Consider the following 69,925-nt stretch of genomic DNA (forward strand, 5'->3'; position numbering starts at 1 on the left):
AGCAAGTTGGAGCTCATCATCCACACAAGAACATCATGACGACCGACAGGCCACTGGAGCTCCTACACATGGATCTATTCGGCCCGATTGCTTACATAAGCATCGGCGGGAGTAAGTACTGTCTAGTTATTGTGGATGATTATTCTCGCTTCACTCGGGTATTCTTTTTACAGGAAAAATCTCAAACCCAAGAGACCTTAAAAGGATTCCTGAGACGGGCTCAAAATGAGTTCGGCTTAAGAATCAAGAAAATAAGAAGCGACAACGGGACGGAGTTCAAGAACTCACAAATAGAAGGTTTCCTTGAGGAGGAGGGCATCAAGCATGAGTTCTCTTCTCCCTACACGCCACAACAAAATGGTGTAGTGGAGAGGAAGAATCGAACTCTATTGGACATGGCAAGGACCATGCTTGATGAGTACAAGACTTCGGATCGGTTTTGGGCCGAGGCGGTCAACACCGCTTGCTACGCCATCAACCGGCTATATCTTCACCGAATCCTCAAGAAGACATCATATGAACTCCTAACCGGTAAAAAGCCCAATATTTCTTATTTTAGAGTCTTTGGTAGCAAATGTTTTATTCTTGTTAAAAGAGGTAGAAAATCTAAATTTGCTCCTAAGACTGTAGAAGGCTTTTTACTTGGTTATGACTCAAACACAAGGGCATATAGAGTCTTTAACAAGTCCACTGGACTAGTTGAAGTCTCATGTGACGTTGTGTTTGATGAGACTAACGGCTCTCAAGTAGAGCAAGTTGATCTTGATGAGATAGGTGATGAAGAGGCTCCGTGCATCGCGCTAAGGAACATGTCCATTGAGGATGTGTGTCCTAAGGAATCCGAAGAGCCTCCAAAGGCACAAGATCAACCATCATCCTCCACGCAAGCATCTCCACCAACCCAAGATGAGAACGAGGCTCAAGTTGATGAAGGGCAAGATCAAAAAGATGAGCCACCTCAAGATGATGGAAATGATCAAGGGGGAGATGCAAATGATCAAGACAAGGAGGATGAACAACCAAGGCCGCCACACTCAAGAGTCCACCAAGCAATACAACGAGATCACCCCGTCGACACTATTCTCGGCGACATTCATAAGGGGGTAACTACTAGATCTCGTGTTGGACATTTTTGTGAGCATTACTCGTTTGTTTCCTCTATTGAGCCACACAGGGTAGAGGAAGCACTACAAGATTCGGATTGGGTGGTAGCGATGCAAGAGGAGCTCAACAACTTCACTAGGAATGAGGTATGGCATTTAGTTCCACGTCCTAACCAAAATGTTGTAGGAACCAAATGGGTCTTCCGCAACAAGCAAGACGAGCATGGTGTGGTGACAAGGAACAAAGCTCGACTCGTGGCCAAGGGTTATTCACAAGTCGAAGGTTTGGATTTTGGTGAAACCTATGCACCCGTAGCTAGGCTTGAATCAATTCGCATATTATTAGCCTATGCTACTTACCATGGCTTCAAGCTTTATCAAATGGACGTAAAGAGTGCCTTCCTCAACGGACCAATCAAGGAAGAGGTCTATGTTGAGCAACCTCCCGGCTTTGAAGACAGTGAGTATCCTAACCATGTCTATAAGCTCTCTAAGGCGCTTTACGGGCTAAAGCAAGCCCCAAGAGCATGGTATGAATGCCTTAGAGATTTTCTTATTGCAAATGGCTTCAAAGTCGGCAAGGCCGATCCTACTCTATTCACTAAAACTCTTGACAATGATTTGTTTGTATGCCAAATTTATGTTGATGATATCATATTTGGGTCTACTAACGAATCTACTTGTGAGGAATTTAGTAGGATCATGACACAGAAATTCGAGATGTCTATGATGGGGGAGTTGAAGTATTTCTTAGGATTTCAAGTGAAGCAACTCCAAGAGGGCACATTCCTTAGCCAAACGAAGTATACTCAAGATATTCTAAGCAATTTTGGGATGAAGGATGCCAAGCCCATCAAGACACCCATGGGAACCAATGGGCATCTCGACCTCGACACGGGAGGTAAGTCCGTGGATCAAAAGGTATATCGGTCGATGATAGGTTCCTTACTCTATTTATGTGCTTCTCGACCGGACATTATGCTTTCCGTTTGCATGTGTGCAAGATTCCAATCCGACCCTAAGGAATCTCACCTTACGGCCGTAAAACGAATCTTGAGATATTTGGCTTATACTCCTAAGTTTGGGCTTTGGTACCCTCGGGGATCCACATTTGATTTGATTGGTTATTCGGATGCCGATTGGGCGGGGTGTAAGATTAACAGGAAGAGCACATCAGGGACTTGCCAGTTCTTGGGGAGATCCTTGGTGTCTTGGGCTTCAAAGAAGCAAAATTCGGTCGCTCTTTCAACCGCCGAAGCCGAGTACATTGCCGCAGGTCATTGTTGCGCGCAATTACTTTGGATGAGGCAAACCCTGCGGGACTACGGTTACAAATTAACCAAAGTTCCTTTGCTATGTGATGATGAGAGTGCAATCAAAATGGCCGACAATCCCGTCGAGCATAGCCGCACTAAGCACATAGCCATTCGGTATCATTTTCTTAGGGATCACCAACAAAAGGGAGATATCGAGATTGCTTACATTAATACTAAAGATCAATTAGCCGATATCTTTACCAAGCCACTTGATGAACAAACTTTTACCAAACTTAGGCATGAGCTCAATATTCTTGATTCCCGCAACTTCTTTTGTTAGATTGCACACATAGCTCATTTATATACTTTTGATCATATCTCTTTTATATGCTATGACTAATGTGTTTCCAAGTCTATTTCAAATCAAGTCATAGGTATATTGAAAGGGAATTAGAGTTTTCGACGAAGACAAAGGCTTCCACTCCGCAACCCATCCTTCGCCGTCGCTCCAAGCCTCTCTCCATCTTTGGGGGAGAGAACAAAAGGACTTCATCTTTGGTATAATCTTAACTCATTTGTTTATGACCAAAGAGGAAGACATTACTTCGAGGGCTCTAACAATTCCGTTTTTGGCGATTCATGCCAAAGGGGGAGAGAGTATGAGCCCAAAGCAAAAGGACCGCACCACCACCAATTTCAAAAACTTAGTGTTTTCCAAGAGTATTTATCAATTGGTATCCTATTGTGTTCAAAAGAGGGAGAAAGTAGTATTTCAAAAATGATATATCAAAACCCTCTTGAACACTAAGAGGAGGATCTCCTTTAGGGGGAGTTTTGTTTAGTCAAAGGAAAATCATTTGAAACAGGGGGAGAAAATTTCAAATCTTGAAAATGCTTTGCAAAATCCTATTCATTTACCTTTGACCATTTGCAAAAGAACTTTGAAAAGGATTTACAAAAGAGTTTGCAAAAACAAAACATGTGGTACAAGCGTGGCCCAAAATGTTAAATAAGAAAGAAACAATCCATGCATATCTTGTAAGTAGTTATATTGGCTCAATTTCAAGCAACCTTTACACTTACATTATGCAAACTAGTTCAATTATGCACTTCTATATTTGCTTTGGTTTGTGTTGGCATCAATCACCAAAAAGGGGGAGATTGAAAGGGAATTAGGCTTACACCTAGTTCCTAAATAATTTTGGTGGTTGAATTGCCCAACACAAATCTTTGGACTAACTAGTTTGCTCTAGTGGTTAAGTTATACAGGTGCTAAAGGTTCACACTTAGCCAATAAAAAGACCAAGAGTTGGGTTCAACAAAAGAGCAAAGGGGCAACCGAAGGCACCTCTGGTCTGGCACACCGGACTGTCCGGTGTGCCACCGGACAGTGTCCGGTGCACCACCGGACATGTCCGGTGCACCAGAGGACTCCGACTCGAACTCGCCACCTTCGGGAATTTCCAGAGGCACTCGCGCTATAATTCACCGGACTGTCCGGTGTGCACCGGACATGTCCGGTGCTCCATGGAAGGACGGCCTCAGGAACTCGCCAGCCTCGGGTTTTCACTCCAGCCGCTCCGCTATAATTCACCGGACTGTCCGGTGTACACCGGACTGTCCGGTGCATCTGCGGAGCAACGGCTACTTCAGGCGCCAACGGCTACCTGCAGCGCATTTATTGCGCGCCAGCGCGCGCAGAGGTCAGGCACGCCCATGCTGGCGCACCGGACACTCTACAGTACATGTCCGGTGCGCCACCGGACATCAAGGCGGGCCCAGAAGTCAGAACTCCAACGGTCGATTTCCAACGGCACTGGTGACGTGGCGGGGGCACCGGACTGTCCGGTGCGCCATCGAACAGACAGCCCAGCCAACGGTCAAGTTTGGTGGTTGGGGCTATAAATACCCCAACCACCCCACCATTCATGGCATCCAAGTTCTCTACTTCCCAACTACTACAAGAGCTCTAGCATTCAATTCTAGACACACCAAAGAGATCAAATCCTCTCCATATTCCACACAACGCCCTAGTGACTAGAGAGAGAGATTTGCTTGTGTTCTTTCGAGCTCTTGCGCTTGGATTGCTTCCTTCTTTCTTGATTCTTTCTTGTGATCAAACACTCACTTGTAATTGAGGCAAGAGGCACCAATTGTGTGGTGGCCCTTGTGGGAAGTTTGATTCCCAAGTAATTTGAGAAGAGAAGCTCACTCGGTCCGAGGGACCGATTGAGAGAGGGAAGGGTTGAAAGAGACCCGGCCTTTGTGGCCTCCTCAACGGGGAGTAGGTTTGCAAGAACCGAACCTCGGTAAAACAAATCCGCGTGTCACACTCTTCATTTGCTTGCGATTTGTTTTGCTCCCTCTCTCGCGGACTCGTTTATATTTCTAACGCTAACCCGGCTTGTAGTGATTATTTTTGAGAATTTCAGTTTCGCCCTATTCACCCCCCTCTAGGCGACTTTCAATTTTGGTGGTTGAAATGTCCAACACAAATAATTGGACTAACTAGTTTGCTCTAGATTATATATTCTACAGGTGCTAAAGGTTCGACACAAACCAATAAAAAGATACAAGTTAGGGTTCAAAAGAAAGGAGCAAAAGAAACCGAAGAGAACCCTGGTCTGGCGCACCGGACAGTGTCCGGTGCACCAGGGGCTGTACAGACTGAACTCTTCAACTTCGGGTTTCTCAGGCGCCACTCAGCTATAATTCACCGGACTGTCCGGTGTGGCACCGGACTGTCCGGTGGACCAAGCGGAGCAACGGTTAACAGCGCAACGGTCGTCTGCAAAAGTGTGAACAGTGCGTGAACAGTGCACGCAGAAGTCAGAGTAGGCGTCAGAGGCGCATCGGACAGTGAACAGTGCCTGTCCGGTGCAACACCGGACTGTCCAGTGCCCCAAGATATTAGAGCTCCAATGGTCGAAACTGTCAGAACCCTAACGGTTGGCTGACGTGGCTGTCCGGTGCGCCCATCGACAGACAGCCTCCCCAACGGTTGGTTTGGTGGTTGGGGCTATAAATACCCCCAACCACCACCACTCCAAGCATCCAAGTTTTTTAGACATCTCATTCAATACAAGAGCTAGTGCAATCAATACAAGACACAATTCAAAACAATCAAAGCCCCTCCAAGTCCCAAATACACTCCAAACACTTAGTGACTAGAGAGAGAGTTTTGCTTGTGTTCTTTGAGCTCTTGTTCTTGGATCGCTTTCATCTTCCTCATTCTTGTTCTTCAAGCACTCGTAATCAAAGCAAGAGACACTAAGTTTGTAGTGGTCCTTACGGGGTCTAAGTGACCCGTTTGATTAAGGAGATGAAAGGGAAATGTGCCCTTGGGCCATTTCTAAGTATTTTGGTGATTTAGTGTCCAACACAAGTGCTTAAGTGATAAACTATGTCAAATGATGGATAAGGTGCAAATCAATACAAATGTATGATTCTAGACTTAGTACATTGGTTTTTGTGTACTAACATGTTTGTCTAAGTGTTAGAATCAGAGAAAGTGCAATTGAAAAAGAGTGGCTCGAAGCAGCCAAGAGTCTGCTCAGTCTGGGTGCACCGGACAGTGTTCGGTGGTGCACCGGACAGTGTCCGGTGGTGCACCGGACAGTGTTTGGTGCGCCAGGCTGGCATCCGTCAACTAGCTACTCTTGGGACTTCGTCGGCGGCGTACGGCTAAAATTCACTGGACTGTCCGGTGGTGCACCGGACTGTCCGGTGGTGCACCAGACTGTCCGGTGAGCCAACAGTCAGCCGGGCCAACGGTCGGCCGCAGAATCTGCGCGCGACGCGTGGCAAGTGCCAACGATCGGATGGGGCACCGGACTGTCCGGTGTGCACCGGACTGTCCGTTGTGCACCGGACAGTGTCCGGTGCGCCAACGGCTCCAAAGCGCCAACGGTCGGCTTCGCCAAATAAGGAAAGAGATCCGCACCGGACTGTCCGGTGCGCCAGGCGACAGAAGGCAAGAATTGCCTTCTTGAAATGCTCTCAACGGCTCCTAGCTGCCTTGGGGCTATAAAAGGGACCCCTAGGCGCATGAAGGAGTACACCAAGCATTCTCTAAGCATTCCTAAGCACCAAGACTTCGATTCCGCGCATTTGATTCTTTGTGATAGCAACTAGAGCTCCATTTGAGTTGTGAACTCGCCGGGTTGTGTTGTGAGCTCTTGTTGTGACTTGTGTGCGTGTTGGTGTTCTGATTTTGTGTCTTGTGTGCGTTGCTCATCCCTCCCTTACTCTGTGCTTCTTTGTGAACATCAAGTGTAAGGGCGAGAGGCTCCAAGTTGTGGAGATTCCTCGCAAACGAGATATAGTAAACAAAGCAAAACACCGTGGTATTCAAGTGAGTCGTTGGACCACTTGAGAGGGGTTGATTGCAAGTGTTGGACTTGGCCGAACCACGGGATAAACCACTGTGCCATCTCTGTGTTGATCTCTTTGTGGTCATCGTGTTGTGCAAGTTCTCCTCTTTAGTCACTTGGCTTAATTGTGCTAACTCCTAATCAAGTTTTGTGGATTAAGTTTCAAGTGTTTTACAGGATCACCTATTCACCCCCCCTCTAGGTGCTCTCAATTGGTATCAGAGCCGTTCTCTTCAAGAAAGGGACTAATCGCCCGAAGAGATGGATCCTAAGGGCAAGGGGATTGTGATCAATGATAAGGAGAAGGAGTCCTTCGTCAACGAGCCGAAAGATGACAAGCCTACCGACTCGGGCTCAGGCCACAAAAGAAAAGATGGAAAGAAGAAGAAGACGAGGCGCATCAAGGAGATCGTCTACTACGACGACAGCGACGAGTCCTCTTCTTCTCAAAAGGACGACGACAACGACTACGAGAAAAAGAAGACGGTTAACTCAAACTTCTCTTTCGATTATTCTCGTATTCCACATAGCTCAAATGCACATTTGCTTTCCATTCCTCTTGGCAAACCTCCTCACTTTGATGGAGAGGACTACGGATTTTGGAGTCACAAAATGCGTAGTCACTTGTTCTCTCTCCATCCAAGCATATGGGAGATAGTCGAGAATGGAATGAAATTTGATAGTACTGATAGTCCCATGTTCATTAATGAGCAAATTCACAAAAATGCACAAGCTACTACTGTTATTCTAGCTTCCTTGTGCAGGGACGAATACCATAAGGTGAGCGGCTTGGATAACGCCAAGCAGATATGGGATACCCTCAAGATCTCACATGAGGGGAACGACGTCACCATGCTCACCAAGATGGAGTTGGTGGAGGGAGAACTCGGGAGATTCGCGATGATAAGGGGGAGGAGCCAACCCAAACGTACAACAGGCTCAAAACCCTTGTCAACAAGATAAGGAGCTATGGAAGCACACGATGGACGGACCACGACGTTGTCCGCCTAATGCTCAGGTCCTTTACCGTCCTTGATCCACATCTTGTGAACAATATTCGTGAGAATCCTAGGTACACGAAGATGACGCCCGATGAGATCCTTGGAAAGTTCGTAAGCGGGCGGATGATGATCAAGGAGGCTAGATACGTCGATGATGCATTAAATGGCCCAATCCAAGAGCCTCAAACTATTGCTCTCAAGGCAACAAGGAGCAAGGAGGAGCTACCTAGCAAGGTGGCACAAGTTGAGGCGATCGGGCTTAATGATGAAGAGATGGCCCTCATCATCAAGCGCTTCAAGACGGCGCTAAAAGGTCGCAAGGGGCAGCCTAACAAGAACAAAACGAAGGGGAAGCGCTCATGCTTCAAATGTGGTAAGATTGGTCATTTTATCGCTAATTGTCCCGATAACGATAGCGACCAGGAACAAGGGAACAAGAGGGAAAAGAAGAAGTCTTACAAGAAGGCTAAGGGCGAGGCACACCTTGGCAAGGAGTGGGACTCGGATTGTTCGTCGTCCGACTCCGACAACGAAGGACTCGCCGCCACCGCCTTCAACAAGTCATCCCTCTTCCCCAACGAGCATCACACTTGCCTCATGGCAAGGGAAAAGAAGGTAAGCACTCGTAATACTAGTACTTATGCTTCTTCAAGTGAGGATGAGTCTAGTGATGATGATGAAATAGATTATTCATGTTTATTCAAGGGCCTAGATAGAACCAAGGTTGATAAAATTAATGAATTAATTGATGCCTTGAATGATAAGAATAGATTATTAGAAAAGCAAGAGGATCTTTTGTATGAAGAGCATGATAAATTTGTTATTGCACAAAATTCTCTTGCTCTAGAAGTTAAAAGCAATGAAATGCTTTCTTGTGAACTATCTACTTGTCATGAAACCATTTCTACGTTAAAAGGTGTTAATGATGATTTAAATGCTAAACTAGAAGTAGCAAATAAATCTAACTCTTGTGTAGAACATGTTATGATTTGCAATAGGTGCAAAGATTTTAATATTGATGCTTGTAGTGAACACCTAGCTTGCATTTCTAAATTAAATGATGAAGTGGCTAGTCTTAATGCCCAACTTAAGACTAGCAAGAGTGAACTTGACAAGCTAAAATTTGCAAGGGATGCCTACACGATTGGTAGACACCCCTGAATTAAGGATGGTCTTGGCTTCAAGAGGGAAGTCAAGAACTTAACAAGCCATAAGGCTTCCATCTCCGCCAAGGAGAAAGGGAAGGCCCCTATGGCTAGTAGTGCTCAAAAGAACCATGCCTTCATGTATCATGATAGGAGACATTCTAGAAATGTTTATAGAAGTTATGATGCTTTTGATTCTCATGCCATGGTTGCTTCTAGTTCTTCTATTATGCATGATAGAAATTTAGCTAGGAAAAATGTTATTAATCACATGCCTAGAAGAAATGTTGTTCATGTTTCTAGGAAAATAATAAATGAACCTTCTACAATTTATCATGCTTGCAATGCTTCATTTGCGATTTGTAGAAAGGATAGGAAAGTGATTGCTAGGAAACTAGGGGCAAAATGCAAGGGAGATAAAACTTGCATTTGGATCCCTAAGGATATTGTCACTAACCTTGTAGGACCCAACAAGAGTTGGGTACATAAGACCCAAGCCTAAATTTGCCTTGCAGGTTTATGCATCCGGAGGATCAAGCTGGATTATCGACAGCGGATGCACAACCACATGACGGGGGAGAAGAAGATGTTCACCTCCTACGTCAAGAATAAAGATTCCCAAGATTCAATAATATTCGGTGACGGGAATCAAGGCAAGGTTAAAGGCTTAGGCAAGATTGCAATCTCAAATGAGCACTCTATTTCTAATGTATTCTTAGTAGAGTCGCTTGGATATAATTTGTTATCCGTAAGTCAATTATGTAATATGGGATATCATTGTCTATTCACAAATGTAGATGTGTCTGTCTTTAGAAGAAGTGATGGTTCATTAGCTTTTAAGGGTGTATTAGACGACAAACTCTATTTAGTTGATTTTGCAAAAGAGGAGGCCGGTCTAGATGCATGCTTAATTGCTAAGACTAGCATGGGCTGGCTGTGGCATCGCCGCTTAGCACATGTGGGGATGAAGAACCTTCACAAGCTTCTAAAGGGAGAACACGTGATAGGTCTAACTAATGTTACTTTCGAAAAAGATAGACCTTGTGCAGCTTGTCAAGCAGGGAAACAGGTGGGAAGCTCTCATCATGCTAAAAATGTGATGACAACATCAAGACCCCTGGAGTTACTTCATATGGACCTCTTCGGACCCGTCGCCTATCTAAGCATAGGAGGAAGTAAGTATGGTCTTGTTATAGTAGATGATTTTTCCCGCTTCACTTGGGTATTCTTTTTGCAGGATAAATCTGAAACCCAAGGGACCCTCAAGCGCTTCCTAAGGAGAGCTCAAAACGAGTTTGAGCTCAAGGTGAAGAAGACAAGGAGCGACAATGGGTCCGAATTCAAGAACCTTCAAGTGGGGGAGTATCTTGAGGAGGAAGGAATCAAGCACGAGTTCTCCGCTCCGTACACACCACAGCAAAATGGTGTGGTAGAGAGGAAGAACAGGACACTTATAGACATGGCAAGGACGATGCTTGGAGAGTTCAAGACCCCCGAGCGCTTTTGGTCGGAAGCCGTGAACACGGCTTGCCACGCCATCAACCGGGTCTACCTTCATCGCCTCCTTAAGAAGATTTCGTATGAGCTACTAACCGGTAACAAACCCAATGTTTCATATTTCCGAGTTTTTGGGAGTAAATGCTACATTCTAGTGAAGAAGGGTAGGAATTCCAAATTTGCTCCCAAAGCTGTAGAAGGGTTTTTGTTAGGTTATGACTCAAATACAAAGGCGTATAGGGTCTTCAACAAATCATCGGGTTTGGTTGAAGTCTCTAGCGACGTTGTATTTGATGAAACTAATGGCTCTTCAAGAGAGCAAGTTGTTGATCTTGATGATGTAGATGAAGAAGACGTTCCAACGGCCGCAATGCGCACCATGGCGATTGGAGATGTGAGGCCAATGGAACAAAAGGAGCAAGATAAACCTTCTTTCTCAACAATGGTGCATCCCCCAACTCAAGACGATGAACAGGTTCATCAAGAGGAGACGTGTGATCAAGGGGGAGCACAAAATGATCATGTAATGGAGGAAGAAGCACAACAGGCACCTCCAACTCAAGTCCGAGCGATGATTCAAAGGGATCATCCCGTCGACCAGATTTTGGGTGACATTAGCAAGGGAGTAACTACTCGGTCTCGATTAGTTAATTTTTGTGAGCATTACTCCTTTGTCTCTTCTATTGAACCTTTCAGGGTAGAGGAGGCCTTGCTAGATCTGGACTGGGTGTTGGCCATGCAAGAGGAGCTCAATAACTTCAAGAGAAATGAAGTTTGGACACTGGTGTCTCGTCCCAAGCAAAATGTTGTGGGAACCAAGTGGGTGTTCCGCAACAAACAAGACGAGCACGGGGTGGTGACAAGGAACAAGGCTAGACTTGTGGCAAAAGGTTATGCCCAAGTCGCAGGTTTGGACTTTGAGGAGACTTTTGCTCCTGTGGCTAGGCTAGAGTCCATTCGTATTTTGCTAGCATATGCCGCTCACCATTCTTTCAGGTTGTTCCAAATGGATGTGAAGAGCGCTTTCCTCAATGGGCCCATCAAGGAGGAGGTGTACGTGGAGCAACCCCCTGGCTTCGAGGATGAACGGTACCCCGACCACATGTGTAAGCTATCTAAGGCGCTCTATGGACTTAAGCAAGCCCCAAGAGCATGGTATGAATGCCTTAGAGACTTTTTAATTGCTAATGCTTTTAAGGTTGGGAAAGTCGATCCAACTCTATTTACTAAGACTTGTGATGGTGATCTTTTTGTGTGCCAAATTTATGTCGATGACATAATATTTGGTTCTACTAACCAAAAGTCTTGTGAAGAGTTTAGCAGGGTAATGACTCAAAAGTTTGAGATGACGATGATGGGCGAGTTAAGCTATTTCCTTGGATTCCAAGTGAAGCAACTCAAGGATGGGACCTTCATCTCCCAAACGAAGTACACGCAAGACTTGATCAAGCGGTTTGGGATGAAGGACGCCAAGCTCGCAAAGACTCCAATGGGAACCGACGGACACACCGACCTCAACAAAGGAGGTAAGTCCGTTGATCAAAAAGCATACCGGTCTATGATAGGGTCTTTACTTTATTTATGTGCTAGTAGACCGGATATTATGCTTAGTGTATGCATGTGTGTTAGATTTCAATCCGATCCAAGGGAGTGTCACTTAGTGGCCGTGAAGCGAATTCTTAGATATTTAGTCGCTACGTCTTGCTTCGGGGTCTGGTATCCAAAGGGGTCTACCTTTGACTTAATTGGATATTCAGACTCCGACTATGCCGGATGTAAGGTCGATAGGAAGAGTACATCGGGGACGTGCCAATTCTTAGGAAGGTCCCTGGTGTCGTGGAGCTCCAAGAAACAAACCTCTGTTGCCCTATCCACCGCTGAGGCCGAGTATGTTGCCGCAGGACAGTGTTGCGCACAACTACTTTGGATGAGGCAAACCCTCAGGGACTTTGGCTACAATCTGAGCAAAGTCCCACTCCTATGTGATAATGAGAGTGCTATCCACATAGCGGATAATCCTGTTGAACACAGCCGCACAAAGCACATAGACATCCGGCATCACTTTTTGAGAGACCACCAGCAAAAGGGGGATATCAAAGTGTTTCATGTTAGCACCGAGAACCAGCTAGCCGATATCTTTACCAAGCCTCTAGATTAGAAGACCTTTTGCAGGCTGCGTAGTGAGCTAAATGTCTTAGATTCGCGGAACTTGGATTGATGTGTAGCATACATGTGTCTTATGCTTTGATCATGTTCCCTTATGCATTTTGTTGTTTATTTATGGTGCTCAAGTTGTACTCATGATCCCCAGACCTCATAAGTCCATTTGCAAGTGATGCACTTATTTAGGGGGAGGCATGCTACAACTTGACCCTTTGAGACTAACTGTGTGCTTGAGTTTACTTGATTTAGTCTCAAAGGTGCATTGAAAGGGAAAGGTGAACTTGGACCATGCAAGACTTCCACTGCACTCCGATGAGAGGGTAACTCACTCCAAGTTCATCTCCATATTCTTATTGCCTTTGTACTCTTATTTGAAGATTTTGGTGAGGCAATGAGGTTTAAGGGCCAAGATTGATCCTGTTTTGGTGCTTGATGCCAAAGGGGGAGAAAATAAGGCCAAAGCAAGATATGGATCAGCTACCACTTGAGAATTTTGAAAAAGTAGAGTTAGAGTTTTTGTTTGAGTTTTTGTTTGTCAAAATACTCTTGTTTGTCTCTTATTGTCAAAAGTTGGTCTCTTATGGGGAGAAGGCTTAATTATGGAAAAAGGGGAGTTTTTGAAATCTTTGATCAATTTCTGTTGGAACAACTCTTGTTATGTCTCAACAAGTGTGTTTGACTTAGAGATAGGAAATTGAGGTTGATTTGCAAAAACAAACCAAGTGGTGGCAAAGAATGATCCATATATGCCAAATTTGATTCAAAACAAATTTGTGTTCTCATTTGAATTGATGTTGCACTTCTTTTAGTTGTTTTATGTTGTGTTGGTATAAATCACCAAAAAGGGGGAGATTGAAAGGGAAATGTGCCCTTGGGCCATTTCTAAGTATTTTGGTGATTTAGTGTCCAACACAAGTGCTTAAGTGATAAACTATGTCAAATGATGGATAAGGTGCAAATCAATACAAAGGTATGATTCTAGACTTAGTACATTGGTTTTTGTGTACTAACATGTTTGTCTAAGTGTTAGAATCAGAGAAAGTGCAATTGAAAAAGAGTGGCTCGAAGCAGCCAAGAGTCTGCTCAGTCTAGGTGCATCGGACAGTGTCCGGTGGTGCACCGGACAGTGTCCGGTACGCCAGGCTGGCATCCGTCAACTAGCTGTTCTCGGGACTTCGTCGGTGGCGTACGACTAAAATTCACCGGACTGTCCGGTGGTGCACCGGACTGTCCGGTGAGCCAACAGTCAGCCGGGCCAACGGTCGGCCGCAGAATCTGCGCGCGACGCGTGGCAAGTGCCAACGGTCGGATGGGGCACCGGACTGTCCGGTGTGCACTGGACAGTGTCCGGTGCGCCAACGGCTCCAAAGCGCCAACGGTCGGCTTCGTCAAATAAGGAAAGAGATCCGCACCAGAGTGCCCGGTGCCCCAGGTGATAGAAGGCAAGAATTGCCTTCTTGAAATGCTCTCAACGGCTCCTAGCTGCCTTGGGGCTATAAAAGGGACCCCTAGGCGCATGAAGGAGTACACCAAGCATTCTCTAAGCATTCCTAAGCACCAAGACTTCGATTCCGCGCATTTGATTCTTTGTGATAGCAACTAGAGCTCCATTTGAGTTGTGAACTCGTCGGGTTGTGTTGTGAGCTCTTGTTGTGACTTGTGTGCGTGTTGGTGTTCTGATTTTGTGTCTTGTGTGCGTTGCTCATCCCTCCCTTACTCTGTGCTTCTTTGTGAACATCAAGTGTAAGGGCGAGAGGCTCCAAGTTGTGGAGATTCCTCGCAAACGGGATATAGTAAACAAAGCAAAACACTGTGGTATTCAAGTGAGTCGTTGGACCACTTGAGAGGGGTTGATTGCAACCCTCGTCCGTTGGGACGCCACAACGTGGAGTAGGCAAGTGTTGGACTTGGCCGAACCACGGGATAAACCACTATGCCATCTCTGTGTTGATCTCTTTGTGGTCATCGTGTTGTGCAAGTTCTCCTCTTTAGTCACTTGGCTTAATTGTGCTAACTCCTAATCAAGTTTTGTGGATTAAGTTTCAAGTGTTTTACAGGATCACCTATTCACCCCCCCCCCTCTAGGTGCTCTCAGGAGAAAGCTCACTCGGTCTAGGTGACCGTTTGAGAGAGGGAAAGGGTTGAAAGAGACCCGGTCTTTGTAACCACCTCAACGGGGATTAGGTTCTTTAGAACCGAACCTCGGTAAAACAAATCACTGTGTCATCCGCTATATTTCTTTGGTTGATTTGTTTTCCCTCTCTTTCGGACTCGGATTTATTACTAACGCTAACCCGGCTTGAAGTTGTGCTTTAAGTTTATAAATTTTAGTTTCCGCCTATCCACCCCCCCTCTAGGCGACTTTCAATTGGTATCAGAGCCCGGTACTTCATTAGAGTCTAACCACTCAAAGTGATGTCGGGAGGATCCGCCAAGAGGGAGATGGAAACGGACACAAGCCGCGGGAAGGCTCCATCAAAGGAGTCCGGCACCAAAGGAAGGGAGGACTCACCTCCCCGCGTCAAGTCACACCGGAGTGGCGACAAGAAGAAGAAAATGAAGAAAGTGGTATACTACGAGACTGATTCTTCGTCGCCCTCCACCTCCGGCTCCGACGCTCCGTTCGTCACTTCTAAGAGCCATGAGCGCAAGAAGTTTAGTAAGATCCTCCTACGCTATCCTCGCATTTCTAAACACACTCCTTTACTTTCCGTCCCATTAGGCAAACCATCAGTTTTTGACGGTGAAGATTATTGTATGTGGAGTGATAAAATGAGGCATCATCTAACATCACTCCACGCTAGCATCTGGGACATTGTTGAGTTTGGAGCGCAGGTACCATCCATGGGGGATGAAGGCTACGACTCGGACGAGGTCGCCCAAATCTGGCACTTCAACTCCCAAGCCACTACTATACTCCTCGCCTCTCTATGTCGAGAGGAGTATAACAAGGTGCAAGGGTTGAAGAGTGCCAAGGAGATTTGGGACGTGCTAAAGACCACACACGAAGGGGATGAGGTGACCAAGATCACCAAGCGGGAGACGATCGAGGGGGAGCTCGGTCGATTCATCCTCAACCAAGGAGAAGAGCCACAAGCAATGTACAACCGACTCAAGACCTTGGTCAACCAAGTGCGCAACCTCGGGAGCACCAAATGGGATGACCATGAAATGGTCAAGGTTATTCTAAGATCACTTGTTTTTTCGCAATCCTACACAAGTTCAATCAATACGTGGTGATCCTAGATATAAACTAATGTCTCCCAAGGAATTGATAGGAAAGTTTGTGAGCTTTGAGTTGATGACCAAAGGCTCCAAACAAATCGTCGAGCAAGGCGGCACCTCCATACCCGAGGTGCAACCCGTCGCATTCAAAGCGACAGAAGAAAAGAAAGAAGAGTCTACATCAAGTAGGCTCCCCATCGATGCCTCCAAGCTCGACAACGAGGAAATGACACTCATCATCAAGAGCTTCCGCCAAATCCTCAAGCAAAGGAGGGGGAAGGAGTACAAACCCCGCTCCAAGAAAGTGTGCTACAAATGTGGTAAGCCCGGTCATTTTATTGCTAAATGTCCATTATCTAGTGATAGTGATAGGGGCAATGACAAGAAGGGAAAGAGGAAGGAAAATAAAAGATACTACAAGAAGAAGGGCGACGATGCCCATGTATGCCGGGAATGGAACTCCGATGAGAGCTCCACTGACTCCTCCTCCGACGAGGACGCCGCCAACATCGCCGTTAACAAGGGCCTCCTCTTCCCCAACGTCGGCCACAAGTGCCTCATGGCAAAGGAAGGCAAAAATAAGAAGGTAAAATCTAGAGCCTCCACTAAATATACAACATCTAGTGATGAGGGTAGCTCTAGTGGAGATGAGGATGATTTGCTTGCTCTTTTTGCCAACTTAAACATGCAACAAAAAGAAAAACTAAATGAATTGATAGGTGCTATTCATGAGAAGGATGAACTTTTGGATAGCCAAGAGGAATTCCTTATTAAGGAAAACAAAAAGCATGTTAAGGTGAAAAATGCTTATGCTCAGGAAATAGAGAAATGTGAAAAATTAACTAGTGAGCTTAGGATTTGCTATGACACTATCTCCAACCTTAGAATTGAAAATGCTAATTTGATTGCTAAGATTGAAAAGAAAAATGATTGTGATGATTCAATTACCAATCTTAAAAATGATAATGCTAGTTTGATTGCTAAGATTGATAAATTGAACGAATCAATTTATAGCCTTAAAATTGAAAATGCTTGTTTAATTTCAAAGGCTAAAGATTTAAATGTTTGCAATGATATTGTTTCCAATCTTAGAAACGAGAATGCTATTTTACATGCTAAGATTGATGAATTAAATGTTTGCAAACCCTCTACATCCACTATTGATCATGTTTCTATTTGCATGAGATGTAGAGATATTAATGTTGATGCTATCAATGATCACATTGCTATGATTAAACAACAAAATGATCATATAGCCAAATTAGATGCTAAAATTGCCGAGCATGAACTAGAAAAATGAAAATTTTAAATTTGCTCATAGCATGCTTTATAATGGGAGACGCCCTGGCATTAAGGATGGCATTGGCTTCCAACAGGGAGGCAATGTCAAGCTTCATGCCCCCAAGAAATTGTCTAATTTTGTTAAGGGTAAGACTCCCATGACTCAGGATAATGAGGGTTACATTTTATATCCTGCTGGTTATCCTGAGCATAAGATTAGGAGAATTCATGCTAGAAAGTCTCAATCTGTTTCCCATCATGCTTTTATGTATAAGAATGAGGCATCTAGCTCTAGGCATTCTACCCATGTTAAAATGTCGAAGAAGAAATCTCCTACTGCATCAAATGAGCCTAACATTTCATTTAATACTTTTGATGCATCATATGTGCTTACTAACAAATCAGGCAAAGTAGTTTCCAAATATGTTGGAGGCAAACACAAGGGCTACAAGACTTGTGTTTGGGTACCCAAGGTGCTTGTTTCTAATGTGAAAGGACCCAAGACCGTTTTGGTACCTAAGAACAAGGCCTAAACTTGTTTTGTAGGTTTATGCATCCGGGGGCTCAAGTTGGATAATTGATAGAGGGTGCACAAACCACATGACAGGGGAGAAAAGGATGTTCTCCTCCTACGAGAAAAATGATGATCCGCAACTATCGCATTCGGTGATGGAAATCAAGGTTTGGTCAAAGGACTTGGTAAAATTGCTATATCTCCTAACCATTCTATTTCCAATGTTTTCTTGTAGATTCTTTAGATTATAACTTGGTTTCAGTTTCTCAATTATGCAAAATGGGTTACAACTGTCTTTTTACGGATATAGGTGTTACTGTCTTTAGAAGAAGTGATGATTCAGTAGCATTTAAGGGAGTATTAGAGGGTTAGCTATACTTAGTTGATTTTAATAGAGCTGAACTCGATACTTGCTTAATTGCTAAGACTAATATGAGTTGGCTCTGGCATCACCGACTAGCCCATGTTGGGATGAAGAACCTTCACAAGCTTCTAAAGGGAGAATACATTTTGGGACTAACAAATGTTCATTTTGAGAAAGACAGGGTCTGTAGCGCATGTCAAGCAGGAAAGAAAGTTGGAACCCATCATCCACACAAGAAAATCATGACAATGGACAGACCACTCAAACTACTCCACATGGATTTATTCGGCCCGATCGCTTACATAAGCATCGGCGGGAGTAAGTATTGTCTTGTAATTGTGGATGACTATTCTCGCTTCACTTGGGTGTTCTTTTTGCAGGAAAAATCACAAACCCAAGAGACTTTAAAGGGATTCTTAAGACGAGCTCAAAATGAGTTCGGATTAAGGATCAAGAAAATAAAAAGCGATAATGGGACGGAGTTCAAGAACTCACAAATTGAAGGCTTTCTTGAGGAGGAGGGCATCAAGCATGAGTTCTCTTCTCCCTACACACCTCAGCAAAATGGTGTAGTGGAGAAGAAGAATAGAACTCTATTGGACATGGCGAGGACCATTCTTGATGAGTACAAGACTCCGGACCGGTTTTGTGCTGAGGCGATTAACACCGCCTGCTACTCCATCAACCGGCTCTACCTTCACCGAATTCTCAAGAAGACATCGTATGAACTCCTAATCGGTAAAAAGCCCAATGTTTCATATTTTAGAGTCTTTGGTAGCTAATGTTTTATTCTTGTTAAAAGAGGTAGAAAATTTAAATTTGCTCCTAAGGCTGTAGAAGGCTTTTTACTTGGTTATGACTCAAACACAAGGGCATATAGAGTCTTCAACAAATCACTGGATTAGTTGAGGTTTCTTGTGACATTGTGTTTGATGAGATTAATGGCTCCCAAGTGGAGCAAGTTGATCTTGATGAACTAGATGATGAAGAGGCTCCGTGCGTCGCGCTAAGGAACATGTCCATTGGGGATGTGTGTCCTAAGGAATCCGAAGAGCCCACTAATGCACAAGATCAACTGTCATCTTCCATGCAAGCATCTCCACCAACCCAAGATGAGGATCAAGCTCAAGATGATGAAAATGAAGATCAAGGGGATGAGCCACCTCAAGAGGAGGACAATGATCAAGGGGGAGATGACAATGATCAAGGCAAGAAAGATGATCAAGAAGTACAGGATCAAAGACCACCACACCCAAGAGTCCATCAAGCGATTCAAAGAGATCACCCTGTGAACTCCATCCTCGACGATATTCATAAGGGGGTAACAACTCGATCTCGTGTCGCTCACTTTTGTTAATATTACTCTTTTGTGTCTTCTATTGAGCCATACAGGGTGGAAGACGCATTAAGAGATTCGGATTGGGTGTTGGCAATGCAAGAGGAGCTCAACAACTTCACAAGGAATGAGGTATGGCATTTAGTTCCACGTCCTAACCAAAATGTTGTAGGAACCAAGTGGGTTTTCCGCAACAAGCAGGATGAGCATGGTGTGGTGACAAGGAACAAAGCTCGACTTGTGGCCAAGGGCTATTCACAAGTCGAAGGTTTGGATTTCAGTGAAACCTATGCACCCGTAGCTAGGCTTGAGCCAATTCGTATATTACTTGCCTATGCTACTTACCATGGCTTTAAGCTTTATCAAATGGACGTGAAGAGCGCCTTCCTCAATGGACCAATCAAGGAAGAGGTATATGTTGAGCAACCTCCTAGCTTTGAAGATAGTGAGTACCCTAACCATGTGTATAAACTCTCTAAGGCGCTTTATGGGCTCAAGCAAGCCCCAAGAGCATGGTATGAATGCCTAAGAGATTTTCTTATCTCTAATGGCTTCAAAGTCAGAAAAGCTGATCCTACACTCTTTACTAAAACCATTGCAAATGATTTGTTTGTATGCCAAATTTATGTTGATGATATCATATTTGGGTCTACTAACAAATCTACATGTGAAGAGTTTAGTAGGATCATGATTCAAAAATTCGAGATGTCTATGATGGGGGAGTTGAAGTATTTTCTGGGATTTCAAGTAAAGCAACTCCAAGAGGGCACCTTCATCAGCCAAACGAAGTACATTCAAGACATACTCAACAAGTTTGGAATGAAGGATGCCAAGCCCATCAAGACACCCATGGGAACCAATGGGCATCTCGACCTCGACACGGGAGGTAAATCCGTAGATCAAAAGGTATACCAGTCGATGATAGGATCTCTACTCTATTTATGTGCATCTCGACCGGATATTATGCTTTCCGTATGCATGTGTGCAAGGTTCAAAGCCGATCCTAAGGAAGTTCACCTTAGGGCAGTGAAAAGAATCATGAGATATTTAGTTTATACACCTAAGTTTGGTCTTTGGTACCCCAAGGGATCCACTTTTGGCTTAATAGGATATTCAGATGCTGATTGGGCAGGGTGTAAAATTGATAGAAAGAGCACATCAGGGACTTGTCAGTTTCTGGGAAGATCCCTAGTGTCTTGGGATTCAAAGAAACAAAATTCAGTAGCTCTTTCTACCGTCGAAGCCGAGTATATTGTCGTAGGCCATTGTTGCGTGCAATTGCTTTGGATGAGGCAAACCCTCAGGGACTATGGCTACAAATTGAGCGAAGTCCCTCTCCTATGTGATATGAGAGTGCACTCCGCATGGCGGATAATCCCGTTGAACACAGCCGCACTAAACACATAGCCATTCGGTATCACTTTTTGAGGGATCACCAACAAAGGGGGGATATCGAGATAGCTTATGTTAGCACCAAAGAACAATTAGCCGATTTCTTTACCAAACCATTAGATGAGAAAACCTTTACCAAACTTAGGAATGAGCTCAATATTCTTGATTCTCGGAATTTTGATTAAAACACTGCACACATAGCTCACTTATATACCCTTGATCATATCTCTTTTATATCTATGACTAATGTGTTTTCAAGTTTATTCCTATGCTAAGTCGTAGATTGAAAGGGAAATGGAATCTTCGGCGAAGACAAGGCTTCCACTCCACTCTATCGGTGTTATTTACCCTTCGCCGTCACTCCGCACCATCCTCCACTATTGGTATAATCTTCACTCATATTTATATGAACTATTGGGGGAGAAAGTAAGAGGGCTCTCAAACGACTCCGTTTTTGGCGATTAATGCCAAAAGGGGAGAGAATATTAGCCCAAAGCAAAAGGACCGCACCACCACCACATTTCAAAATTTCTTAAAGGAGGATTTTTCAATTGGTTTCTAAATCTTTTTCATATTGGTAAAACCCTCTTGAATACTAAGAGGAGAATTTCAATTCAGGGGGAGTTTTGTTTAAGTCAAAGGAAAAGCATTTGAAATAGGGGGAGAAAATTTCAAATCTTGAAAATGCTTCTCGAAATCTTATTCATATACCTTTGACTATTTGCAAAAGACCTTGAAAAAAATTCCAAAAAGATTTGCAAAAACAAAACAAGTGGTGCAAATGTGGTCCAAAATATTAAAAGAAAGAAAGCAATCCATGCATATCTAGCGAAAGTATAAATTGGTTTAATTCCAAACAACCTTTGCACTTACCTTATGCAAACTAGTTCAATTCTGCACTTATATATTTGCTTTGGTTTGTGTTGGCATCAATCACCAAAAAGGGGGAGATTGAAAGGGAAATAGGGTCAAACCTTTTCCTAAATAATTTTGATGGTTGAAATGTCCAACATAAATAATTGGACTAACTAGTTTGCTCTAGATTATATATTCTACAGGTGCTAAAGGTTCAACACAAACTAATAAAAAGATCCAAGTTAGGGTTCAAACGAAAGGAGCAAAAGAAACCGAAAAGAACCCTGGTCTGGCGCACCGGACTATCCGGTGCCCCACCGGACAGTGTGCACCAGGGGCCATACAGACTAAACTCTTCACCTTCGGGTTTCTCAGGCGCCACTCCGCTATAATTCACCGGACTGCCCGGTGTGGCACTGGACTGTCCGGTGGACAAAGCGGAGCAACGGCTAACAGCGCAACCGCCGTCTGCAAAAGTGTGAATAGTGCGTGAACAGTGCGCGCAGAAGTCAAAGCAGGCGTCAGAGGCGCACCGGCCAGTGAACAGTGTCTGCCCGATGCAGCACCGGACTGTCCGGTGCCCCAAGATGTCAGAGCTCCAACGGTTGAAACCGTCAAAACCCTAACGATTGGGTGACGTGGCTGGCGCACCGGACAGTCCGGTGCGCCCATCGACAGACAGCCTCCCCAACGGTTGGTTGGGTGGTTGGGGCTATAAATACCCCCCAACCACCACCACTCCAAGCATCCAAGTTTTTCAGACATCTCATTCAATACAAGAGCTAGTGCAATCAATACAAGACACAATTCAAAAGAATCAAAGCCTCTCCAAGTCCCAAATACACTCCAAACACCTAGTGACTAGAGAGAGAGTTTTGCTCGTGTTCTTTGAGCTCTTGTTCTTGGATCGCTTTATTCTTCCTCATTCTTGTTCTTCAAGCACTTGTAATCAAAGCAAGAGACACTAATTTTTTAGTGGTCCTTGCAGGGTCTAAGTGACCTGTTTGATTAAGGAGAAAGCTCACTCGGTCTAGGTGACTGTTTGAGAGAGGGAAAGGGTTGAAAGAGACCCGGTCTTTGTGACCACCTCAACGGGGATTAGGTTCTTTAGAACCGAACCTCGGTAAAACAAATCACCGTGTCATCCGCTATATTTCTTTGGTTGATTTGTTTTCCCTCTCTTTTGGACTCGGATTTATTACTAATGCTAACCCGACTTGAAGTTGTGCTTTAAGTTTATAAATTTCAGTTTCCGCCTATCCACCCCCTCTAGGCGACTTTCAAAAGGGTTGAAAGAGACCCGATCTTTGTGACCACCTCAACGGGGACTAGGTTCTTTGGAACCGAACCTTGGTAAAACAAGTCACTGTGTCATCCGCTTTATTTTCTTGGTTGATTTGTTTTCCCCCTCTCTCCCGGACTCAGATTATATTCTAATGCTAACCTCGCTTGTAGTGTGTTTAAAGTTGTAAATTTCAGTTTCCGCCTATCCACCCCCTCTAGGCGACTTTCACCAGCCACGTCACCCAACCATTAGGGTTCTGGAGCTCTTGACCGTTGAAGGCTTTGTCCTCTAGTGGCACCGAACAGTCCGGTGCGCCTCTGACTCTGCGCTCTGACTCTGTCGCGCACTGTAGCGCTCGTTAAGTGTCGTTGCAGTCGACCGTTACGCTGGATAGCCGTTACTCCGCTGGTGCACCGGACAGTCCGGTGGCACACCGGACAGTCCGGTGAATTATAGTGGAGAGTGCCTGAAGAAACCCGAGAGTAGTCAGTTCAGCTCTGTACAGTCCTGGTGCACCGGACACAGTCCGGTGGCACACCGGACAGTCCGGTGCGCCAGACCAGGGCACACTCGGTTTCTTGCTCCTTTGAATTTGAACCCTATCTTCAATCCTTTATTGGTTTGTGTTGAACCTTTATACACCTGTAGATCATATACTCCAGAGCAAACTAGTTAGTCCATTATTTGTGTTGGGCATTCAACCACCAAAATTAATTATAGGAAAAGGTTAACCCTATTTCCCTTTTAATCTCCTCTTTTTGGTGATTGATGCCAAGACAAACCAAAGCAAATATAAAAGAGTATAACGATTGGTGTCCGTCTCGCGTGTAAACAAAAACCTAAGTTGACATGAGTGTTGCATCATGCCGAAACATTTTTCTGTTGTCTCATGTTATGTTTAATCGCGCGTCCGTCTCATCTCGTTTCGGATTTCGATTCGCAATTGGACTCTGATCAGTGGTCGTGTGTGTTGTGGGATTCCGTCCTGGCCCGCGACCCAGCCCAGCCCGTCCTGGAGCGCTCCCGCGCGCCCCTGGCGCCCTCAAATCCCCCATGGGCGCTGTTGGGACCATGCTTCGTCGCCGAAGGTCCTGCGGAAAGGAAACAGCTTCGACTGAAGCTGCTTGAACGTAATGACGAAAGTATCATTCATGAAGCTTCGGTATTACAGCATGTCCGAAGATGAGGGATCGAACCGACTTAGAGATAGAATGACCTTTTAGTCCATAAGGGTCTGAGTCAATGTTGTAAACTTTTATGAGGGGCATGATTGTAATTCCTCACAGACTGCGTCCTGTGCCTATAAATAGTGAACAATATTCCTTTACTGTTCACGCATTCCTGTAATTGCAAACGCATCACTCGGGAATCATTGTTTGTCAAGGCAAAGGTATAAATGTACTTAAACGTTATATTGAAACATCTTAGATTTATTTAATAAGATATGTGAATAATGTTATTTATCTTCAATATATTTATCTTTAATGTTTCACGTTTTACATTACTTTGTATTATCTTTATAAGTTTAATTACGAAGGTGAAACCTTCGTAATATCATGCTCGAGACCTTCGTCCGAAGTTCATTAAATCCTTATGGAGATAATGCTTCGGCGGACGAAGGGTATTGGTATTTAACATTTTATGTTGTCTTGTTCTTAATTCAAAATATTTGAGAACAAGTCCCCAACAGGCGCTCCCTCTCCCTTTCTCTCATTTGGTTTTCCCACGCAGCAACTCCCTCTCTCTCTCTTCCACCTCTCTCCCACATCTTTGCCCTAGGTGATCCGGTGGACGGTTATCACTGGATTTTGGATCCCAAGGTGAGTCTCCCTCTCCCTCTCCTCTCCCTCTCCCTCCCTCCCCGCGCGCCCTCCCGGTCGCGCCCTCCCAGCCGCGTCGCCCCTGCCCCGCGCCCACACCCTCCCCGGCGCGCTCGCCCCCGATCGCACCGTCCCCGGCACGCTCGCCCCAGGCCGCGCCCTCCTCGGCGTGCTCGCCCCCAGCTGCGCCCCTCCCCGGCGCGCGCCCTCCGCTGGCCGTGTGCCCCTGGCCGCGCGCCGTCCCTGGCAGCGCGCCGCTCCGTGGCTGCGCGTCCCTGGTGTCCGCGCAGTCCCATTCCCGCGCGCGAGACGTTTAAAATTCAGTTTGGTTAATTTTAATTTAGTTTAATTAGTGTGCTACGTCGTGCGCATTGTCGCGCGACAATTTATTTTAAATTCAGATTTACTAGTGTGCTGCGTCGCGCGACGATTAATTTTAAATTCAGATTATTCGATGTGTGATGTCGTGAGTTTAGTCGCGCGACATTTTATTTTAAATTCAGTTTAAGTGACATATGATGTCTTGCGCTTCGTCGCGCGACGTTTGACGTTATTTTCATATTTAATTCAAGTGTTTCGTTTAATCTCAAGTTTAGTCTCTAATTGATTATTAAATTTACAAATATCACCTTCCACCACTACATCCCACCACGGTATGATGATGTAATATGTACACTATTTACATCAATCTTCCATGTCCGTCATACTCACATGTGTTCTCCATCAGATCAGCCGAATCGTTTCTGCTGAAACTATGGAGTGGCGCTTCCTCTTACTCCCTCGTCACCTCTCCTCCGTTGCCCCGTCCAGCGCCGCTGTCGTCGCCGGCGAGATCTCTGTCCTCCTCAGCGCCCGGAATTTCCTGGCTTCTGTTAACTGTGCGGAACAATTCATAAGCTCCGAGGCCGTCACATCCTCGGGCGTCCTTGAGCTCTACCGCGCGGTGGCCGCCGCAGCCCCAAGTGGGAAGGCCCGTTACTTAGTCGACGCGGCCTCGGCGCTAGTCGAGGCATCCGCGCGCGCGGACCTCCCCGACGGCGCGCTGCGGCTGCTCGAGTTCCTCATCGACACGCCTGCGGCGCGGCTGCCGATGGGATCGTCCTGCGGCCACCTCATGGTGAAACTCCTCTCGCTCGGACGCCGCGCGGATGCGCGCCACGTGTTTGAGATCCTCGCGGATGCCGGTGAGCGCCGGCGCAAAAAGGCGATGAACGAGCTTTGGGCAGCCGGTAGGGGGGCCGACGCCTTCAAGGTGTTCGGCGAAATGGCGGATGTGCCCGTGGTTTCATATCGTAAAAGGTACGATTTCATGATGTATGGCTACTTGAAGAATGGAGACCTGCAGTCTGCATCCGAGATACGGACCCGGATGATGCAGGGGGGCATCAAGCTATCCACTCAACAGAGACGAATGCTTCGGATGCTGGCAGAAGCCAGGGCTTGCCCAGAGAACATGCTGCGGATCAAGGTGGAAATTTGCATTATGGCACAGGACATCGATGAGGCCATCCGTTTGCTCCGGCATATGAGCCACGGTGATAAGTCACCTCCAAACGCTCACTCCTACAATTTGGTAATCGCCGGTCTCTGGAAGGCAGGGAGAGGTGACGAAGCTGTCAAGCTGTTTGGCGAGATGACAGACATATCCCTGGCGCCGAATCACTTCACATACACTGTCATGATAAATGGCCACTTGAAAAGACTGGGTAATGGTCTGACCCCGAGGAAGAATGGGAATGGAGATCTGGAGGCTGCACTCCAGTTGAAGGCTCAGATGGAGCAGGCAGGCTTCAAGTCAGATGAACCCACCTACCATTTGCTGATGGCAGAACTCTGCTCGGCTGAACGGCTGGGAGATGTTACAGCTTTATTCGACGAGATGATGACACAAGAGACGACATTACATAAGATCGTCCATAGCAGCATGTTGCAGTTCCTCTGTAGAATCAATGAAGGTCAGCTACTGCGCATCATCGAAGAATCTGCAAAGAACGGCGTTTCTGCAGCGGATAATGGTTGCATTACCTTGTTGTTGAAGGAGCTTTGCAGGATCGACAAGGTTTCAAGCGCAGAAAAGGCGTTGCAGACGTTTGCCAAAACAGGGCTGGTCCCGACAACAGAGATGTACAACATTCTTATTGACGGCTATAGCAAGATCAGGGAGCTCCAAGCGGCATTCTTGCTGTATCGCCAGATGAAATCGCATGATCAGCTTGTACCTAATGAAGCCACCCATGAGGCACTACTGCTGGCTGTGCGCAACAACACAAGCATCGTCTACTGGGAGGACGTGGAGGAGTTGTTTGAGAAGAATGGAGTTGGTATAGATGCGATGAACAACGCCTTTTCTGATATATATGGATTCAAGTAGGTATATCCTAATACCTAGAATGCTCAAAAGGGAACATTCTAGCAAGCTGTTTTTAGCATCTGTAGAATGGACATATTCATTGTAGATCTCGGCTCCTACCTTAAACAGATGATTGATGACGCAGCATGTATTCTCTCTAAGTATCTGAATATGCGCATCTTTGTTTTGTACAGAGATCTCTCTCCTAGACAGCTCATCTGATATCAGCACAGTTTAGACGCCCTTAGAAAAAAAATGAAACATCAGAGAGTAGCTTCTGTCCGTCAAATATGGTTTCTCCAAACAAAAATGACGAGCTGAACATGGATCAAAATGTTTAGTAAGGAAATAATGTTTTCTGTCCGTCAGAAAGGTTGATGCTTTGTTTGGAACCTCTTGCTAACTTACTGACACAATTAGGGTGAGACAAACTTTAGACTCACTAACCTGTATCCTATATGCTTGCATTACTACTGTCTGTCAACCTCAAACTTTTTTCAGTGCAGTGTAAATAAAAAGGAAGCAGCTTGATTTGATGGAACTATCTGTTAGGGCTCCTTTGGAACACAGGTAGCAAAAACACAGGAATAAAAAAAAACATAGGAATTGAGGTGTAAGATTTTTTCAATCCTATGGAAACTCAAACTACAGGAATCTGGATGGAAAGCCATTTGGTAGCACCGTAGGAAAGAAACCAGCACAGTTTGTCCATTAGTCTTTTTATACAAAAAGAAAAAGAAAATTCCTTTTCTCTTCCGTTGCCGTCAAACATGCAAAAGCATCACAGTGCGCCGCGACGTGTCCATTCATGCAAAGGAAATTTTCCATGAGGTCTGAGCTCTTTTTTACTTTCCTATGGAATTGAACTACGAGACTGAAATCCTATGGAACCATTCTTTCTCTTTTCCGGTGAACCAAAGACCTAGATAGGAAAAAATCCATAGGAACACAAATCCTCCAAAAATCCTACGCCTACCCTCCGATCCAAAGGAGCCCTTAATGTTTGAGCGTCAGATTGGTGCCGAGGGAAATGGTTTGGTGCATAGTCTCTGTGTGTCCAGCCTCGTCACACTGCCCATTTTCACATTAGGTTTGGAAAGCAGCTATTAATCTGTTTATTTCCTCTCTAAGTTTCAGAACTGATCGATTAAAACAACACAGATGCATTATTGCTTACCCCACTAACATCATGTAATGCACTTGCAAGGAAACGCTCGCCGTATCCAAGGAGGGATCAAATTTTGATACTTTTTACTAACAGTTTGACCGTGTTTGCCATACAAGAATTTGTTTGTTGAATTGGACCCCATATTGTCGTTTTAGGTTTTTTTTCGCCATGTGCTTGTGTTGGGTCCGTGAATGTAGCATGGTGCTTCCATCTTTATATTTTCTAATTCATGGTATATATATTTTTGGTTGGTCCTTGAGCTCACTTGGACAGAGTGCGGCTTGCCGACCCAGCAGTATGTGCAGGTGCGGCCCGGCCGAAGATTTGGCGCACGCACACTCAGGTAGCCCAGTGGCTGGCTCCACTGCCAGACGCGCTCGGCTCGGCTCGGCGCACCACCACCCCGAGGACACGGAGTGAGCCCGACTGCCCGAGCCCGTATAAATCGACGCTGCGAGGGGTAGCGAGCCGCACCGCACCGCACCGCAACGCGCCACCGATCCACCCCGCGTCCTCGGCCTCCCTCCCTCCGGCGAGCGGCGGCGCGGGCGGCCATGGAGGTGTTCTACTACGTCGTGTTCGGCGCGCTGGCCGCCATCGTGGCGGGGCTCGAGCTCGGCAAGAGCGGCAAGGACCGCGTCGCCACTACCTCCGCCTTCAACTCCTTCAAGAACAACTACGTCCTCGTCTACTCCCTCATGATGTGTACGCCCTCCTTCCCTTCTCTTGTTCGGTTCCTCGTTTAGATCTGCGAACGCTGTGGTGGTTCTGAATGATGATGGTTGGGACGGATTCGTGCAGCCGGGGACTGGCTGCAGGGCCCCTACGTCTACTACCTCTACAGCCAGTACGGCTTCGACAAGGGCGACATCGGCCGCCTCTTCATCGCCGGCTTCGGATCCTCCATGCTCTTCGGCACCATCGTCGGCTCCCTCGCCGACAAACAGTACGCCCGCCCCTGCCATTCCTTCCTTTACGTATTCCAATCCCGATCCAGTGCGCCTCTCGCCTCCCTGACGAATCGTGCTTCCCTCCAGAGGCCGCAAGAGGGCCTGCATCACCTACTGCATCAGCTACATCCTCAGCTGCATCACCAAGCACTCCCCCGAGTACAGGGTCCTCATGATCGGCCGCATCCTCGGAGGCATCGCCACCTCGCTGCTCTTCTCCGCCTTCGAGTCCTGGCTCGTCGCAGAGCACAACAAGGTACAGTAACCGATTGACCCCAGAGGCCAGATCCGGCTGCCACTCTCTGTCTCCACTGCTGCTTTAGAGCTCCTCTCTCTGCCTTTACCTTCAATCCAAATGTTTTCTTCAACTGCGTGTCTGCGCTCATATATCAGGAATGCGTACTAATTGGGATCTGTTGCTCTTTAAGTAATGCTTTTCCCCCCAAATCCTTGTCGCGAATAAATTACTCGAGTGGGAGCACCCTTTAGATTAGATTCATTCATCACATGCTTGTCGTGGAAGCCAGCCAAGTGTATTGGATCTTGGATGTTTGACTACCAATGCGATAGGGCACTTATATAATGAGTTGACTGACGTACGATTAAAAAAATTGAACACTGAATTAACTTATAGTAGCACTAGTATGATTGCTTGAAGTTTTAAGAACAAACTTACAAATGCCCATTTCATGTCTGACTGCTACGCCCAGTAAAATGTGGCTCTGTCAGAGATCCGGAAAGGCCGAGGAAAATCTTGCTGGATGCAAGCTGAAACCCACCTGTTATGTTTTGTTTGATTTCTGCTACTTGTGTCGGTGGATCAGGTGGTTGACACCTGACGTGGCCAAGAGGACGAGCATTTAAAAAGCATGGTCCAGTCATAATAAAGCCATCACGGATGGTCTTATTAAGAATTGTCCTTTTATTCGGTCATGTCCTGCCGGCATTAGTCTCATTAGCAGACAATAATAATTATTAATAGAATCCAAGGATCTAGTGCAGTAGCTGCTGCCTGTGATACAAAATGCCATGCTCTTCCACTTGCGGCAAAAGCTTTATTAATACCGCATGATCTTACATTTGTGAATTATTATGGGGATGGACACATTGCATCTTGTTGGTTTGTACAGACACTGAATTTTTTACCTTTCTTTTCTCTTTTTACAGAGAGGCTTTGACCCGCAGTGGCTGTCCATAACATTCTCCAAAGCCATCTTCCTTGGGAATGGCTTAATTGCCATTGTGTCTGGGCTATTCGCGAACCTTCTTGCTGAGAACTTGGGTTTTGGTCCCGTGGCTCCATTTGATGCCGCTGCATGCTTTCTGGCGATTGGCATGGCTGTCATAATGTCCTCATGGAGTGAGAACTATGGAGACCCATCTGATAGTAAGGACCTGATGGCCCAGTTCAAGGTTGCAGCTAAGGCAATTGCTTCAGGTATGCTTTAGCCCGTCTCATCAGAACGCAGAGAACCAAATATTTATGCATATGAAACCTGCATTTGTTTTCTAACATCGTCCACTGGATCTTCAGATGAAAAGATTGCATTACTGGGAGCCATACAGTCATTGTTTGAGGGCTCGATGTACACATTTGTCTTCCTATGGACTCCAGCGTTGAGCCCAAATGAAGAAGACATTCCTCATGGTTTTATTTTTGCTACATTCATGCTGTCATCCATGTTGGGTAGCTCCGTTGCGTCACGTCTATTAGCCCGAAAGCTCAAGGTTGAAGGTTACATGCAGATTGTGTTCTCGATATCGGCTGTCACCCTTGTCCTCCCTGTTGTCACCAACGTAAGAGCCTGTCTTGTCAGTCACTACTGCTCGGGTATTCTCCGCCTTTGAAAATTCACTGATGTCTATTTGCGGACAATGTCCAAACAGATCCTAGTGCCCACATCTTCTGTGAAAGGAGGCAGCATATCGATTGGAGGTTCCCTTCAGCTTCTTGGTTTCTGCACCTTCGAGGCCTGTGTTGGCATATTCTGGCCATCAATCATGAAGATGAGGTCTCAGTACATTCCTGAGGAAGCAAGAAGCACAATCATGAATTTCTTCCGCATCCCGCTCAACTTATTTGTTTGTGTGGTGCTTTACAATGTAAGGAGTCATTCCCTCGTCCAATGGCAAGAATATACAGAAATATCAGCACACGAGTAACACTTTGCCTGTGGACGTTGTCTTTTGCAGGTGAACGCATTCCCTATCACTGTCATGTTCGGGATGTGTTCTATCTTCCTCTTCATGGCAGCAATCTTGCAGAGACGGCTGATGGTTGTCTCGGATCTACACAAGTCATCAACTAGTATGTGACATTTCGATTCTCTTCTATTCTGTTCCGGCAGTGCTGTGCCAATGAAGTCTTGAACTGTTATCTCTGATAAACTCAGATGTCCTAGTTCATCGTTCATCGCTAACCATAGGGCAACTAACGTTCCTTGCAGAAGCACAAGAAATGATCGGGGAAGATGAGCCACTAAATCCTTAGACGTCGACAGAACCATACGTGCAAATCAGATACGAAGGCGGCATACACAGAGCAATTCATTTCCACCCGTGCAATAAGATGGAAGTCAGAACCATGTAGTTGTTTTCGTTTGTAATTTTCTTTCTATAGTGTAAGATTTGACAAGGCTGTTAGTTTGCACCTCGGATCTGCTTATATCCACAGGGCAATCGATAGTTCAGCAAGTATTGAGCTATACCTATGTCCCGAGAAGATTAGATGAGTTGGCGTCTTGGCGATCGATGTGGGCTTTTCCCGTTGTTGTTCCTTGCAATTTATTTTCGAAAAAAAAAGAAACATGTTCGCTTTAAGCTTTACGATACGGTATATATTATTCTTGGAAGTGTTATCTACTGCATGACAATTCTGGCTGATGTGCATATAGCATGTGAAAAGAGTATTGTGAACCAGCGTAGATATCTTTTTTATGGCCGCTGCTCTGATGGCTGGTGACAAATCTGGTGCTGCTACTGTTACTGTTGTGGGCTCTCTCTATCTGGCCGCCGCTGCTCCGATGGTCGCGCTTCTAGCTGTTGTTGTTTGAGCGCCAGGTTGCAGGATTCTATATCGTAGCCTCAGTTGGCTTCTCTGGTCTGTCTCACACCTAGTAGTGTCATGTTTTTGTTTTCTGTAGATTTTCTTTGGTCGTTGTAAGAACTATTGCTTCCTAATGAAGAAAAAACCCAGCACGTTCTTCGAAAAACTCGTGTGCTCCACTGCTCCTATGCATGTGTGGAGTGTAGAGCACAGATACAAGTCAGAGATGGCCATTTCACACGATATGGTAATTTTGCTCTGACAGTTCGGTTTGCAGTAGGCATCTCATGGTAGCTTTTAAAATTTTTCTGATGACATGGCTCCAGTTATAAGAATCATGATCCGTGAAGCACTCGACCACAGTTTCAGTGTTGTTTGGAAGCAAGGGGAGGAAATTGAGGATGCTAGATTGCTAGCCCCATCAATCCTTTTGCTCTCAAACTAGGGCTGGATATTGAGCCAACTCGACTTGGCTCGGTCGAGTTGGCTCGTTAAGATAATGAGTTAGCTTGGCTCGGCTTGTTAAGAAACCAAGCTAAAGAATTGGCTTGGCTCGTTTATAATCTCGAGCTGACTTGTTTAGCTTGCGAACCAAATATATATATATACTATATATAAAACAATATAATCAGTTACTAGTTCATACCGCGTCAAACCAAATTAACAAAGTTTATCACTTATTAGTTCATCCAACACAAGTGTGAGCTTTATTTTTCCGACAAATGATTGCTCATTCGAGCTAACGAGCTCGACTCGAGCTGGCTCGTTAACAAACCGAGCTGAGATGCTTAACTTAGCTCATTAGTCATTACAAAATTGAAACGAGCCAGGTCGAACCGAATCGACCACGAGTCAAGTGAGCTTACGAAATATGATTATTTTATCCAGCCCTATCTCAAACAAGCCATCAAAGTTCGCATAGGTGCAATGGTGAACTGGTTTGATCACAAAGAGCACTTGCATGCATACACAAGAAAATTCAGATGATAAAGCTCAGACACCTTAAACATTGATACAGTGACTCGAGGAAAAAGCTCATATGCAACAGCACCCCACAACTCAATTCCAAACCAATGGAATCAGAAAATTCAGATACAGATAAATCATATGAAAATCACATGACTATTTTATACAAATAAAGCTCATATGCAACAGCACCTCACAACTAAGTCCAACCCAATAGGTTTCTCAACCTGAAGCAAGACGCAGATACTGGGATATCATATGAAAATCGCATCACTGTTTTATCATATCAAGGGGGTGTTTGATGCACTGAAGCTAATATCTAATAGTTAGTTGACTAAAAAATTTATATTGAAATTAGCTAGCTAACTATTAGCTAATTTACTAAAAATAACTATTAGCTAGACTATTTGAATAACTTCAACTATTAGCTTTAGTGCATTTAAACATGGCCTCAGACCATCAGGATACACAGCTTTATTCAGAATGGCCAATAACCAAAATTAACAATAAAAGATCATATAATTCAATAAGAATCACCTGATCATATTCAGAGATCAGGAAGGCTGTAGGCACAAGGCCAACTAGAAAGGTCCGGATACGAAATGAAGATCATATTTATCAATATGAAACACTTATGAACGATAGCCTGTGACCGGGATGTTATAAACAGTATGAACATGGTCGCTGTTTATCATGTTCAGAGGACCAGGAATAGGATACACGAAGGCTGAGCTAGAAAAGTCAGGCTGAAAACTGGTCATATGAATCGCTTTTGGATGATATCCTGTCATAATTGCTTTTCATTAGCTACTAAAACTAAATCTTTGGATATATTATATCCTTTCAAGTCTTCTTTTATTGTCTCTTCCTATGCCATCTTCGACATTTCGATGCCTCTCTTCCCTATAGCATCGTGTCTTAGAATCCTACTACGCTACTACGCATTGGTGCATCTGAAGGTCTCTGTTTAACATATCCAAACCATCATCGTTCAGAAATCAGAACCTTATTGGATGGCGACAAGTAGAACACAATAATCGTATTTTGGCAACATTATCTACTGACCATGTAGTTTAATCGTCGTCATATAAAACTTGTGTTTTCGCTTGTGAGATGCTTAGCACCACTTACTCCACTGTCCACTCTGTTTTGATTTTATAGCTAATATCTTCATTAGTGTCCTATCTCTCTGTAGCATACTGCATACCCAAAGGTATCCCTTCTAACACTATTTGACATTCCAAACTATCTCCATTGTTATGTGTAGTACTGCCCAAGTTATATCAGGTCTAAAATCTTTGGACTCTATAGTCTCTTGATACAGCCCCACTTTTATACTTACTCGTGTCTGCCATAAAAGCATACACCAAGTGATATAAGGCAAAAAACATAGTGATAGAACACTGGCGACAATCTAGCGACACATTTCACAATGTCATGAATTCTCCAGCATAATGCAAAAGGCAGTATTACTGTGTCGCTACCAGCTAGCAGCTAATGTTACATTGCAAGGCAGATCAAAACTTTCGTGATCTGATGAGAGCAGATCGTTGACATAAGTAGTACAAGCATATGGCTGTCAACAATATATAGGAGTGTTGAGAAGAACATGCCTCCTCCCAAATAATTAAAGAAACGACATCCAAGCGACGAATTGGTTTTGACTTTGATCACGGCAGCAAGAGCAGGGAGAGTACCGCAATGGGATTCAGAGCGCAGGGACGTATCTCTTCCCAACCTGCTTGGCGGCCGCGGCGGCGCCAGCTAGAACGCCACCAACGGCCCCGGCGACGACCGCCGAGCGCGGCCCGTTGGCGGCCCGGAAGAGCGCGCCGGTGCCTAGGCCGGCCGCGACGCTGTTGATCCAGTCGTCGCGGTCGCGCGCGGCGACCATGGCGCTCTCGATCCCGGCGTACATGAGGCCGATGACCCCGAGCGTGTTACCGACGCGGCGGCCCGAGGAGCCGCAGGAGTTGAGGACGCGGTTGGCGCGGATCTTGGCGGGCTCGCCGGGCTCGGCGCCGCGGGCGGCGTCGCGGAGCCCCAGCGTGGCCCCAGCCACGGCGCCGCCGAGGTAGCCGACGCCCGTGTAGTAGGTGAGGTTCTCGCCCCAGGACCGGCGCTGCGCGGCCGCCTCCTCCTGGAAGAGGAACTCCGGGGAGGTGGGGAGGTCGTAGAGCTGCCGGTAGGGCATGTTGAGGTCCTGGTACGGGTTGTAAAGGCGGCGCTCGGAGGCGGAGGCCGGGATGGCGGCGTCGCGTCGGTCGTCGGTCCCGTACATCGTGGAGTACGGCCGCGGGTCGGCCATCGCGGAATCCGGCGGTGGCGGCGGCGGCGGCGGCGGCGTGGGAGGCAAGAATCCGATGGGAGCACTGCACAGGGTTTGGGTCGCGCACGGCACGGCACGGCACGGCAGGCTTGGCCTCGGTGCGGGCTATATATTTTGCGAAGAGGTCCCCCCTCGCGTCTGATATTTCTGGCGCCGCCGACCAACAGCTTCGACCAATGGTCTGAGAGGGACTATGGGCCGGACTTCTCGGATATTTGGAGGCCTGCGTTATAATAGTTGGGCCCAAATGAGCGAGAACGAGGACGCTGCATGAGATATTATTAATATTATTTTTAAAAAAAAATAGTCCCCAGTGTGACTGAGACGGACAGGCCGGGCGTCTGGAGCTGGGGACTGGGGAGTGGGGAGGCTGCACGAACTGGCCTGGAGCCCTGGAACTATGAACAGTGAGTGCTGGTCTACAGTGGACTGAAATGTATCCAAAATAAGTGGGTATCCGAAAATTCGGATTCATGTTAAGATAATTCCGATTTACCCAATCAGATTTCATCTAATACAATATATTAGGGTTTTTTACAAGCCCTTTTCATGATAAAAAAAACACCTTTCCATTTAGAAACGGAAGCTGCTATTAGGGTTTGGGTAGATTGAATACGGATTTGGGTAGTTCGGATTTAGATAATAGGTATTTGGGTTTTTTTTGTCCACCACTACGCACCGGCACCGCACGAGCAGCTGCCCCCACCCCCTCGGCCTCTGCTTCTGTTCACGTGGTCGCTCCTACAGTCCCACGTGCCGCGCCCTGGACTGAACTCCACTTGCACTTGCACTGCCCAGCAGCCCACGGCCCAGTGGCCCACGGCCGTCTATACTGGAACCAAAGCCGTCCGCCGACGTGATTAAGGAGACGGCGGCGGTAGGCAGTACCGGAGATTGCGGCCGGAACACATGGTCCGAGCCGCGACGCGGGGCATGGAGTCGCACACTTTCTGCACTCTACCTCTACCAGCCTCTCATAGTATAGATAAATAAAGCCAACACAAGCCTGCCCGCAAGCACAAAGCAGCAAGCAGGGCAGGTTTTGCGAAGCAAAGCCCACGAGCACAGGATGAGGATGCGTGCGCGGGCGGCATCGGCATCTGCGTCGGCGGCTGTGGTGGTGCTGCTCCTGCTCCTGCTACTGGTGGGCGTCTGCGCGGGCGCCGTGTACAAGGTAGGCGACCTGGACGCCTGGGGCGTGCCGCCGCCGTCCAAGCCCGACGTCTACAAGCGCTGGGCCAAGTCCATCCACTTCGCGCTCGGCGACTCCATCTGTAAGCACCGCATCCCATTCCCCCGCCACCGTCCATCTCCGCCGCCGCCTCACTCACTCACGCAACCTCCCCTCCCCTCCCCCCGCAGGGTTCCTGTACCCGCCGAGCCAGGACTCGGTGCTGCAGCTGGCGCCGGCGGCCTTCGCGTCCTGCGACCTGTCGCGCCCCGTGGCCAGGCTCGCCGACGGCAACTCCTTATTCAACCTCACCGCGCCCGGCCGCGCCTACTACGCCAGCGGCGCGCCGGGTCACTGCCGCAGGGGCCAGAAGCTCTGGGTCGACGTGCCCTTGCCCAACGGCACCTACCTCCAGCCCTCCGCCACCGACCTCGCCGCGCTCGCGCCCACCCCCGCCGCCGACCCGCCCGCCGGGTTCGCGTCCGCTGCCGCCGCCGCGCCACAGGGGGGCAACGCCTCGCCCGCGCCCCGCGCCGCCGCCGCCGCTGGATCCGTCGTCGCACTCTCCTTCGCGCTCCAGATCCTCCTCCTCTGACTGTGCGGTACAGTAGCTGATTAGCTACCTCTATCTCGCTAGTTTTGAGATCTCCATTTTTTGTGTGTGCTGTGGAACGAGAGTGAGAACAGTTCTTTCTTGGCTGAAAATTGAATTGAATGCATGATCGGAGGGAGATTGGATCTCCATTTGCTTTCTTTTTTTCTGTTGGCTTCTACTGCTACTGTCTCTTTCCATTAATTAAATTCCTTCAATCAAATCTCCTTGCGACGATCGGATCAGCTAAGCGGATGCATGGCCATGGACCAGTAGCTATACTAGTACCAGCTAGGCTGTAAGCTGGTGAGGCACATGAGCCCACACGCGGTGGCGTGGCGGTGGACAACAGAACGACCACTAGAACAGGTGCTGAATCGTGTCGGTGTACACACACACAAAAAAAAGGACGGGTTTGGCCGGAGGAGTTGACGACAACGACACCTACTATCGCCATCGATCCGGCAACAGTACCGTAGTACCCTGCTGTGGTGTCCGCCGTCCGCCTGGACGAAACGGGAACTGTTTGACGAGACATTGGATCAGCGATTTTTTTGGCATGACCGCGTTGGAAAAGCCAACCAAACCGACAGCCTGCTCACTTGATAACAGCCGACTTTTGGATCAGAGTCACACAACCACCCCACCACCCTAGGTCGTCTGACACACAAAAAATGATAACAGCGTCTATGGTAGCAATACAGTGTACACAATCCCTTTGAGCCAGCTACTCTTCACCGTGGCATGGCGACGTTCCAATCGTACACCTTCACATCGAAGGTGTCGGACTCTTCAAGCGCCCGTCGAAGCTCTCTGGCGCAGCTCGGGTTCTTGGCAAGCAGCAACGCGAAGCCACCGCCACCAGCTCCGACCAGTTTGTACCCGCAGCAGTAAGGGTCGGCGAAGGCGAACAGCTCGTCCACGGGCCTGTTGCTGCAGAAAGGGTCCAGCTCCTGGTGCAACCTCCAGGCCTCCAGCAGGATGCCGCCGAGCTCGTCCAGCTCACCGTTCATCAGCGCCTCTCTCCCGATCTTGGCTAGTTCCGCTAGCCTCTTGATGCTGGATATCAGGATGCTGTCGCGGCGGAGGTACCGAGTCACGACTTTCTGCAGGACTTGGTGGGCGAGCCTTACCTATACAGATTTGTTTAGGGAGGAACAGCAATATTGTCGAAGACGTTAAACAACAATCATAACGGCACATGGACATCGTGGCCACCATCAATGAAAACAGCAATTGTGGATGCCTAATACCTAGGACCTCATTATGCTAGATACAAGTTTGAGAAAGATGGACATATTAGTGCTTTAGTTCATTCACTTCTAGATATAGCGCGTGCAGGGTCACAAGCAATGGAGTAAAAAAATGAATTTTATGCTTCAAGCAGAAATGATGAACTTACTTGGCCAGTGAATACAATCAGGAGACGTTCTTCTAATTCCTGGATCAGCTGAGGAGTGGTCAGCACTGGAACAACTTGCAACCGTAACGGTTGTCCTGGAAAACTCTGGGTGCACTTGATCCCAGGATATAGGCCCCCAATTTGGTCCTGCCACCCACCACCTGTGCCCATTATTTGTTCCACCACTAGCACGGCTCTAGCAACACTGTCGTCACTTTCGTCGTCCTCCATCACTTGGAACAGTCCCTTAACAACAGCAGCTGATAATATACTAGAAGTTCCCAGTCCACTTCCACGAGGAACATTCGACCATGTCCTGATGTTCAGGCCTGATTTCGACAATATCTCGTGGCCAAGGATTCCAGTAACAATAAGAGCGGACTTGACGAGACGGAATGGATCACTTTCTTTGAATGGAGAAGAAATAGATGCCAGATTATCGATATAAACATGTCTACCAGCGTCGTCTTCGATCCTTACTCCAAGGTGGTCCTCTGTTGTCTCTATCATAGCACCGACTGGAAGGCTTCCTTGCAAACTTATCGCCATATTCAAAACACAACCTGGACGCTCCAAGCTCCACGGAGGTGTATCACTCCAACCCCCAACAAAGTCCACACGGACTGGTAATTCTACAACAGTCTTCCTTGGATGCAAGCTTTCATGGTTTGAAGACATCTTGCCGCTAGATGGCTCTAAAAGAATGAAATATGTTAGCTATATAATAGCAATACTGATGGTTCATTTCAAATGGTAAAACCGACCACAATTAGTTCGTGTTGATACCATGGAATTTGAGGAAAGTCACAGTAAGCACAGCAGTTGTTAGTTTTGGAAATGCAAGGCCTTTAGCTATTTTAAATGACTAAATGTTGTGTAGTGACTATTGTACGCACCTTTGGATCCATATTTTATCGCCGACGCAGTTTCGCTTGCAATGGAAGCCCACACTTTCTCTTCCACCGTACATGCAGTGGAAAGATCTCCAGAAGCTCTAAGCAGATCCATCTTGACCTGATATTCTCTGCTCTGAGGAAGAACCCCAGGATACTGTTCACTGTGACTTGGAAAAAATGAAAGTAATTCTTCATAGACTGCTAAACATGTATCTTTTTGTAACATTTCCTCACAAAGTTGAAACAGATTACGACCGAGTAAGCCATAGTTCATGCAAGCCTTGGCTATGTCAGCTGCAAGATTTGCCTGATGCTTGCTCGAATCGGTGCAAAGTTGTCTGTAATCAATAGCACGATGCAGCTCTTCCAGGCTGATCCTCTGTGATTTTTGCCACAAGGAAGCTATTCTCCCATCTGGGTCGCATTCTGATCCCATAAGCCACATGCCCACATTAAGCATTTCTGGGAGAGACATGACAGGAAAAAGCTTTGCAGTCCATAAGCATTTGTCCTGGCTAGTTGAACCCCACAGATCCGTATCCTGGATTCTAAGATCTTCCAAGACATTTATCCATGGCTTGCCACAGAACGTCCCATCCTTCTGAATAGAAACTTTTGGATTATCGTGAAGACCACAGTAAACCAAAACCCTCCCCGCAGAGTTTGCCAAAGGTACTTCCCAGAGGCAATGTCGATCAGGTAATGTGAAACAAGCGCTACCATCAAACTCACGTATATTCACCGAGACAATAATACATTGCGAGCCGATCCGTATTCTACCGGAAAGTACTGAATCATAAACCAATGTATCCTCTCCTATTGAGACTCCAGAAGAAATCTTTGTACACAAAATAATAGCTGTCGCTGCAATATCACAAGCAGTGGTCTCTGGTAGTGAACACATATGCCTTCGACCTACAAGTCCAGAATAGGAACCCGCCAGGTGATCAAGAACCTCCGCGGATGTGCCAAAATGTAGAAATGAAAAGTCATCTGAAAAGGAAAACCATCCGAATTTAGCATTTCAACTGTGAAACTGACACAAAAGATGATACAAATAATATCTCACGCCTGATCAGGAAGATAACAGTTTCAATAAATACATGAAAACTTAAATGGCATAACCTCTAGATAGAAAACCAAGATAATGCACAAGTCCAAAAGAAATGGTTACTGAATGATTAGTAGGAACATACATGAACAAAAGCTGAAAAGCCTTTGTTTTCCTAAAGCAGAAATCAGTTCCTTGCCCAATGGACGGTTCCGCAACCATACATGCTTGGCTGGTACCCATGCTGCCACAAGATCCTCATATAAGCTTAGCTGCAATATATTGGCAAGCATGATCACACAAACCGAAATCTCAAAAGGTGCATCTGCAATTAGAGAAATATGCCTAACAGGAAGCAAGGAAGCCTAAGGAGTAGAGTTTAGAACACATTTGACATTTCAAATCTAAATTATACATGTTACTAGAAGATTGATCAATGGAGTTCTGTAAATCCACTTTCAACATGGAACAAATAGTGAATACTAGGATTTCTTAAGGATAGAAGAACTGTATGATCAAGAATATATATTCAGTTTCTACCACATAACTGGTTTAGTTACTAGCATACATCAAAGTAGAAACTGAAACATAGTGTTGATATCAAATTACAGATTAAGGGTTACGGGTTAGAAGGCTATTCAGAATGTACAATCAGGAGCATCCTGCACATCAGTTTTTTTTTTTGCAGAATAATCATGTTTTCTTAATTTAGCGAGCAGGTTTCAAAAGAAATGAATTCACCTGTTTGCAACATCCAAAAGCATCTCAGAAACTATGAGAAAGGAAATTAATAATGTATGTCAAATGTTATAGCTCACAATGCTGGAAATGGTAGCTTGCCTCTTTGTTACAAGTCATGAGCTCCTTAACCACGGAATGGCTAGATGAATGTGCAAGGGTAACAAGGTCCTGCCATGCTTTACCCGTTGCGGCTATTATTCCTGTGTCAAGCAATGCTCTCCCGTCATCTAGGATGGCATGGCCCTCTGCAAGCTCGCTCACTGTCGGCTTCTGCAGGAGATCATCAACCAAGCAAAGAGAGTAGGTCTCCTGATCGATCCCAGCGTCCTTTGATGCTACAACCACTCCATGATTAGCAGCCACATCCAGAGTGGTGGGCACCGTCACAATACAAGCAGCATCGTCAGGAAGATATAGATTGGAGGCATCAAAGCACGGGAGAACATCCCCGGTCATTATGAAGATCCCACCTGGTCATCTACGGGCAATTAGAAACGGAAACAGATGTGGCAGTCCCTTCTTTTCTTTGGGCATTGTATAAGTGCACTGATCAGTCAATTTTGTCTGGGCTACAACCTTGGTTGTTGAAAGCTTGCCTTGCACTGGAGGAGATGGCAAGAATGTGATCGAACAGGAGCGGAACAGGTCCATCGGGATTGTCCCCGGCCAGGTAAGGCAGAGGGAGAAACGCCTTCCCCATGGGGTTCGCCCACGGAACCCTCTTGCTGTCGCCCCCGGCGTGAAGCAAGAGCACGTGCTTCTTCGCCATGAATCCCGCTGCCGCGGCGATCGTGGCCTCATCCCCCGAACCACCATTTCCGCCTTCGAGAAGGAATTCGCCGATCTCTTCCTTGGAAGCCTGCGAAGAAAATCCCGACATCCCACTATAGGCCGCCAACGGAACAACGGTCCGAGTAGAGTAAAGCAAGGTAGCGATAAGCGCAGAGGGCAGGTAAGTAGGTCGGGACCTGGGCGGCGAGGTGGCGAACAAGGGCAGCGACGGCGTGGAGCGTGGCGGCGCCGGAGCCGATGCGGGCGCCGTCGGGGTCGGGGACGGCGATGGCCGCGGTGGAGGCCGGGAAGCGGCCGAGGGCGCGGGCGCGCTCGAGCTGGCGGTTGTAGAGCGCGGCCTGCTTAGGGCTGGCGGCCGTGAGCACGACGGCGTCCCAGGGCGGCACGCGCGCCGGGTCGCGCGCGGACAGCCGCAGCCGGCACCACGCCTTTCGCAGCGTCGCCGCCGCCTCCTCCGCCGTGCGCGCCCTCCGCCGTCGCGGGCGCGCGTCCATCGCCGTCGCCTCCCGCGCCTTGGGCCCCCGGACTCGGATCGGGCCGCAGCTGGGTTAGTCTCTCTTCTAGTTCTACCGGAGCATTGACTGGTTATCAGTTGGGAAGCTGGTGCCAAGCCTAGCATTCTGTGACAGTTCAGAGATACCGTCAGTTAAAAATGAGTTGCCACAAACTCTGCATTTGTCCAATGCACCTTGATGCAAGTTCAAACTATGTTAGGTCAATTCAAAAAAATTGATCAAATAAACTAGAATAGTATTTTTTTCATGGAGTAAAGAAATTGAACTAGAATGGCATTTAATAGTAATTAGTTAGCTGACAAAAAACACCATTAGTAGGTGTAGCCTGGACCTTGTTTACGAAACCTTGTGAAACCTCAGCGGTGGTGAGTGACAGCTTTCTTTGTCCCCGCTTTAAATATTCAGTGCTACAGTACTCTAACGATTCTGGTCCGTTGGGAAGACAGGCGGGCAGCGGTCGCATGTCCCCGTAAGCAGGCCTTTAGCCTGTAACCAGCTCTGTTACAACAACTACGGTATAGGCAGCCTCTTCACTAGGGGGTTTAGATGTGCGGATAATCACTCGGTCTCTGCCTCAGCTCTCAGCAGGAAACTAGCATGCACTGTCACGTCGGATAACAGGACGCCAAAGCATCTCTCCTTCAAATACAACACCTGGCTTTACCGTGGACAGCCCCCTCAGTGGAGTCCCTCCAAGGGACGACGAAGAAAACAAGCAACACATCGACGAACACTCAGTTCTCCACTCGATCTACTCGATCTTAGATATTGGCACTTGCCTCAATCATTTCTTAGGACATGAGGACTTTCCCTCTCATGTCGTGTTTGTAACCCCTACTATAAGCACCTCGGTACGAGTAATATAAGCATCATCCCCCTCTGCTGGAAATAGGGCCTCGTGTTGCCCGAACCAGGATAAATTGCTTGTGTCTACTTGCACACCATCTAGAATCTGGCCACGCGACATTATTTACCATTTGGTTAGGACCCCTTAGTCCAAACTGAAAGGGAAATAAGCTTACACCTTTTCCTAAATTGATTTTGGTGGTTGAATTGCCCAACACAAATAATTGGACTAACTAGTTTGCTCTAGTCTATAAGTTTTACAGGTGCCAAAGGTTCACAACAAGCCAATAAAAAGATCAAAGATGGGTTCAAATAAAGAGAGCTAAAGACATCCCAAAAGGCACCCTGGTCTGGCGCACCAGTCTGTCTGGTGCACCACCGGACAGTGTCCGGTGCACTAGGGTACTCAACGTTGAACTCGCTACCTTCGGGAAAATGGGAGGTCGCTCCGCTATAATTCACCGGACTGTCCGGTGAAGCACCGGACTGTGTCCGGTGTCACACCGGACTGTCCGGTGTGCCAGCGGAGCAACGGCTACTTCGCGCACAACGGTCGACTGCAACACATTTAATGCGCGCCTGCGCGGGCAGAGGACAGAGCACGCGCAGAAGGCGCACCGGACAGTCTACAGGACCTGTCCGGTGCACCACCGGACAGCCCAGAGGCCCCACCTGTCAGAGCTCCAACGATCAGAACCCAACGGCCTGCTGATGTGGCTGGCGCACCGGACAGTGTCCGGTGGCGCACCGGACTGTCCGGTGCGCCATGCGACATCAGCCTTCCAACGGCCACTTTTGGTGGTTGGGGCTATAAATACCCCAACCACCACACATTCAATAGCATCCAAGTTTTCCACCTTCAACACATTACAAGAGCTATAGCATTCAATTCTAGACACAACCAAAGAGATCAAATCCTCTCCCAAGTTCGGAATCACTCCAAATCAAATAGTGACTAGAGAGAGTGACATTTGTGTTCATTTGAGCTCTTGCGCTTGGATTGCTTATTTTCTTTCTCATTCTTCTTGTGATCAACTCAATTATAACCGAGGCAAGAGACACCAATTGTGTGGTGGTCCTTGCGGGAACTTTGTGTTCCGTTTGATTGAGAAGAGAAGCTCACTCGGTCTAAGTGACCGTTTGAGAGAGGGAAAGGGTTAAAAGAGACCCGGTCTTTGTGACCACCTCAACGGGGAGTAGGTTTGCAAGAACCGGACCTCGGTAAAACAAATTATCGTGTCTCACTCTTTGTTTGCCCACGATTTATTTTCCGCCCTCTCTCTCGGACTCGTTCATATTTCTAACGCTAACCCGGCCTGTAGTTGTGCTTAAGTTTATAAATTTCAGATTCGCCCTATTCACCCCCCTCTAGGCTACTTTCAATTGGTATCAGAGCCGGTGCTTCATTAGAGCCTAATCGCTTGAAGTGATGTCGGGAGCATCCGCCAAGAGGGATCTCGGGACCGGCGACAAGTCCGCAAGCTCGGGGAGAACACACTCAAGGGAGTCCGCCCACAAGCACAAGGAGGAATCCTCTTCCTCCATCAAGTCCCATCGGATGGGTGACAAGAAGAAGAAGATGAAGAAAGTGGTCTACTACGAGACCGACTCTTCGTCACCCTCCACCTCCGGCTCGGAATCGGCCTCCACTACTTCAAAGCGCCATGAGCGCAAGAAGTATAGTAAGATGCCCCTTCGCTATCCTCGTATTTCTAGGCGCACTCCATTACTTTCCGTTCCATTAGGCAAACCACCTATGTTTGAAGGTGAAGATTATTCTATGTGGAGTGATAAAATGAGGCATCACCTAACCTCACTCCACAAAAGCATATGGGACATTGTTGAGTATGGAGTGCAGGTACCAAAGAAGGGAGACAAGGATTACGACTCGGAGGAGGTCGAACAAATCCAACACTTCAACTCCCAAGCCACAACTATACTCCTCGCCTCTCTAAGTCGAGAGAAGTATAATAAGGTGCAAGGGTTGAAGAGCGCAAAGGAAATTTGGGACGTGCTCAAGACCGCGCATGAAGGAGACGAGGTGACCAAGATCACCAAGCGGGAGACGATCGAGGGGGAGCTCGGTCGCTTCCGGCTTCGCCAAGGGGAGGAGCCACAAGAAATGTACAACCGGCTCAAGACCTTGGTAAACCAAGTGCGCAACCTCGGGAGCAAAAAATGGGATGACCATGAAATGGTCAAGGTTATTCTAAGATCACTCGTTTTCCTTAACCCTACGCAAGTTCAATTAATTCGTGGTAATCCTAGATATACACTAATATCTCCCGAGGAAGTAATAGGAAACTTTGTGAGCTTTGAGTTGATGATCAAAGGCTCAAAGAAAATTATCGAGCACGACGGCCCCTCCACGCCCGAAGCACAACCGGTCGCATTCAAGGCGACGAAGGAGAAGAAGGAGGAATCTACATCAAGTAGACTACCCATCGACGCCTCAAAGCTCGACAACGAGGAAATGACGCTCATCATCAAGAGCTTCCGCCAAATCCTCAAGCAAAGGAGGGGGAAGGATTACAAGCCCCACTCTAAGAAAGTTTGCTACAAGTGTGGTAAGCCCGGTCATTTCATTGCTAAATGTCCATTATCTAGTGATAGTGACAGGGGCGACGACAAGAAGGGAAAGAGGAGAGAAAAGAAGAGATACTACAAGAAGAAGGGCGACGATGCCCATGTGTGTCGCGAGTGGGACTCCGACGAGAGCTCCTTCGACTCTTCCTCCGACGAGGACGCCGCCAACATCGCCATCACCAAAGGGCTCCTCTTCCCAAACGTCGGCCACAAATGCCTCATGGCAAAGGACGACAAAAGAAAGAAGGTAAAATCAAGATCCTCCACTAAATATGCTTCCTCTAGTGATGAAGATAATTCTAGTGAAAATGAGGAGGATAACTTGCGCACCCTTTTTGCCAACCTAAACATGCAACAAAAAGAAAAATTAAATGAATTAATTAGTGCTATTCATGAGAAGGATGAACTCTTGGACACCCAAGAGGACTTCCTAATTAAGGAAAATAAGAAGCATGTTAAGGTTAAAAATGCTTACGCTCTAGAAGTAGAAAAATGTGAAAAACTATATAGTGAGCTAAGCACTTGCCATGATACTATTGTCAACCTTAGAGATGAGAATGCTAGTCTAATAGCTAAGGTTGATTCAAATGTATGTGATAATTCAATTTCCAATCTTAGAGATGATAATGCTAATTTGCTTGCTAGGATTGAAAGATTGAATGATTCTCTTGCTAGCCTTAGAAATGAAAATGAAAATTTGATCGCTAAGGCTAAAGACTTAGATGTTTGCAATGCTTCCATTTCCAATCTTAGAAGTGAAAATGATATTTTACATGCTAAGATTGTTGAACTAAAATCTTGCAAACCTTCTACATCTACCATTGAGCATGTTTTCATTTGTACTAGATATAGAGACATTAATGTTGATTCTATCCATGATTACCTAGCTTTAATTAAGAAACAAAATGATCACATAGCTCAACTTAATGCTAAGATTAATGAGCATGACTTAGAAAATGAAAAATTTAAATTTGCTAGAAGCATGCTCTATAGTGGGAGACGCCCTGGCATCAAGGATGGCATTGGCTTCCAAAAGGGAGACAATGTCAAACTTAATGCCCCTCCTAAAAAATTATCTAACTTTGTTAAGGGCAAGGCTCCCATGCCTCAGGAAAACAAGGGTTACATTTTGTACCCTACCGGTTATCCCGAGCACAAAATTAGGAGAATTCACTCTAGGAAGTCTCACTCTGGCCCTAATTATGCTTTTATGTATAAGGGTGAGACATCTAGTTCTAGGCAATCAACCCGTGCAAAATTGCCTAAGAAGAAAACTCCTATTGCATCAAATGATTCTAACATTTCATTTAAAACTTTTGATGCATCTTATGTTTTAACTAACAAATCCGGTAAAGTAGTTGCCAAGTATGTTGGGGGCAAGCACAAGGGGTCAAAGACTTGTGTTTGGGTACCCAAAGTTCTTGTATCTAATGTCAAAGGACCCAAAACCGTTTGGGTACCTAAAATCAAGAACTAAATTTGTTTTGTAGGTTTATGCATCCGGGGGCTCAAGTTGGATCATCGATAGCGGGTGCACAAACCACATGACAGGGGAAAAGATGTTATCCTCCTATGAGAAAAACCAAGATCCCCAACGAGCTATCACATTCGGGGATAGGAATCAAGGTTTGGTCAAAGGATCGGGTAAAATAGCTATATCACCTAACTATTCCATTTCCAATGTTTTTCTTATAGATTCTTTAGATTACAACTTGCTTTCAGTTTCGCAATTATGTAAAATGGGTTACAACTGTCTTTTTACAAATACAGGTGTTACTGTCTTTAGAAGAAGTGATGATTCAATAGCATTTAAGGGAATGTTAGAGGGTCAGCTATACTTAGTAGATTTTGATAGAGCTGAACTCGACACTTGCTTAATTGCTAAGACTAACATGGGCTGGCTCTGGCATCGCCGACTAGCACATGTTGGAATGAAGAATCTTCACAAGCTTCTAAAGGGAGAACACATTTGGGACTAACAAATGTTCATTTTGAGAAAGACAGGATTTGTAGAGCATGTCAGGCAGGGAAGCAAGTTGGTGTTCATTATCCACACAAGAACATCATGACGACTGACAGGCCACTCGAGCTCCTACACATGGACCTATTCGGCCTGATAGCTTATATAAGCATCGGCGGGAGTAAGTACTGTCTAGTTATTGTGGATGATTATTCTCACTTCACTTGGGTGTTCTTTTTGCAAGAAAAATCTTATATTCTTGAGACGGGCTCAAAATGAGTTCGGCTTAAGGATCAAGAAAATTAGAAGCGACAACGGGACAGAGTTCAAGAACTCTCAAATTGAAAGCTTCCTTGAGGAGGAGGGCATCAAGCATGAGTTCTCTTCTCCCTACACGCCACAACAAAATGGTGTAGTGGAGAGGAAGAATAGAACTCTATTGGACATGGCAAGGACCATGCTTGATGAGTACAAGACTTCGGATCGGTTTTGGGCCGAGGCGGTCAACACCGCTTGCTATGCCATCAACCGGTTGTATCTACACTGAATCCTCAAGAAGACATCATATGAACTCCTAACCGGTAAAAAGCCCAATGTTTCATATTTTAGAGTCTTTGGTAGCAAATGCTTTATTCTTGTTAAAAGAGGTAGAAAATCTAAATTTGCTCCTAAGGCTGTAGAAGGCTTTTTACTAGGATATGATTCAAACACAAGGGCATATAGAGTCTTTAACAAGTCCTCTGGACAAGTTGAAGTTTCTTGTGACATTGTGTTTGATGAGACTAACGGCTCTCAAGTAGAGCAAGTTGATCTTGATGAGATAGGTGATGAAGAGGCTCCATGCATCGCGCTAAGGAACATGTCTATTGGGGATGTGTGTCCTAAGGAATCCGAAGAGTCTCCAAATGCACAAGATCAACCATCTTCCTCCATGCAAGCATCCCCACCAACTCAAAATGAGGATGAGGCTCAAAATGATGAAGGAGAAGATCAAGAGGATGAGCCACCTCAAGAGGAGAGCAATGATCAAGGGGGAGATGCCCATGATCAAGATGAGGAAGATGAACAAGTTCCAAGACCGCCACATCAAAGAGTCCACCAAGCAATCCAACGAGATCACCCCGTGAACACCATCCTCGGCGATATTCAAAAAGGGGTAACTACTAGATCTCTTGTTGCTCATTTTTGTGAACATTACTCTTTTGTTTCCTCTATTGAGCCACACGGGATAGAGGAAGCACTTCAAGATTCGGATTGGGTGGTGGCGATGCAAGAGGAGCTCAACAACTTCACTATGAATGATGTATGACATTTGGTTCCACGTCCTAACCAAAATGTTGTAGGAACCAAGTGGGTCTTCCGCAACAAACAAGATGAGCATGGTGTGGTGACAAGGAACAAAGCCCGACTTGTGGCCAAAGGATATTCACAAGTCGAAGGTTTGGATTTCGGTGAAACCTATGCACCCGTAGCTAGGCTAGAATCAATTCGTATTTTATGTGCCTATGCTACTTACCATGGCTTCAAGCTTTATCAAATGGACGTGAAAAGTGCCTTCCTCAATGGACCAATCAAGGAAGAGGTCTATGTTGAGCAACCTCCCGGCTTTGAAGATAGTGAGTACTCTAACTATGTCTACAAACTCTCTAAGGCGCTTTATGGGCTTAAGCAAGCCCCAAGAGCATGGTATGAATGCCTAAGAGATTTTCTTATCACTAATGGCTTCAAAGTCGGAAAGGTCGATCCTACTTTATTTACTAAAACTCTTGACAATGATTTGTTTGTATGCCAAATTTATGTTGATGATATTATATTTGGGTCTACTACCGAATCTACATATGAGGAATTTAGTAGGATCATGACACAGAAATTCGAGATGTTGATGATGGGGGAGTTGAAGTACTTCTTGGGATTTCAAGTGAAGCAACTCCAAGAGGGCACCTTCATTAGCCAAACGAAGTATATTCAAGACATTCTACACAAGTTTGGAATGAAGGATGCCAAACCCATCAAGACACCTATGGGAACCAATGGGCATCTCGACCTCGACACGGGAGGTAAATCCGTAGATCAAAAGGTATACCGGTCGATGATAGGTTCTCTACTCTATTTATGTGCATCTCGATCGGATATTATGCTTTCCGTATGCATGTGTGCAAGATTCCAAGCCGACCCTAAGGAAGCACACCTTACGGCCGTAAAACGAATCTTGAGATATTTAGTTTATACTCCTAAGTTTGGGCTTTGGTACCCTCGGGGATCCACATTTGATTTAATTGGTTATTCGGATGTCGATTGGGCGGGGTGTAAAATTAATAGAAAGATCACATCGGGGACTTGCCAGTTCTTGGGAAGATCCCTGGTGTCTTGGGCTTCAAAGAAGCAAAATTTTGTAGCTCTTTCTACCGCCGAAGCCGAGTATATTGCTGCAGGCCATTGTTACGCGCAATTGCTTTGGATGAGGCAAACCCTTAGGGACTATGGTTACAAATTAACCAAAGTTCCTCTTCTATGTGATAATGAGAGTGCAATCCGCATGGCGGATAATCCCGTTGAGCATATCCGCACTAAACACATAGCCATTCGGTATCATTTTCTAAGGGATCACCAACAAAAGGGGGATATCAAGATTGCATATATTAACACCAAAGAACAATTAGCCGATATCTTTACCAAGCCACTAGATGACACAAACCTTTAATAAACTTAGGCATGAGCTAAATATTCTTGATTATAGGAACCTTTTTTGATGTTTTGCACACATAGCGCTTTAATATACATTTGATCATATCTCTCTCATATGCTATGACTAATGAGTTTTCAAGTGTATTTCAAACCAATTCATAGATTGAAAGGGAATTGGAGTCTTCGGCGAAGACAAAGGCTTCCACTCCACTCCATCAAATTACTCATCCTTCACCGTCGCTCCAAGCAACTCTCCAACTTTGGTATAATCTTCACTCATATATTGTTCACCAAAGGGGGAGAAAGTAGTTGAAAGGGCTTATATTTCACTCAAGTATCCGTTTTTGGCGATTCATGCCAAAGGGGGAGAAAATATTAGCCCAAAGCAAAAGGACCGCACCACCACCCATTTTCAAAAATTTAAAAGAAAAGGTTTTCAAAATGATGATTTTTCAAATTGGTATCTTAAAAACTTCTTGAACACTAAGAGGAGGATTTTATTAAGGGGGGTTTTGTTTAGTCAAAGGAAAAGCATTTGAAACAGGGGGAGAAAATTTCAAATCTTGAAAATTCTCAAAATCTTATTCATTTACCTTTGACTATTTGCAAAAGGACTTTGAAAAGAATTTACAAAAGAATCTGCAAAAACAAAACATGTGGTGCAAGCATGGTCCAAAATATTAAAAATAAAAAGAAACAATCCATGCATATCTTGTGAGCATTAATATTGGCTCAATTCTAAGCAACTTTTGCACTCACAATTATGCAAACTATTTTAATTATGCACTTCTATTTTTGCTTTGGTTTGTGTTGGCATCAATCACCAAAAAGGGGGAGATTGAAAGGGAAATAGGCTTATACCTTTTCCTAAATTGATTTTGGTGGTTGAATTGCCCAACACAAATAATTGGACTAACTAGTTTGCTCTAGTCTATAAGTTTTACAGGTGCCAAAGGTTCACAACAAGCCAATAAAAAGATCAAAGATGGGTTCAAATAAAGAGAGCTAAAGACATCCCAAAAGGCACCCTGGTCTGGCGCACCGGACAGTGTCCGGTGCACCAGGGTACTCGACGTTGAACTCGCTACCTTCGGGAAAATGGGAGGCCGCTCCGCTATAATTCACCGGACTGTCCGGTGTCACACCGGACTGTCCGGTGTGCCAGCGGAGCAACAACTACTTCACGCACAACGGTCAACTACAACACATTTAATGCGCGCCTGTGCGCGCAGAGGACAGAGCACGCGTAGAAGGCGCACCGGACAATCTACGGGACCTGTCCGGTGCACCACCAGACAGCCCATAGGTGAAACGGAATTAGGCTTACACCTTTTTCCTAACAGCCCGTTTGGTTCCCTAGAATTGGTCCAAATTGAATCAAATTCCATGTCTAGGCCTGTTTGGATCCCCTTAGAATTGAATTGGCCATTTCAGCCCATTTCTCGTCCCTGGAAATTTAGCCTTGACTCATTTCAGACCATCACCCATCGGAAAGCGTCAGAAAGTGGCTAGGGTTAGCCGCCCCGCTCCCTGCTCGCGGCATCGCTCATCGCTCACGCTGCCCTGCGACCTGCACCTGGTGTTCTTCCTGTTCGTGGCGGCGCCCAGCGTGGCGTGCCTGGCGTGGGCGCGACGAGTTCGGCTACGGCTCCCGCGTCGCCTACTTCATCTCCGACACCTGCGACGACGACCTCGCCAAGCTGCTCGAGGAGTACGACGAGGCTACCAAGGACCGCCTCCAGTCGCTCAAGATCCGGTATCCCTTCTATGTATCCCTTCTAAATTCTAAAAGTAACAAGCAGCAGAAGAAGATCCGGTATCCAGTCGCTCAAGAATAACAGTTTGCTACAGAACTTGACAACAGCCAATTGGTCGGGGTAGAATTTAACAGCCAGGTGATGGTTGGTATACTACTTGTCTGTCTAATTGAGTCATCCGGTCTAGTAGCATTATGACTAGAATAGATTTGATGCATCAGAATTCAGGAGCAAGAATTTCCAGGGCATATCAGGGGAGTAAAGTGCACAAATATAGTCCCATCAGTTCTCTTTCCCCCACATATTGCTTTCACGCTAATTGAAACACAAGAGAAGTTATTATCAGGCCAGAAGTTAGAACCCACGTCTTATTATCAACAATGATGTAGGTCTGTAGGTGAAGGGAGAATTCCCATCCTGTTGTACAGTTTTTTCATCAGATGTAACTATCTGACTTGTGGCGATTCATTGTGTAGGCATCTGATTGATGTACAGTTTATCATATTCAACCTGTTGAGTTTCAGTTTTTTTACTTGTCTGCTGTTCTAATATCTTCCTTTTCTTCTTCCTTTGTGCGTTAAGTAATGTTTCCAACAAATCATTTGCAGGAGTGCTAAAACAGCTCGCTGTTTTGGGATTTGCCGCCTCAAGTTTCATCTAGCTACCTCGAACAAATCCTTCAATCTCCATGGCTACATCGGTACTTCTCCTATTCCACCTTGTGCTCCTACTAGTAGTGTTTTTATTCTTGAGTAGAGCATTTTGCTTTCAACTAGCATGTCTAATTGCATATAAATTACTTGTTCTAGATATCAACTCAATATACTAACGAGGAGGAAATTAAAAGGAAGAGAAAGAAGCGAAAGAGAGTTGTTGTATTAGCTGTGTCTATTATGGCTATTATTGCAAATCGGTATCAACGGAGGAGACCTAGACACATCGTAGATGCTAACGAAGTTCAAGAGAGAAATGTCGAGTCCAGAAAACAAATGCTACGTAATATGTACCAGGGTTCAAATGTCTATTGCTATGACAGTTTGCGCCTAACTAAGAGATCTTTTAGTGACTTGAGTGCCATCTTACGGGAAAAGAGTGGCCTACAGGATACCTTAAATGTGTCAGTAGAAGAAAAGCTTGCAATTTTTCTGCTTATAGTAGGTCATAACACCAAAATGAGGTTGATCCGTAGCACTTATGGGTGGTCTCTTGAACCAATCAGTCGACACTTCAACGAAGTGCTTAGAGGGATTCTATTTTTAAGTCATGAGTTCATCAAGCTTCCTAATCCAGAAACCACTCTACCTGAGGATCCAAAGTGGAAATGGTTTGAGGATTGTCTAGGTGCACTAGATGGCACACATATCGATGTGAATGTTCCATTGACTGACCAAGGTAGGTATAGAAATAGGAAGCAACGAATCACCACTAATGTATTAGGGGTTTGTGATCGACAAATGAAGTTTTTGTATGTCTTGGCTGGATGGGAAGGGTCGGCTTCGGATTCACGCATACTACGTGATGCCATGTCACGGGAGGACTCATTTGTTGTTCCTAGTGGTAAATACTATCTAGTGGATGCTGGATATACAAATGGTCCGGGATTTCTTGCCCCGTACCGATCTACACGGTACCACTTGAATGAATGGGCTATTCAAGGCAACAATCCATCTACTGCGAGAGAGTTATTCAACCTACGCCATGCAACGGCTAGGAATGTGATAGAGAGAACTTTTGGGCTATTGAAGATGAGATGAGCAATCTTGAGGACCAGCTCATATTTTGATTTAGAAAACCAGGTATAACATAGTAGGTATTCAATTGAAATTCAATCGTTAGTTTTAAAATTGTGTATTGATTTAGCCATATTATTCTTTGCAGATTAGGATCATCCATGCTTGCTGCATATTGCATAATTTTTTAAGAGATAGACAAAGAGATATGGACGATATTCTAATACATGAAGTTGATAGTCTCATCTCTGCTGCTCCTGCTGAAAATCAAGGAGAAATGAGTCTGATTACGCATGTTCAATCAACTAATGAGTGGGGTAATTTTAGAGACACCAAAGCTAGTGAAATGTTTGTTGATTATCAAGCGAGGCGTGGTCAAAGCTCATAGTTGTATGCTTCTGTTTTCTATGTCTTTGTCATTTATGAATTTTTGTGTTTGTGTTTTTTATATGTGTGGTTCTTTGATTGTAGGACAAGAAAACAAGGGGCTATGTTCCTTGGAATGATGAGATGGATAAGGTACTCCTCGATACGTTTGTGGACTATTACAATAAAGGTGATAGATGTCAGAATGGGTGGAAGTCTCATGTATACACAGCTGCTGTGAAGAATGTTTGTGAGAAGTGCAATGTCACCATTACAAAGGAAAATATTAGCTCTCGCAGCAAGACCTTTGATAAGCACTACAATATCATTAATGGTTTGTTGTCCACTAGTGGTTTTGGATGGGATTGGGAGAAGAACAAGCTCAAAGTTGATAGTGACACCGTATGGGATGAGTATGTTGAGGTAAGAAAATTTTTGCAGTTCAATTTTTGCAGTTCAATTGTTGCAGTTCAATTTTTGTTGTCCACTAGTGCCTAGCTAGATAGAGGCCTGTTAATTATCTTATGCAAGAGTCGTTTCCTGCCAGCCTATCTACTTACACACCACAGCATATTGTAAGCACAACACCACCCATCCAGCCAGACGAGCAAGAGACTTGACATAGAGAGAGGGTTGGCATAAAAAACCATATTCCCATCAATCAAATAAATTATTGTCTGGCACTTTCAGACATTCATACCCACCTGTTTGTTCATATCCTTGGCAGCACTTTCAGACCATATTCCCATACACACATAAGTTTAGCTTGGCTGCTTAGGCCTGTCTTGTTGGGCTGCTTAGGCATGTACATATGAGTGTACATTTAGCTGTCGTGTACATATGAGTGTATATTTAAGTGTACATATGAGTGTGTATGCTTTTAATAATACCTTTTTTAGAGATTGCTTACCATCGTGCCATATATGTTGCACAGTTCTTATTTTTACTCTAAATTGGTCATACATGCTACTGTTGCCTAGTAGTTTATTCCATTTTTTGCAGCTTAGTTTATGTTTCAATTCCAAGTTTATTTGTTGATGTATCTTTGCAACAATTTTTTTTGTAGAGGAATAAGGAAGCAAAAGGATATAGACATAAGGTTGTGAAGTTTTGGGATCTACTGAGCCTAGTGTACAATAAAGACCAAGCAAATGGAGAGGGTGCTAAAACAGCAGCTGAAAGTTCAAAGGAAATGGCAAAAGAGAATGATACCGGAGGCAAGGATGCTCCATATTCTGTATCTTCCTCGAGTAGTTTAAAAAGACAAAGATCAGATGATCCATTTAACTCTATATGGTGTGATAAGTTTGACATGCTTACATCTGCATTGAAAGATGATGGTCCAAAGCTACCCTCTTCCGCCGAAGTTCTCGCCGCATTACAAGAGGTTGAAGGACTTGATGAAGACACTGAACTTGAGCTTTATGACATCCTCACCTCTAATGCACGCAAGTTTGAGTCAATGATGGCACTCCCAATGGAAAGGAGGAAGAGGTGGCTTATGATGCAGCTAAGGAAGTGAAACAACTTATATGTGAACTTAGATCTCTGTGTTGAACTGATTGTGTGAACCTGTCTTTGTGAAACTTTTGTGTGCAAACTTGTTGGCTATGTGAAACTGTTGTGTGCGAACTTGATGGCTTTATGAAACTGCTATGTGAAGATTTGATGTATTTGTAGAACTTTTATGTGCGAATTTGATGACTTTGTGAAATTGTTATGTGTGACTTGCCTTTGTGGAACTGTTATTTGTGAACTTAATAGTTTCTGGTAGTTGTAAATTGTTCATGCTCATTTTTAAGCAGATGCAAAGTCAAGAGATCCTTGTTTGTATTCAAATTCAAATTCTGTGTGCAAAGTATCCAAACAACATCTAGAATTTAATTCTAGGAATTCAATTGCTTGTACAACCAAACAAAAATAATGGAATTGAATCACTTTCTAGTCGATTGAATTCTATATAATTCATTTCTTGGAATTTATTTCTTGGAAAAGGTTTCATTTCTAGGCATCCAAACGGGCCGTAATTGATTTTGGTGGTTGAATTGCCCAACACAAATAATTGGACTAACTAGTTTGCTCTAGTCTATAAGTTCCACAGGTGCCAAAGGTTCACAATAAGCCAATAAAAAGACCAAGAAAGGGGTCAAACAAAGAGAGCAAAATACAACCCAAAGGCACCCTGGTCTGGCGCACCGGACTGTCCAGTGTGCCACCGCCACCGGACAGTGTCCGGTGCACCAGGGTACTCGACGCTGAACTCGCTGCCTTCGCAAAATTCCAAGGGCGCTCCGCTATAATTCACCGGACTGTCCGGTGAGTCACCGGACAGTGTCCGGTGTGCCAGCGGAACAACGGCTACTTCGCGTGCAACGGTCGTCTGCAACCGCATTCAATGCGCTACAGTGCGCGCCAGAGTCAGAGCACGCGCAGTTGGCACACCGGACAGTCTACAGGATCTGTCCGGTGCACCACCGGACAGCCCAGAGGCCCCACAAGTCAGAGATCCAACGGTCGAACCCCAACGGTTTGTCCGGTGCGCCATGCGACAGCACACTTCCAACGGGCATTTTTGGTGATTGGGGCTATAAATACCCCAACCACCCCACATTCAATGGCATCCAAGTTTCTACACTTCTACACCTTACGAGAGCTATAACATTTGAAAGTCGCCTAGAGGGGGGTGAATAGGGCGAAACTGAAATTCTCAAAAAATAATCACAACTACAAGCCGGGTTAACGTTAGAAATATAATAGAGTCCGCGAGAGAGGGCGCAAAACAAATCGCAAGCGAATAATGAGAATGACACGCGGATTTGTTTTACCGAGGTTCGGTTCTCGCAAACCTACTCCCCGTTGAGGAGGCCACAAAGGCCGGGTCTCTTTCAACCCTTACCCTCTCTCAAACGGTCCCTCGGACCGATTGAGCTTTCTCTTCTCAATCACTTGGAACACAAAGTTCCCACAAGGACCACCACAAGTTTGGTGTCTCTTGCCTCAATTACAAGTGAGTTTGATCGCAATGAAAGAATCAAGAAAGAAGAAAGCAATCCAAGTGCAAGAGCTCGAAAGAACACAAGCAAATCTCTCTCTCTAATCACTAGGGCGTTGTGTGGAAATTGGAGAGGATTTGATCTCTTTGGTGTGTCTAGAATTAAATGCTAGAGCTCTTGTAAGTAGTTGGGAAGTGGAAAACTTGGATGCTATGAATGGTGGGTGGTTGGGGGTATTTATAGCCCCAACCACCAAACTAGCCGTTTGGTGAGACTGTCTGTTCGATGGCGCACCGGACAGTCCGGTGCACACCGGACATGTCCGGTGCGACAGCCACGTCACCAAAGCCGTTGCAATTTGACCGTTGGAGTTCTGACTTCTGGTCCCGCCTGGATGTCCGGTGCACACCGGACATGAACTGTAGATTGTCCGGTGCGCCTGCTCCCGCGTGCCTGACGACTGCGCGCTTCTGGCGCGCATTAAATGCGTCGCAGGTAGCCGTTGGCGCCGAAATAGCCGTTGCCCCGCTGTTACACCGGACAGTCCGGTGTACACCGGACAGTCCGGTGAATTTTAGCGGAGCAGCCGAAGTAAAAACCTGAGGCTGGCGAGTTCCTGAGGCCGCTCTTCCTTGGAGCACCAGACATGTCCGGTGTACACCGGACAGTCCGGTGAATTATAGCGGAGACGCCTCTGGAATTTCCCGAAGGTGACGAGTTTGAAGTCGGAGTGCTCTGGTGCACCGGACATGTCCGGTGGCACACCGGACAGTCCGGTGCGCCAGACCAGAGGTGCCTTCGGTCGACCTTTGCTCCTTTATTTGAACCCAATACTTGGTCTTTTTATTGGCTAAGTGTGAACCTTTTGCACCTGTATAACTTACACACTAGAGCAAACTAGTTAGTCCAATATTTGTGTTGGGCAATTCAACCACCAAAATCATTTAGGAACTAGGTGTAAGCCTAATTCCCTTTCAATCTCCCCCTTTTTGGTGATTGATGCCAACACAACCAAAGCAAATGTAAAAGTGCATAATTTGAACTAGTTTGCATAATGTAAGTGCAAAGGTTGCTTGGAATTGAGCCAATATTAATACTTACATGATGTGCATGGATTGTTTCTTTATTTTTTTTAACATATTGGACCACATTTGCACCACATGTTTTGTTTTGCAAATTCTTTTGTAAATTCTTTTCAAAATCCTTTTGCAAGATAGTCAAAGGTAAATGAATAAGATTTTTGCAAAGCATTTTCAAGTTTTGAAATTTTCTCCCTTTGATCCAAATGCTTTTCCTTTGACTAAACAAAAACTCCCCCTCAAATAAATTCTCCTCTTAGTGTTCAAGAGGGTTTTAAGATATCAAGTTTTGAAAATACTACTTGCTCCCCCTTTAGAACACAAAGAGATACCAATTTGAAATTTTCCAATTGAAAATCATTAATTTTGAAAATTAGGGTGGTGGTGCGGTCCTTTTGCTTTGGGCTCATACTTTCTCCCCCTTTGGCATGAATCGCCAAAAACGGATACTTTGAGTGAGATATAAGCCCTTTCCTAACTATGTTCTCCCCTTTGGCAAATAAAACATGTGAGTGAAGATTATACCAAAGACGGAGAGCGATGCGGAGCGACGGCGAAGGATGAGTTAGTAGAGTGGAGTGGAAGCCTTTGTCTTTGCCGAAGACTCCAATTCCCTTTCAATATACCTATGACTTGGTTTGAAATACACTTTGAAAACACATTAGTCATAGCATATATAAAAGAGACATGATCAAAGGTATACTTGTGTGCCATGTGTGCAAATTAGCAAAAGAAATTCCTAGAATCAAGAATATTGAGCTCATGCCTAAGTTTGGTAAAAGTTTGTTCATCAAGAGGCTTGGTAAAGATATCGGCTAATTGATCTTTAGTGTTAATGTATGCAATCTCGATATCCCCCTTTTGTTGGTGATCCCTAAGAAAATGATACCGAATGGCTATGTGTTTAGTGCGGCTATGCTCAACGGGATTATCCGCCATGCGGATTGCACTCTCATTATCACATAGAAGAGGAACTTTAGTTAGTTTGTAACCATAGTCCCGCAGGGTTTGCCTCATCCAAAGCAATTGCGCGCAACAATGTCCTGCGGCAATGTACTCGGCTTCGGTGGTAGAAAGAGCGACCGAATTTTGCTTCTTTGAAGCCTAAGACACCAAGGATCTTCCCAAGAACTGGCAAGTCCCCGATGTGCTCTTTCTATTAATCTTACACCCCGCCCAATCGGCATCCGAATAACCAATCAAATCAAATGTGGATCCCCGAGGGTACCAAAGCCCAAACTTAGGAGTATAAGCCAAATATCTCAAGATTCGTTTTACGGCCGTAAGGTGTGATTCCTTAGGGTCGGCTTGGAATCTTGCACACATGCAAACGGAAAGCATAATGTCCGGTCGAGATGCACATAAATAAAGTAATGAACCAATCATCGACCGGTATACCTTTTGATCCACGGACTTACCTCCCGTGTCGAGGTCGAGATGCCCATTGGTTCCCATGGGTGTCTTGATGGGCTTGGCATCCTTCATTCCAAACTTGGTTAGAATGTCTTGTGTGTACTTCGTTTGGCAAATGAAGGTGCCATCTTGGAGTTGCTTGACTTGAAATCCTAGAAAATACTTCAACTCCCCCATCATAGACATCTCGAATTTTTGTGTCATGATCCTACTAAATTCTTCACATGTAGATTCGTTAGTACACCCAAATATAATATCATCAACATAAATTTGGCATACGAACAAATCATTGTCAAGAGTTTTAGTGAACAAAGTAGGATCGGCCTTGCCAACTTTGAAGCCATTAGCAATAAGGAAATCTCTAAGGCATTCATACCATGCTCTTGGAGCTTGCTTGAGCCCATAAAGCGCCTTAGAGAGCCTATAAACATGGTTAGGGTACTCACTATCTTCAAAGCCGGGAGGTTGCTCAACATAGACCTCCTCCTTGATCGGTCCATTGAGGAAGGCACTCTTCACGTCCATTTGATAAAGCTTGAAGACATGGTAAGTAGCATAGGCTAATAATATGCGAATGGACTCAAGCCTAGCTACGGGTGCATAGGTTTCACCAAAATCCAAACCTTCGACTTGTGAATACCCTTTGGCCACGAGTCGAGCTTTGTTCCTAGTCACCACACCATGCTCATCTTGCTTGTTGCGGAAGACCCACTTGGTTCCTACAACATTTTGGTTAGGACGTGGAACTAAGTGCCATACCTCATTCCTTATGAAATTGTTGAGCTCCTCTTGCATCGCCATCACCCAATCCGAATCTTGTAGTGCTTCCTCTACCCTGTGTGGCTCAATAGAGGAAACAAAAGAGTAATGCTCACAAAAATGTGCAATACGAGATCGAGTGGTTACCCCCTTATGAATGTCGCCGAGGATGGTGTCGACAGGGTGATCTCGTTGTATTGCTTGGTGGACTCTTGGGTGTGGCGGCCTTGGTTCTTGCTCATCCTCCTTTTCTTGATCATTTGTATCTCCCCCTTGATAGTTGCCGTCATTTTGAGGTGGCTCATCTTCTTGTTCAACATCTTGAGCCTCATCCTCAATTTGAGTTGGTGGAGATGCTTGCGTGGAGGAGGATGGTTGATCTTGTGCATGTGGAGGCTCTTCGGATTCCTTAGGACACACATCCCCAATGGACATGTTCCTTAGCGCTATGCATGGAGCCTGTTCTTCACCTAACTCATCAAGATCAACTTGCTCTACTTGAGAGCCGTTAGTCTCATCAAACACAACGTCACAAGAAACTTCAACAAGTCCTGAGGACTTGTTAAAGACTCTATATGCCCTTGTGTTTGAGTCATATCCTAGTAAAAAGCCTTCTACAGTTTTAGGAGCAAATTTAGATTTTCTACCTCTCTTAACAAGAATAAAGCATTTGCTACCAAAAACTCTAAAATATGAAATATTGGGCTTTTTACCGGTTAGGAGTTCATAGGATGTCTTCTTGAGGATTCGGTGTAGATATAACCGGTTGATGGCGTAGCAGGCGGTGTTGACCGCCTCGGCCCAAAACCGATCCGGTGTCTTGTACTCATCAAGCATGGTTCTTGCCATGTCCAATAGAGTTCGATTCTTCCTCTCCACTACACCATTTTGTTGTGGGTGTAGGGAGAAGAGAACTCATGCTTGATGCCCTCCTCCTCAAGAAAACCTTCAATTTGAGAGTTCTTGAACTCCGTCCCGTTATCGTTTCTAATTTTCTTGATCCTTAAGGCGAACTCATTTTGAGCCCGTCTCAAGAATCCCTTTAAGGTCTCTTGGGTATGAGATTTTTCCTGTAAAAAGAACACCCAAGTGAAGCGAGAATAATCATCCACAATAACTAGACAGTACTTACTTCCGCCGATGCTTATGTAAGCAATCGGGCCGAATAAATCCATGTGTAGGAGCTCCAGTGGCCTGTCACTAGTCATGATGTTCTTGTGTAGATGATGAGTGCCAACTTGCTTCCCAGCTTGGCATGCGCTACAAATCCTGTCTTTCTCAAAATGAACATTGGTTTGTCCTAAAATGTGTTCCCCTTTAGAAGCTTATGAAGATTCTTCATTCCAACATGGGCTAGTCGGCGGTGCCAGAGCCAACCCAAGTTAGTCTTAGCAATTAAGCAAGTGTCGAGTTCAGCTCTATCAAAATCTACCAAGTATAGCTGACCCTCTTGTCGGTGTTTTGGGTCCGACCGCACACCCGGGGTTGCCCCTCAAGGTGTTTTTAGGAGTAGGACGGTGTCGACAACTGTAGCAAAATGGTTCGTGTCGATCGCACGAGGGACAGTGGACAAGGTTTACAGGTTCGGGCCGCTTAGAGATGCATAACACCCTACGTCCTGGTGAGTATGCTTGGTGAATGTGGTTACAAGAGAGCTCTCTGGATTGAGAATGCAGAGAGTTGACGTGGGTGGCTAAGTAAAGGGTCGATCGATCTGAAGGGGTGCCCCCTAGGCCTTATATACTCGACCGTGGGGCGGTACACGTGGGTAAGATAACAACAAGTAGCTAAAAGATAGTGAACCTCTTGAGATTATCCCTACGTAACCCTCGCCGACTTATCCTCGCATGGCTTTTGTTGCATGGAGGCTTCAGCGCGGGAAAGTCGGATTTCTGTTGCGGTCATTCGCTCGACGCTGTGGGTCGTCCGAGTTTGCACCAATCCGGCCTCATGTCGTTCTGCTTTGCTGGTTGTTTCTCCCCAGGCCCACGAAAGAATGACCTCACGATTTATTGGGCCCTTGGGCCTTTCGTGAGGTCCTTTACTCTTTTAGTGGACCCGGGGGATATCTATCCCCCACAAGCCCCCGATCTTTGGGTTAATTTAGAGGTAATCAACCCGAAGATCCTAGGTCCAGCTTGCAGGTGATTTGAAGAAAAACGGCTTCCTGTTGTCTTCTCCTGCTCCGATCACTCGTTGGCCAAAGCCTAGTTTCGTGTCTATGCCTTAGAGGTCGGCATTCCAATTCGTAGGATTCTGAACTTCATTGGGTGCACCGGAGGTGCACCCAATGGGTGTAGCCCCCGAGCTTCGAGTAGATTTTAGAAAATAATCTACTCGAAGGTCTTCAGTAGAGATTATTTCCATTTGTGTTCCTTCATTTTGGTTGAGGGTTGGCTTTTTTAATCTTGTCCCACGCTTTAGAAATCGGCACTATCTCGGCTTGGAATGATAATCCATGGGGTGCACCAGAGGTGCACCCAATGGGTGTAGCCCCCGACCTTCAAGTGGATTTTTGAGGATAATCCACTCGAAGGTCTTCCTTTTGTGTCCTTTTGCTGAAGAATATCCTTTCTGCTTGTAAAAAATTGGCATGATGTCATCCGCACTATGTCATCAATATTATGCTTCAGAGGTCAGCATGTATTTTGTCTTTTGCAGCCGAGTTCGCAATCCATCTATATCTTGCTAGGTAGTGCAATTTATTTGCTCTGTGACTGATTGGACATTTGATGGACGTTCTCTGTCTAGTCTTCAAGTCATTTCTGTCGACCATATTTTGCACTCTACTGGCTATATTTGGCTTCCCTCTAACTCTTGTTGATATCTCATTTTTGTCTTGAGGCATTCACTGCATGCCCTGCACAGATGTGACCATTTTTGAAAAATATACTGACAATTCCTGGGCGTCCCCCCCAATGGGTGTGGGCAAGGGACGGCTTGGGACGCTGAGTGTTTTAGCCGGCTGCTTCTGAGTAGTAATGTGATGGGACGGCTAGTGTAATCATATCCTTTGCGCTGTTGACTGGAGTCCCAATGGGTGTAGTGTTGCATGAAACGGCGTCTGCCGTCTGACGTGTCTTCAGATGGGTGGGAGTGCTTATTGAATGCTTTGCGACTGTTCAGTGACCGCGGTTGGAAGTGAGCGGTTGCCTTTCCTTCTTATAAATAACGCCCTTGCTCCTCTGGTTTTTTCACATCTCTTCGCTGTTCTTTACTGCGTCCTTCTTCTCCCCTCTGTCTGCTTCCACCATGGGCAAGGGTACTAAGCGCAAGCGCGAGCCGACTCCTCCGTCGGAGGATTTTGGTGACTCGGAATACTCGGAGGAGGAGTTCTCCTCCGAGTCCGAGGGATCCCCGGCTCCCGTCTCTCCCCCGGCGTCGTCTGATGATTCAGACGACTCCCGGGGGATTGCCGCGGAGGTCTGGACGTACATCCGGGCCGTCGAGCGCTCCGGGCTCGAAGGCTCGGATGAGTCCGAGTTCTCCTCGGACGAGGAGGACTCGGACGGCGGCGAGGACGAAGATGACGACGACGGCGACGGCGACGACGACGACGGTGGCGATGGCGACGGTGACGGCAGCAACGGCGGCGGGGGCAGTGGCGGCAAGGACAGCACCAGAGGCGGCAGCAGCACGGGGAGCACCAGAGGCGGCAGCAGCAAAGGCAGCACCAGGGGCGGCGGCGGCAAGGGCAGCAGCAGCAAGGCCAGTGGCTAAACGCCACTGGTCTTTAGATATTAGTATAGTGTAGTTAGAATAATGTAGTAGCAATGTAGAGTAGTATAGTATAGTTTAGTAGTAGTAATGTAAAGTAGAAGTAGGGAAGCACCAACTCGCGAAGAGTTGGTTTGTAAACTTATTAACTTCCCCTTAATGAAGAACTGTCGTTGGCCCCTTCTCGATGACTCGCTTTCTCTGATTGTCGAACTGATTCTTTTGATATAGTAGATGAATAACTTGCGCATCACATTGACACTTCCAGAAGTAGCTGCCGAGTAATATTGTAGTCGGTGTCGGCGTTTTAGAAGCAACGCCGAGCGATTGAAGGTTGACATCAGCGTTTTAGAAGTAACACCGAGCATTCGAACACGAGACCAGTGTTTTAGAGGCAACGCCGAATCAGTGAAGGTCGACATCAGCATTTTAGAAGTAACACCGAGCAATCGAACACGAGACCAGCGTTTTAGAGGCAACGCCGAGTCAGTGAAGGTCGACATCAGCATTTTAGAAGTAATGCCGAGCGATAGAATACGAGTTCAGCGTTTTGGAGGTAACGCCGAGCGATTGAACACGTGTTCGGCGTTTTAGAGGCCACGCCGAGTGACTGAAGGTCGGCGTCGGCATTTTAGAAGTAATGCCGAGCGATAGAATACGAGTTCAGCGTTTTGGAGGTAACGCCGAGCGATTGAACACGCGTTCGGCGTTTTAGAGGCCACGCCGAGTGACTGAAGGTCGGCGTCGACATTTTAGAAGTAATGCCGAGCGATAGAATACGAGTTCAGCGTTTTGGAGGTAACGCCGAGTGATTGAAGGTCGGCGTCGGCATTTTAGAAGTAATGCCGAGCGATAGAATACGAGTTCAGCGTTTTGGAGGTAACGCCGAGTGATTGAAGGTCGGCGTCGGCATTTTAGAAGTAATGCCGAGCGATAGAATACGAGTTCAGCGTTTTAGAGGCAACGCCGAGTAATAGCTGGCCGCGCGAGTTATTTTGAGGATAATAACCGAGTGATGAAGTGGCACGTCGGCTTTTTCGGAAATAACTGCCAGATGTCCACATGGTATGCTGAGGTTTCGGAAATAACCGCCGGGTGATGACTGGGCACTTTTTGAAGCGGTATCTGGCTCAAAAATATCCCATAAGAGTTGCGCTTTTAGCCGCCTTTGCTTTCCGTGCCCTAGTTCTTGCATTTCCGCATCAGAATCTTCTCTGCCACTCGCCTCCTGCTCTGTTCGCCAGTGAGAAGCAAGATGGCGCCCAAGAGGAAAACTGCGAACTCGTCTGCTGCGGTGATCCCCGCAATCGACCCCAACAGTCAGTTACCCTTCGCAGGTAACCATATGTCTGTTATTTCCGAAGCTGAGCTTCTCCGCCTCGTCTCCATCGGGGTTCTTCCTCCACGGGAACTCTGTTCTTGGCGGATTTGCCACGGGACTACTGTCCCAACAGAAGATACCCACGAGTCTGTAGTTTACGCTCCTTTTCTTCTCCGCGGCCTCGGCCTTCCCATCTCTCCTTTTTTCCGCGGCCTCCTTGATTTCTATCATATCAACTTGACTCATTTGAACCCTAATTCCATTCTGCAAATCTCCATTTTCGTTCACCTATGCGAAGCCTATCTCGGTGTGCTGCCGCATTTCGGTTTATGGAAGTATCTGTATCATTGTCGCCCTGGGATGGCTGGGGGACAACACCAGCTGGTCGGAGGTGCCAGTTTGGAGATGCGCCATGGGCGGAAGACCGAGTATCTTGAGATTCCCCTCAAAGATAGCATTAAGGGGTGGCGTCTGGAGTGGTTTATAGTTGATAATTATGGAAATTCTCTCCCCTCCCGGTCGGGAAGACAGCCAGACATCCGCACTCCGAGTTGGACTGAGTCTCCCACAGATCAGGAAGTAGCCAAGGCAGGTGTGTTGCTAACTGAAGTCGGATTACTGAAAGAGAGAGGTCTGACTGCCGAAGCTGTGGTCACTGATTTTGTTTTCAAGAACATTCAGCCACTGAAAGACAGGGCCTACCCGGCATATCTGTATCGAGGGCTGGCCGACTCAACTCGGGTTACCAATAGGAGAATTCCTTCTGTTGACTTGGTAAGCCGACTTGAAATGATTCTCAGGGGTAAAGTTTCAAATGTTGGTGCTCCAGTAGCATACTCGGCTTGGAACCTACCTCCTTCCAAAGCTTTCACCCTCTTTGTGTCAAATCCGCCTGTGACTGATAGCAATTTGGGCCTTAGAGTGCGACCCTCTGCTGAAGAAGTCAGTACTTTGGTTGCTTCGCTCGGGGCGATTCCCGATGATGAACGGCAGGTTTATTTTGAAGTGCCTCTGAACCCTAGTGATGCCGACATAAATGACATGCTTGATCTGTTAGCTGAGGATTCATCCGATGCTGTTCTTGATGGTACGTTGGCGGTGGTGCCCCTTCCAGAGGTTGATACAACTTTGGATGTCCCGAAACCTATCAGTATTCGCCCGAGGTGCCCTAGCCGAACCAGTCAGCCCGAGCCTTCTGCTGATGAGCAAAAGAAGAAGAGAAGACGCCTCCGGCGAGTATCCAGCTTTGATGAGGACGCCGGTACCCTAGCTCCTGCTGCTGAAGAAGTGCCTGCAACTGGCCTTACTGACACTGATCCCAATGGGTGTGCCCAAACTGCTGTTGAACCCAATGGGTGTGCTCCGTCTGCTGCTGACCTCGATAGGGGTGCTGTTTGCGTTGTTACTGTGGAAGATGAGGGGGAAGAAAATGAAGCTCCATTAACTCGGAAAAACAGTCGGCAGTTCATCGCCAGCGGTGGAAGTAGTGGAGTTCCTTCTCCTGCATTGTCTGCCCTTATTGGTCTGCAAGAACTGTCCATGGCCAACTTTGATCAAACTCTAGAGGATATGGTCCCAGAGGACTTGCTATCAGAACCTGTGGATGATGACGCAACAGAGACTTGTGCTGCCATGCCAGATGCTGGATTGAGGTCATCCCGTGCCTCGTCGACCTTAGAGCACGATCTCGAGGGTCGGGACGCTGACTTGGATTGTTCTGGTCCCATGGAAGTAGCTGAAGGCCCGTCAACCTTAGAGGTGGTTACGGCAGAGAGCTTGGACCCCTTGAATAGTGCTGACACGTGCCCAGCCCCCGAGGATGTCGCCGGGGAAAACTTAGCTCGGGTGAAGAGTATAAGCCACTGCCCAGCCCCCGAGGGTGTTGCCGGGGATGATCCGGCTCGAGTGGGCAGTGCCAACTGTGACCCAGCCCCCGAGGGTGTCCGAGCAAGGTCTCCTTCCTGCACTTCCATGGATGTTCATGCGGGTTCACCTCCACGCTCTGGCGGTATGGTGGTGGCCCAAACTTTGGATCAGGGAGTCGCTTTAGAGGGCAGCGTCCCCGCTGGTCTGGCGTTAGGCTCTGTTGAATGTACTGAGCTCGTTCCTACTGGTCTGTTGCAAGCTGCTTCGGGTGGTGGTCTGGTACCTGGTTATCAGCTGATTTCTCCTGATTTGGGGATCCCTTCGTTCTTTTCCAATTTCCAGGTACTGTGCTGTACTTTAGCTTGATCTTTACGTTGCATGAATTTTTGTCATTATGTTCATCCGCTCTTCTCATCAGGCTTTGGTGGATGGGATGGCCAGCCAGCTGAGATCGCAGGGTGCTTCCATCCCAGAAGTGGCTTCATCTTTTGAACGTTGGAATCCGGTGTCACTTCATCGTCGTGTATCCGAGTTGGAGGCAACTAATGCTGGTCAGTGCCCTTCTTCTTCTTCCTTGCCTTTATTCGTAGATTGTTTTACCTTCTGACCTCCTTTCGTTTGATTACCTCTTGATAGGAATGACTCGGCAGATTGCAGTTCTTGAGGAAAAACATTCCCGAGATCAAGCTGAAATGGCTCAACGGTGTGCTGACTTCGAGGAGAAGTATTCTCAGAGCCAGATTGAACTGAATCAGGTCTCTGCTGCTTTGGATGACGCCAACGCTCTGAGTTCTTCTCTTCATGCTCAGCTTGACTCTGAAAAGGTAACTTACAAAACCGTGCCTCGTCTTGCTATGCTCTTATTACTTGCTTGGATTCTGAAGGAGTTGATTTTTGGCTTGTAGGAAGAAAAACGTATCCTTGCTGCTTCTCGCGACAATCTAGACAGATTGTATCGAGATTCTAACAACTCGCTGACCATCTTAGAGAGGAGTCACCGCTTCACAATGGAGGAACTGGACAATCAGCGTTGTAGGTTGCAAGAATCCGTGGATGAAGTGACCAGTCTTAGGCGATTGCTATCAGCGAAGGATGCCACCATCAAAGAACTCCGAGCTTCCAAGAAAACCATTGCCCAGGAGTTAGAAGCTGCTCAGCTGGCTGCTAAAATTGCCGAAGAGACTGCTGCTACTCTCAAAGCCCAGCGCGATAAAGCCATGGACAAGGCTATTCGGGCGGGACGAATCTTGATGAGGAGACCCGGCGTGGTTGTCCCTGAAGACATAAAAGCCGATGTGAATGCTGCCCCCGATTCTTCGAATCGCCCTTCTTCGTCAATCGTTCCTGAGAAAGACATTGGAAAATAGAGAAACATTTTGTGTGCTATGAGCGCGCGGTTAGTATGATCAAGTACTCGTTAGAGGATATCAGCCTATCATTCGAATGACATGATCACTCTCTTATCGTATCAGAATTTATTAATTCGCAAGTTTGTGGTAACGCTGCATGATGATTATGAAGTTTGTTTGTGGGACATGGAGGTCATCCCCTGAATTGCGTAAGCGCGAGTAAGCTGCACCGGCTTAAGCCACCACTGACTTTAGCCGATAGCTCCGTTAGTAGGGTATAGTGGTCACCCTGGGTTAAGTAAGCGTGAGCATGTCGCACCGCCTTAAGTCGTTGCCGACTTAAGTCGATTGCTTCGTTTGTAGGGCATAGTGGTCACCCCGAATTAAGTAAGCGTGAGCATGTTGCACCGCCTTAAGTCGTCGCCGACTTAAGTCGATTGCTCCGTTTGTAGGGCATAGTGGTCACCCCGAATTAAGTAAGCGTGAGCATGTTGCACCGCCTTAAGTCGTCGCCGACTTAAGTCGATTGCTCCGTTTGTAGGGCATAGTGGTCACCCCGAATTAAGTAAGCGTGAGCATGTTGCACCGCCTTAAGTCGTTGCCGACTTAAGTCGATTGCTCCGTTTGTAGGGCATAGTGGTCACCCCGAGTTAAGTAAGCGTGAGCATGTTGCACCGCCTTAAGTCGTCGCCGACTTAAGTCGATTGCTCCGTTTGTAGGGCATAGTGGTCACCCCGAAAACACATTTTTCAGGATTGAGCTTCCATCTATATCTTCTCAGGCTGTTGAAAACTAGCTGTAAATCTTCGATGAAGTTTTCCGAATTCTCTGTTTTGATTACCACATCATCTACGTAAGCCTCCACACGCTTGCCCCAGTGATCGGCTAAGCATGTTTGAATGGCTCTCTGATAAGTCGC

The 69,925-nt window shown here is 46.1% G+C and overlaps 6 protein-coding genes across 9 annotated transcripts; 4 read left to right on the forward strand and 2 right to left on the reverse strand.

Annotated features, from left to right (window-relative positions):
- Nucleotides 1-25,321: 25,321 nt before the first annotated feature.
- LOC100285493 (fertility restorer) lies at nucleotides 25,322-27,131 on the forward strand. The gene has a single exon (NM_001158385.2). It carries the CDS (start codon nucleotides 25,365-25,367, stop codon nucleotides 26,979-26,981), a length of 1,617 nt encoding a protein of 538 aa, NP_001151857.2. The 5' UTR covers nucleotides 25,322-25,364; the 3' UTR covers nucleotides 26,982-27,131.
- Nucleotides 27,132-28,598: 1,467 nt separating this feature from the next.
- On the forward strand, nucleotides 28,599-31,871 carry LOC100272424 (molybdate-anion transporter). The gene is made up of 8 exons (NM_001348128.1): nucleotides 28,599-28,833; nucleotides 28,930-29,074; nucleotides 29,166-29,334; nucleotides 30,246-30,516; nucleotides 30,613-30,875; nucleotides 30,966-31,181; nucleotides 31,272-31,386; nucleotides 31,526-31,871. The coding sequence occupies exons 1-8, from the start codon at nucleotides 28,683-28,685 to the stop codon at nucleotides 31,567-31,569; spliced, it is 1,374 nt and encodes a 457-aa protein (NP_001335057.1). The 5' UTR covers nucleotides 28,599-28,682; the 3' UTR covers nucleotides 31,570-31,871.
- A 2,595-nt stretch (nucleotides 31,872-34,466) lies between these two features.
- Nucleotides 34,467-35,532, reverse strand: LOC103630760 (mitochondrial import inner membrane translocase subunit TIM23-2). Its single transcript, XM_008651827.4, has one exon. It carries the CDS (start codon nucleotides 35,396-35,398, stop codon nucleotides 34,799-34,801), a length of 600 nt encoding a protein of 199 aa, XP_008650049.1. The 5' UTR covers nucleotides 35,399-35,532; the 3' UTR covers nucleotides 34,467-34,798.
- A 905-nt stretch (nucleotides 35,533-36,437) lies between these two features.
- On the forward strand, nucleotides 36,438-37,343 carry LOC100284135 (early nodulin-like protein 1). Its single transcript, NM_001157032.2, has 2 exons — nucleotides 36,438-36,693; nucleotides 36,782-37,343. The coding sequence occupies exons 1-2, from the start codon at nucleotides 36,489-36,491 to the stop codon at nucleotides 37,183-37,185; spliced, it is 609 nt and encodes a 202-aa protein (NP_001150504.2). The 5' UTR covers nucleotides 36,438-36,488; the 3' UTR covers nucleotides 37,186-37,343.
- Nucleotides 37,344-37,719: 376 nt separating this feature from the next.
- LOC100381824 (uncharacterized) lies at nucleotides 37,720-42,639 on the reverse strand. Of its 2 annotated transcripts, NM_001361544.1 has the most exons (7): nucleotides 42,241-42,639; nucleotides 41,849-42,131; nucleotides 41,372-41,742; nucleotides 40,677-40,803; nucleotides 39,481-40,473; nucleotides 38,585-39,279; nucleotides 37,804-38,315 (listed from the first exon to the last, which is right to left on the reverse strand). In NM_001361544.1, exons 1-7 carry the CDS (start codon nucleotides 42,556-42,558, stop codon nucleotides 37,917-37,919), a joined length of 3,186 nt encoding a protein of 1,061 aa, NP_001348473.1. In that variant the 5' UTR covers nucleotides 42,559-42,639; the 3' UTR covers nucleotides 37,804-37,916. The 2 variants fall into 2 exon arrangements, with proteins under 2 accessions (XP_008643638.1, NP_001348473.1); XM_008645416.4 differs by lacking the exon at nucleotides 42,241-42,639 and having other exon boundaries at nucleotides 37,720-38,315; nucleotides 41,372-41,750; nucleotides 41,849-42,232.
- Nucleotides 42,640-52,582: 9,943 nt separating this feature from the next.
- LOC103630770 (protein ANTAGONIST OF LIKE HETEROCHROMATIN PROTEIN 1-like) lies at nucleotides 52,583-56,467 on the forward strand. Of its 3 annotated transcripts, none has more exons than XM_008651852.4 (3): nucleotides 52,583-53,113; nucleotides 54,615-54,932; nucleotides 55,576-56,467. In XM_008651852.4, exons 1-3 carry the CDS (start codon nucleotides 53,102-53,104, stop codon nucleotides 56,029-56,031), a joined length of 786 nt encoding a protein of 261 aa, XP_008650074.1. In that variant the 5' UTR covers nucleotides 52,583-53,101; the 3' UTR covers nucleotides 56,032-56,467. The 3 variants fall into 3 exon arrangements, with proteins under 3 accessions (XP_008650074.1, XP_023156855.1, XP_008650081.1); XM_008651859.4 differs by lacking the exon at nucleotides 52,583-53,113 and adding an exon at nucleotides 54,445-54,533; XM_023301087.2 differs by lacking the exons at nucleotides 54,615-54,932; nucleotides 55,576-56,467 and adding an exon at nucleotides 53,223-54,293.
- The last annotated feature ends 13,458 nt before the right edge of the window (nucleotides 56,468-69,925 follow it).

Source organism: Zea mays, chromosome 1 (assembly GCF_902167145.1).
Source record: "Zea mays cultivar B73 chromosome 1, Zm-B73-REFERENCE-NAM-5.0, whole genome shotgun sequence".
Taxonomy (NCBI): Eukaryota; Viridiplantae; Streptophyta; class Magnoliopsida; order Poales; family Poaceae; genus Zea; species Zea mays.

Excerpts from the sequence above, each read along its gene's own strand:
- LOC100285493 (NM_001158385.2), top strand. The coding sequence starts at position 25,365 with ATGGAGTGGCGCTTCCTCTTACTCCCTCGTCACCTCTCCTCCGTTGCC.
- LOC100272424 (NM_001348128.1), top strand. The coding sequence starts at position 28,683 with ATGGAGGTGTTCTACTACGTCGTGTTCGGCGCGCTGGCCGCCATCGTG. Across the intron at positions 30,517-30,612 it reads AGCTAAGGCAATTGCTTCAG|ATGAAAAGATTGCATTACTG; the intron begins GTATGCTTTAGC and ends CTGGATCTTCAG. Across the intron at positions 31,387-31,525 it reads TCTACACAAGTCATCAACTA|AAGCACAAGAAATGATCGGG; the intron begins GTATGTGACATT and ends CGTTCCTTGCAG.
- LOC103630760 (XM_008651827.4), bottom strand. The coding sequence starts at position 35,398 with ATGGCCGACCCGCGGCCGTACTCCACGATGTACGGGACCGACGACCGA.
- LOC100284135 (NM_001157032.2), top strand. The coding sequence starts at position 36,489 with ATGAGGATGCGTGCGCGGGCGGCATCGGCATCTGCGTCGGCGGCTGTG. Across the intron at positions 36,694-36,781 it reads CGCGCTCGGCGACTCCATCT|GGTTCCTGTACCCGCCGAGC; the intron begins GTAAGCACCGCA and ends CTCCCCCCGCAG.
- LOC100381824 (NM_001361544.1), bottom strand. The coding sequence starts at position 42,558 with ATGGACGCGCGCCCGCGACGGCGGAGGGCGCGCACGGCGGAGGAGGCG. Across the intron at positions 42,132-42,240 it reads TTCGCCACCTCGCCGCCCAG|GCTTCCAAGGAAGAGATCGG; the intron begins GTCCCGACCTAC and ends TTTTCTTCGCAG. Across the intron at positions 40,804-41,371 it reads TCATGACTTGTAACAAAGAG|CTAAGCTTATATGAGGATCT; the intron begins GCAAGCTACCAT and ends AATATATTGCAG.